Source organism: Rhinoraja longicauda, chromosome 3 (genome assembly GCF_053455715.1).
Source record: "Rhinoraja longicauda isolate Sanriku21f chromosome 3, sRhiLon1.1, whole genome shotgun sequence".
NCBI classification, from domain to species: Eukaryota; Metazoa; Chordata; class Chondrichthyes; order Rajiformes; family Arhynchobatidae; genus Rhinoraja; species Rhinoraja longicauda.
In genome coordinates this window covers 14836143-14908231 of record NC_135955.1, presented here as the reverse complement: position 1 = coordinate 14908231, position 72089 = coordinate 14836143, and the positions used below count along the sequence as shown (strand labels likewise).

The following is a 72089-nucleotide window of genomic DNA, read 5'->3' as shown; positions in this document are numbered from 1 at the left end:
GGGCCCAACGGGCACACTTGGAGAGTAAGAGTGGGGCTGGGGGAGGAGAGAATGGGGGGTGTGGGGACGGGCCCAACGGGCCCTCTTTTCTAGTACCTTATAATATTGTAACAATGAACCTTAAAATTACCTGCTATTTTGCTTTTTGCAGTGACCCAAGTTTAGGGTCTTCCGCAACTACACTGGGCATGAGTGAAGTCTCATTCTGCACACCAACACTGCAAGAACACGTACACTTTAATCATTAGCAGTGATTACCAAAGAGTCATAGCCTCAAATAACATGGAATCAGGTCCTTCAGCACACCGTCCAAACTGATCATCAATGAATACTCTCTTGAACCTCTAGATGTATGATCGAGAGCACATTTCAAAAAGTGGTGAACTCTGACCGGTCCATCATGGGTACTGGACTCTCCATCATTGAAGGGATCCAGAGGAGGTGCTGCCTCAAAAAGACAGCCAGCATCATCAAGGATCCACACCACCCTGACCATACTCTCATTGTATTCCTGCCATCAGAAAGAAGGTATAGGAGTCTCAAAACTGTGACCTCCAGCTTCAGTAGCAGCATCTTCCCAACAAACTATCAGGCTATTGAGCCCTGCGAACTCCAACTAAACTCTCAACTACAAATTACCTTGGTTGCACCAGGGACTCTGGGCTTTGTTTTGTTTTGAACTATATTGGGTTTTTCTTTACTTTACGATTTAGAGATACAACGTAGAAACAGGTCCTTTGGCCCACCAGGTCCGCGCTGACCAGCTAGTATGATCATACATATTAGGGACAATTTACAATTTTCCCAAAGCTAATTAACCTACATATTTGGAGTGTGGGAGGAAACCGGAACACCCAAAGAAAACCCAAGCGGTCACAGGGAGAACGTACAAATTCCGTGCAGACAGCACCCGTGGTCTCTGGCCCTGTACGTCAACAACTCCACCTGCAACGCCAGTGTGCCACCTCCTGACAAAAGGTTTCATGTAATGAATTTCTGGTTCTTTGTTTATCATGTTATCTATTGCGTACTGTAGTGATAGACCTGTTGTGCTGCTGCAAGTAAGAATTTCGGTATATATAGACCAAGTGGACCCGTTGGGCCCAAACCTCTCCAGCATTGGTGCAGCACCCTCTCCTACCCCCCTCCCCCTCCCCTTCCCCCTCTCCATCCCCCTCAACCCCCCTTATCCACCTTCCTCCCCCCTCCCTCCCTCCCCCTCCCTCCCTCCCTCCTCCCTCCCTAGGAGCTAGATTTAAACTTTAAAATGTGAATAACTTAAAAAATATAACACCGATTTTAATAAAACTACTTGCTTTACCATTAAAGCGATGAAGGTGAGTAAGGTGGGCCTAAAATTGTCAAGCTATCGTGTACCGTTTTGGCTGTAGTTCGATCACAAATAAACAAACAAACGAGTTTTAGTATATAGATGACAATTAACCACCCATTCACACCAATTGCACCTTAATCCCATTATATATATACTCCACATATTCTTACCCCTTTCCATTGCTGGAGCCTTTCCACTGCTAGAGGCAATCAGCAGTAGTCAATAAACCTACCAACCATGTCTTTGGGATGTGGGAAGAAACCAGAGCACCCGGAGGAAACCCATGTGGTCACAGGGAGTGGAGAAAGAAAAGTTAGATTTTGCTCTTCGGGCTAAAGGAATGAGTCCGATTTAGCTCTTAGGGCTAAAGGAATCCAGGGATATGGGGAGAAAGCAGGAACGGGGTACTGATTTTAGATGATCAGCCATGATCATATTGAATGGCAGTGCTGGCTCGAAGGGCCGAATGGCCTACTCCTGCACCTATTTTTCTATGTTCTATGTTTCTATGTAACTGCAGATGTGGGTTTATACTGAAGATAGACACAATATGTAGGAGTAACTCAGCAGGTTAGGCAAAATCTTTGGAGAAAAGGAATAGAGGATGTGCAGATTCAACATGTACTGGCCCACTGCCAAGGCATGAATCACTCCAGCAGCTCTCAAGAGTCCATTTTTTTGGCGTATATTACACATAGGGCCACCACCATTTTTGGCACCATTATTCAAAGCCAAAAGTACCGTGCAATCGATGTACTGGAGCCGTTGCCATGAACTGACGTCCCTCTCCTCTCCTTTGTCCCTCACCATCTTTGTACCCTGTGGGTCGCCTCCTGCTGCTGATCCTGAAGGCACTGGAGGCATTACCCCAGTTCACCCTCCCACCGGTCGTTGCTCCTCGCGTCCACCGGCTCCAGCTCTCTCCTGGTTACACCATCCACCGACCCTTCGGGCAGCTTCTCGATCCTGTCGACTGCCGAGCCATTGGGCGAGGACACGTGGACCACGAGGTCCCGTTGACCGACGAGCCTTCGGGCAGGTTCCCGGTCCTGTGGTGACCGCGGCAGCGCCGGGCCTAGCGGGCGGGTCTTCCGCTGTCAGTCCGTGGCAGGCGAGCCTGGTCCAACCACATCGGCAATATGGCTAAAAAAGCACATCAACCTCAACATACTCAGAAAACCAAGGAATTTTGGCATGCCTCCCATAACTTTTCCCAATTTCTAATGATGCACTGTAGGAAGCTTCCTATTGGGATGCGTCACAACTTTGCATGCTAATTACTCTGCCCAATTCCGCAAGAAGCTGCAGAGAGTCATGGTCACAGCTCAGTCCCAACCTTACTTTCCCCCTACGTCAATCCCATCTACCTGAGGCACTTCACACTGCCTCAGGAAGCAGCCAACATTATCATATCACCAGATTCAAAAACAGATTCTCCCACACCACTATGAGATTATTGTACGGACCTCTCATATACTGAGGATGTATCGCTGATCTTCCAATCTACCTTGTTGCACTTTTTTAATCTGCACTTTCTCAGTAGATGTAACATTATGTTCTGCACTCTATTTTCTCTTTGGCACTCCTGAAGTACTCTTGTAAGGTATGATCAGCTTGAATAGCACGCAAAACAAAGTCTTTAATTGTATCTTGGTACACGTAACTTTGGGGTACTAATTGTACATGATCAGCCATGATCATAGTGAATGGCGGTGCTGGCTCGAAGGGCCGAATGGCCTACTCCTGCACCTATTGTCTATTGTCTATTGTGACAATAATAAACCTATACTAATATCAGTAAGTTGATAACTTCTCTAACTTCAGATAGTTCCTCTGTCCCTCTCTTTCCCCTCCCCCTTCCCAATTCTCCCACTAGTCTTCCTGTCTCCTACTACATCCTATCTTTGTCCCGCCCCCTCCCCTGACATCAGTCTGAAGAAAGGTCTCGACCAGAAACGTCACCCATTCCTTCTCTCCAGAGATGCTGCCTGCCCCACTGAGTTACTCTAGCATTTTGTGTCCACCTTCAATAAGTTGATTGCAATGTTACGTGACATTGTGCTCACTTTGTTTCTGCAGTCAAAGCTCGTTCATACTCCAGTCAATCTTTTTGCCAAAAAAAGACACAGAGTGCTGGAGTAACTCAGCGGGTCATGCAGCATCTCTGGAGAACATGAATAGATGATGTTTCGGGTCGGGACCCTTCACAGTGAGTGTAGAGAGGAGCTGCAGAGGCCGGTTATACCGAAGATACACACTTTATAAGAGTAACTCAGCAGGTCAGGCAGCATCTGCGGAGTAAAGGAATAGAGAATGTGCAATTTCCACACACACTGGTCCACTGTCAAAGCATGAATCACACGAGCAGCTCTCAATAGTCAATAGTGCTTCATTTGCCACATACAGCACGCTACTGCGCAGTGAGATTGTTTTTGCATTTATTAGATTTAGATTTAGATTTAGAGATACAGTGTGGAAACAGGCCCTTCGGCCCACCCGGTCCGCGCCGCCCAGCGATCCCCGCACACTAACACTATCCTACACATACTAGGGACAATTTTTACATTTGCCCAGCCAATTAACTTACATACCTGTACGTCTTTGGAGTGTGGGAGGAAACCGAAGATCTCGGAGAAAACCCACGCAGGTCACGGGGAGAACGTACAAACTCTGTACAGACGGCGCCCGTAGTCAGGATCGAACCTGAGTCTCCGGCGCTGCATTCGCTGTAAGGCAGCAACTCCACCGCTGCGCCACCGTGCCGCCCACACATACGAGCGCCCCCATCTTTGGTGCTATTATTCAAAGTCAAAGGTCCGTCGGCCCGTGCGTTCGATGTACTAGAGCAGTTCCCGTGAACCGACATCCCTCTCCTCTCCTCGCCCGGCCATCTTGGTGTTCTGGGAGCCGCCTCCTGCAGCCAACCCTGAAGGCGCTGGAGTCAGGATCCCGGCCCACCCTCCTACCGGCCCACTCCTAGCGCCCGACCTCTCCAGCTCCCTCCCGGTTACGCTGTCCGACGAGCCTTCGGGCGGGTTCTTGATCCTGTCGACTGCCGAGCCATTGGGCGAGGTCGCCGCCGGCGATGAGGTCCATGGTCCCACCGACTGACGTGTCTTCGTGTCGGTTCCTGGTCCTGCGGCAACTGCGGCCACGATGGGCCCACCGGGCGCGTCGTCCGTCGTCGGCCCGTGGTGGGCGAGTCGACCTGCTTGACAGGAGTGTCCCGGCCCGCTGCTCCAGGTTACTCCATTTGGAAACTATCAACACAATTCAATCAAAAGCAACTCAACTTTTGGAGCCAGCGTATTTGACTTTTGTTGAGGCTACCAATCACTTATCTGAGCGAGCAACTCGACCCAAAGTCAGGATTGAACCTGGGTTGCTGGGGCTGTGGGGCAGCTGCTCTACTCACTGTGCCACCCTGAGGCGGGTGTTTGTTTGTCTGAGGCTTGCTGCAGTTGTGATTCCACAACTGCACTCTTTAGACTTTTAGAGACACAGCGTGGAAACAGGCCCTTCGGCCCAGCGAGTCTGTACCGACCAGCGATCCCCCCAGACACTAGCACTATCCTGCACCCGAGGGACAAACCACAATTTACAGAAGCCAATTAAGCTACAAACTTGCAGGTCTTTGGAGTGTGTTGGGAGACCAGAGCATCCGGAGAAAACCCACGCGGTCACGGGGAGAATGTACAATCACCATACAGACAGCACCCTGAATCAGGATCAAACCCCGGACTCCGGCGCTGTGAGTCAGCAACTCTACCGCTGCACCATTCCCACTCACAAGCAACATATCAGTCCAGAACCTGCTCAGAACAGTGATTGGTAGAGTCATAGAGTCATCTTGTGGAAACAGGCCCTTTGGCCCAACTTACCCTCCTGCTTGCGTTTCGTCCATATCCCATCCAAACCTTCCCCAATCCATGTACCTGTCTAAATGTTTCATAAGCATTGCGATAGTATCTGCCTCAACTACTTCCTCCGACAGCTCGTTCCATACACCCACCACCCTCTGTGTGAAAAAGTTACCACTCAGGTTCCTATTAATTCTTTCCCCTCTCCCCCCTCACCTTAAACCTATGTCCTCTGGTTCACGGTTCTCTGGGCAAGAGACTCTGCATTTACCCTATTTATTCCTCTCATGAATTTGTACACCTCTATACTCTGAGGAAGGGTCTCGACCCGAAACGTCACCCATTCCTTCTCTCCAGAGATACTGCTTGTCCCAATGAGTTACTCCAGCATTTTGTGTCAATCTTTTAAACTCAATACTCTGACTGATGATAGCTGCAACAAAAATCAACTGCACTGGCTCCAAAAGTAAAGTTGCTTTCCATTTATTCTAATTTATTACTTCCAAATGTAGTAACATGGAACAGTTAATGTGATTCTTGCCTTGGCAACAGACCAGCATCATTTCAAGTATAAACACGCAGTCCACATAATTCCTTGCCTGATAAAGCTGAGAGTCAGAATGCCCCAGATAAGCTCTTATCTCCCCAAGTGTTTTGAATCCACAACAGCACTTTGCGCTGAAAGTAAGAGATTATGTTTACATTTTGTCATTTAAATTTCAGGATGTAGGTATTACCAATAGGGTCAACATTTATTCCCTGTCTCTCACTGCCTTCAATCTGACAGAAGCATGTTCATATCATATCATATCATATATATACAGCCGGAAACAGGCCTTTTCGGCCCTCCAAGTCCGTGCCGCCCAGTGATCCCCGTACATTAACACTATCCTACACCCACTAGGGACAATTTTTATATTTACCAATTAACCTACATACCTGTACGTCTTTGGAGTGTGGGAGGAAACCGAAGATCTCGGAGAAAACCCACGCAGGTCACGGGGAGAACGTACAAACTCCTTACAGTACAGCACCCGTAGTCAGGATCGAACCTGAGTCTCCGGCGCTGCATTCGCTGTAAAGCAGCAACTCTACCGCTGCGCTACCGTAAGTGGGTCACGGGTTATGGGGAGGAAGAAGTCAGGAGAATGGGGTTCAGAAGGAAAGATAGAACAGCCATGACTGAATGGCGGAGTAGACCTGGTGAGCCGAATAGCTTAATTCTGCTCCAAGAAATTATGAACATGAAGAGAATACATAATACTCAGTAGACACCACAATAAACAGCAAAAATAAGTTAATTTTATCAATACTAAATAAAGGTTTCAGTACAAAGTCAAAAACAAAGCCGTGAGTCCCCAATGCAATCAAGGCAGTTTGTAGTTCAGGGTTTCGTTGTGGATTGGGGTTTAGCTGGAGTTCCTAATTAAGTTCCCAACCAGCCCATCTATCAGTCAATGACATTGCAATGAAGTTGTTATCACGTACAGGCTAAATAAAGGTTACCTTCCACAAAGCAAAATATTTTCTCTTTCTAAAGGGGGTGTGTGTTTTGATGACAGACAATTGATTGAAAAACTGTGTTACGATGGGATTTTAACACGATTTGCTGGCATCAAAATATCATAGAGTAGTAGATGAACACAAAGTGCTGGAGTAACTCAACGGGTCAGGCAGCATCTCTGGAGGACCTGGATAGGCAACACTTCTTTTTGGGACCCCTCTTCAGAGTTCAGGCCTTTCCTGGAGATTGAAGAAGGGTCCCGACCCGAAGCATTGCCTATCCTTGTCCTCCAGAGATGCTGCTGGGCCACTGAGTTTTTACAGCACTTTGCGTTCTATGCAAGATTCCAGCATTTGGAGTTCCTTGCATCTCCGTAGAGTTGCACACCACAAAAAAAGGTCTTTCAGTCGATCGCATCCATGCTGGCTTTTTTTTGTTCATGTACTCCAATAATAATTTCCCCCATGAGGACTGCATCCTTTTACACCTTTTGTTCAATTGCTTCAAATGTGGATTGCTTCCTGTGGGGCATCGGAGGTTGAGGGGAGATCTGACAGAAGTTGATAGAAGTATGAGAGGCATAGACAGAGTAGACAGTCAGAACATTTTCTCCCATGGTGGAAAAAGACTACAGGGCGTAACTTTAAGGTGAGAGGGGCAAAATTTAAAGAAGATGTGTGAGGCTGGTATTTTATTCAGAGTGGTGGGTACCTGGAACATGCAGCCAGGGCTGATGGTGGAGGCAGATGTGATAGTGGTGCTTAAGAGGCTTTTAGATAGGCACATGGATATGCAGAGATTGGAGGGATAAGGATCATGTGCAGGCAGAGGAGATTAGTTTAACCTGGCATCATGTCCAGTATGGACATGGGGCCGAAGGGCCACAAAGTGCTGGAGTAAGTCAGCGCGAACGTCAGGCAGCATCTCTGGAGAACATGGATAGGTGATGTTTCAGGTTGGGACCATTCTTCACACTTTTCGGTAACTTTCCAGACTGAAGAAGGGTTCCACCCGAAATGTCACCTATCCATGTTCTCCAGAGATGTTGCCCGACCTGCTGAATTACTCCAGCACTTTGGATCCTTTTGTGCAAATCAGCATCTGCACTTTCTTGTTTCTACATTGTGGGCCAAAGGGACTGTACTGTGCTGCACTGCTCAATATTCTATGTCTGTCCAAAGGCTGTTTAAATGTAGTAATTGTATGTGATTCCATCACCCCTTCTGGAAGCACGTTGCAGATATCAACCACAATCTGTGCAATATAAGCTTACGTTTCAGACTGCCTTCTGACAAGTAATAACTGTGTCATTTCATGCCATAACACATTGGGGGAACTGTTCATCAAAAATCAATTCATTGGAGGCCAAGCATGCAACTAATCTGCCCAGGGGCTTATCTTGTTGTCAAATGTTTGGCTCCCAGTTTGAGGTGCCTCGGGCAGACACATAAACCTGAATATATAATGCGGGCGGCTCAAGCCTTTGATAAGGTGCTGCACGTGAGGCTGCTAAAGAAGATGAGAGCCCATAGTATTAGAGGGAAGATACTAGCATGGATAGAAAGTTGGCTGAATGGCAGAAGGCAAAGGGTGGGAATAAAGGGGGTGTTTTCAGGTTGTCTGCCAGTGACTAGTGGTGTTTCACAGGGGTCGGTTCTGGGGTAGCTAATCTTCATATTGTGCATCAATGATTTTTATTAGCGAGTTGAAGCCAAGTTTGCAGATGATGTAAGGATAGAGGGGCAGGTCGTGTAGAGAAAGCAGGGATTCTGCAGAAAGACCTGGTCAGGTTGGAGAGTGGGCAAGGAAGTGGCAGATGGAATACAGCGTAACAAAGTGCGCAGTCAAAGGATGAGGGGGAACCTCATTGAAACTTACCGAATAGTGAAAGGCCTGTATAAAGTGAATATGGAGAGGATGTTTCCACTGGTGGAAGAGTCTAGGACCAGAGGGCACTGCCTCAGAATAAAAGGACATACCTTTAGAAAGATGAGGAGGAATTTCATTAACTCGAGGGTGGTGAATCTGGAATGCATTGCCACAGATGGCTGAGGAGGTCATATCATTGGTATTTTTAAGGCAGAGATTGACAGTTTCTTAATTGGTAAGGGTGTTAAAGTTTATGAGGAGAAAGCAGGAGAATGCAGTTGAGAGGGAAAGATAGATCAGCCATGATTGAACTGTGTATCATAACCACAGACATGATAACGCCTGTGGGAAAACCTGCAGATGCTAAGTGCAATGCTCATGTATAGTTATAGCAGATAAATGGAAGCAACACGATGAAGATAGGTAGAAGTGTGAACATGTTCTTTGATTTTATCAATAGCATGTCAGAGGAAGGGACGGGCCATTTATACATTAAAGGTGCGGTTTATTGCATGGCTGATTAGAGCCAGAGTCACACAGCTTGGAAATGGGCCCTTCGGTCCAACTTGCCCACATCGACCAACATGCCCCATCTACACTAGTCCCACCTGCCTGCATTTGGCCCATGTCCCTTTAAACCTGTTCTATCCATGTACATGTCCAATTGTTTCTTAAACGTTGCGATAGTCCCTGCCTCAACTACCTCCTCTGGCAGTTCGTTCCATACACCCACCACCCTTTGTGTGAAAAAGCTATCCGTCAGATTCCGATTACATTTTCCCCCCCTCACCATAAACCTATGTTCTCTGGTTCTCGACTCCCCTCCTCTGGGCAAGATTGTCCGATGACCTACAGTATACAGGTATTCAGTACAGGAATGAAATGTCAATATTTCAAGCTTGCTTTACCCGATTGTGACTGTAACCAGTTTGTTTCTGTGCCTGTAGATAAACCAAGCTGGAGTTCTGCCTGTCTCTGCCTTCCACTTATCCTCTCCACAGATTCAGGGCTGGTCTTCAGAGCCCCCTGGAGTCACCAGCCCCTCCATCTACTTGTTTCATGCCTAAATAAACATACAGGCAAAAGCATATATAGATTGGGGCAAAAACAAAAGAGTCTCATTACTTTCAATTAGATACATTTATTTCTGCTCTAAATTAAAGAGGATTTAGATTTAGAACTGAAATAAATTTATATTATTTATTAAAGAGGATTTAGATATATAGAACAGAACTACATTAATATATATTTTTTAAATTCAGGACAAAAAAGACATTTATATTATTGAAAGTACTGAAACTCTTTAACGTCGAAGTTTTTAAGTTTAAAGGAGCGCGGTGCATTTTTTTACACAGAGGATGGTGGGGGCTTGGAACGCGTTGCTGGGGATGGTGGTGGAGACAGTTACGATAGTGGTGTTTAAGAGGCTTTTGGATAGGCACATGGATATGCAGGGAATGGATCATGTGAAGGCAGATAAGATTAGTTTACCTTGGCATCATGTCTGGCATGGACACTGTGGGCCAAAGGGCCTGATAATGTGCTGTACTGTTTTATGTTCTATGCTGTTGACGAATACAATTTTAAGAATTTAAAAAAATATTGATTGAACATCCATTTTGAGTATTTCATTCAAAGTGAATGAGAAGATGAGATAATGAACTTGTGTCTATACCTTCAACCTATGTCCTCTGGTTTTTGTTTCTCCTACTCTGGGTAAAAGACACCGTGAGTTCTCCTTATCTATTCCCCCCGTGATTTTATACACCTCTAAAAGATCATCCCTCAGTCTCCTACACTCCATGGAACAAAGTCTTAGCCTGCCCAATCTCTCCCTATCGCTCAGCCCTCAAGTCCTGGCAACATCCTCATAAATCGCTGCATTCCTTACAATCGCTTCTGATTGTATTGACTAGGAAATCAAGCTTGAAGGACCAAATGGCTTATTCCATCATTAGTTTGGAGATACAGCGTGGAAACAGGCCCTTCGGCCCACTGATTCCAAGCTGACCAGCGATCACCTGTACATTGGTTCTATCCTACACACTAGGGACAATTTACAGAAGCCAATTAGCCTCCAGACCTGCACGTCTTTGGAATGTGGGAAGAAATCGGAGCACCCGGAGGAAACCCACATGGACACAGGGAGAATGAACAAACTCCGTACAGACAGCACCCGTAGTCAGCAATTCCAATTCTAATTTTCTAGAATAGCAAGGGAACGCAGGAACTAGGGTTCCTGTAGAGTTTGGGTCCCTGCGAATATAAAAGGAGTGTGGGAAGCAGGGCCACAAGGGGAGCATGGAAACGGTTTCACCAGTGAGTGTGAGGAGAGCACGGGAGCTGGGGGCCCTGGTGCGTGTAACATGGTGTGGCAAATATCACCAGGTGAAAGAGATGCTGAACCATCGGCAGTCACAAATCATCAGATACCAGATCCACAGCCTAATTGTAATTTCCATAAAAAATAAATGCCCACTGTGGATTAATGGATTTGGGGTGGCACAGTGGCACAGTGGCACAGTGGTATAGTTGCTGCCTCACTGCACCAGAGACTCGGGTTCAATCCTGACTACGCTGCTGTCCGTACGGAATTTGAACGTTCTCCCTGTGACCGTGTGGGTTTTCTGCGACTGCTTCAGTTTCCACCCACAATCCGAAAATGTACAGGCTTGTAGGTGAATTGGCTTCGGTAAAGTTGTACATTTCCCCTTGTGTGTAGGATAGTGTTAGTGTACAGGTGATCACTGGTCGGCTTGGACTCAGTGGGCTGAAGGGACTGTTTCCACCCTGTATCTCTAAAGTCTAAAGTTCTGTAAAATTGTCCCTGGTATGTAAGATAGAGTGTATGGGTGTATGGTTGATCATTGGTTGGCACAGACTCAGTGGACCGAAGGGTCCACTTCCACAGTGTATCTCTAAATTAAACTAAACTAATGCCCAAAATTGGTAATGTGATAACTGTGGTAATGTGACAATGCCCATGAATGATTAATGTTCTAATGAATAAATGCCCATAAAGGATAATGGATTAATATCCTTCAAAAAATCCTAGCTCTGATGGATCATAGATCAATGCTTAACTTGAATTAAGGACCGTGATGAACCACAAAACAGTGCATGTTCACATTAATGGTATAATATTTAGAAATTATCGGTGCATTTTATGGATTTGTGACGAATGGATTAATGGCCTCAAAGCAATAATTCCCATAATGGATTGTTGTTTATAATAGATTTAATTTGGTGCCCATTAAATATGAATGCCCATGATAGATTAAAGGAAAATTAATTTATGCAAGTTAATAAAGAATGTGCATAATATAGAGATATGGATACTCATTATGGGTTAAGTACTGTAACAAATTAAGGACCATGAATATGTAAGAGACGAATGGTCATGGAGATGGGATTGGTGATGGGAAATTTAATATTATGCCCATAAAAGATTAATGGCTCCAGAAGATTACTGCACCAAATGGAAAATAGAATGAAATCCAAAGAGGTTCGCTATCCATAATGGATTAATGTCTGCAATCTAATAATACTCCTATGGATGATAATTCATGCCTTTTAAAAAAATAAATATCAGCCTGAAGAAGGGTCTGGACCCGAAACGTCACCAATTCCTTCTCTCCTGAGATGCTGCCTGATCCGCTGAATTACTCCAGCATTTTGTGATACCTTAGTGGTAACATATTAGTGCCAATAATGTAATACGGACAATAATAAGTAATAGATTCATGGCTGTAATGGATTTTTTCCAATTGTGAATTAGGAATCATTCTGGATGATGATCCAATCATCAACATGGATACATGTACATAAGGAATTAATGAATTTTATGAAAATAAATGAATTTCTATGTTGGATAAAGTGTTTATGGCCATTATAAATTAATGTCCATAATGAAATAAATCCCCTTAGTGTACATTAAATCAATGCCCATAAAGGAGAGATACCTGGAGTGCCAAGTAGATGAATACCCATAAAAATATTATTCAGACCAAATTAACGCTTGTTATGGATGAATGTGTAAATGTCCTTAATGGATAATAGAATGATGCCCACGGACGTTGAATGACTAATGAATAATGGATTAATCTCAATTATTTTTAATGGATTAATGTCCATTTGGGATAAAAATCCAAAAAACATAAGGGCCACTGCCCATAATGGTTCCTCCGCCACTGTCAGGGTGAGGCCAAACTCAAATTGGAGGAACAGCACCACATATTTCGTTTGGGCAGCCTACAACCCAATGGTATGAATATTGATTTCACTAACTTCAAGTCACCCTTGCTCTCTCTGTTCTCCCCCCCCCCCCCCCCCCAACCTAGTTGTCCAACTAGTTTCACTGTTGTCCTGCTTAGTTTCACTGTTTGTATCCACTTGTTATCACCTTCTCCACAGCCAACAATGGACCATTGTGGGCTCCAACTTTCCTTCATCATCGTTGCTGGCTTTGATGTGCCCTTGTGGATGTGTTTAATTCATTTGTTCTTGGTACCTTTTCATACCTCTTGTTTCCTCTCCCCTGACTCTCAATCTGAAGAAGGGTCTTAACCTGAAATGTCACCTATTCCTTTTCTCCAAAGATGCTGCCAGACTCGCTGAGTTACTCCAGCACTTTGCGACTATATTTGGTGTAAAGCTCTATAAGAGATTTGTGCTTATAATGTATTAAAGCCTGTGATGTATATCAGATTAAACACCATGATGAGTAACTTTTAAGACTGATTGTGAGTAATGGATTAATGGCCCACTTTAGGTGGCCGAGCACATGGTATGAACGCGGCGTGCAGCGGCATGGAGCGGTGGAGCCGTGGTGGAGGACATTGACAGGTTGACTGGTCAGGACATGCCCTGCAACTCCAACACAGTGCCACCGCCAGGACAATGGGTCTTTATGGCCAAGTTAAGACTCGAACATGTAAAACACAAAGATCGGACTTGTAGGGTTCAAGATGGCGACCAAATCATGGTGGCTCTTATGTATGGACTCAGTGTGCTCTACTATCTCACACACACTTAGTGTTCATAAGCTCAGAAGTTCATTCCAAAGAGGAAGAAAGATTCTAAGGGGAGCAAGAGGCAACCGTGGCTGACATGGGAAGTTAGAGATGGAATAAAACTAAAAGAAAAGATGTATAAGATAGGAAAGAGTAGCGGGAAGCCAGAGGAGTGAGCAACTTTCAAAGGACAATGGAAGACAGCTAAAAGGGCAATATGGGCTGAAAAGATGAGGTACGAAGCCGAAGCTGGCCAAGAATATAAAGAAGGACAGTAAAAGCTTCTTGGGTATGTTAAGAGAAAAAGATTAGTAAAGACAAAATATAGGTCCCTTGAAGGCAGAAACGGGTGAAATTATTATGGGTAACAAGGAAATGGCGGAAGAGTTGAACAGGTACTTCGGATCTGTCTTCACTAAGGAAGACACAAACAATCTCCCAGATGTACTAGGGGACAGAGGATCAAGGGAGACAGAGGAACTGAAAGAAATTTACATTAAGCGATAAATAGTATTGGGTAGACTGATGGGACTGAAGGCTGATAAATCCCCAGGGCCTAATGGTCTGCATCCCAGAGTACTCAAGGAGGTGGCTCAAAAAGTCGTGGACACATTGGTGATCATTTTCCAATGTTCAATAGATTCAGGATCAGTTCCTGTGGATCGGAGGGTAGCTAATGTTATCCCACTTTTCAAGAAAGGAGCGAGAGAGAAAGCGGGGAATTATAGACCAGTTAGCCTGACATCGATGGTGGGGAAGATGCTGGAATCAATTATTAAAGAGGTAATAACGGCGCATTTGGATAGCGGTAGAAGGATTGGTCCAAGTCAGCCTGGATTGATGAAGGGGAAATCCTGCTTGACTAATCTTCTGAAATTTTTTGAGGATGTGACAAGTAAAATGGATGAAGGAGAGCCAGTGGATGTACACCTGTTTTCTATGTTGCTATGTTTCTATAATTGATAGAAAAAGAATTGGGCCATTCGACCCATCGAGTCTACTCTGCCATTCAATCGTGGCTGATCTATCTCTCCCTCCTAACCCCATTCTCCTGCCTTCTCCCCATAACCTCTGACACCCATACTAATCAGAATCTATCTATCTCTGCCTTAAAAATATCCACTGACTTGGCCTCCACAGCCTTCTGTGGCAATGAATTCCACAGATTCACCACCCTCTGACTAAGGACATTCCTCCTCATCTCCTTCTGAAAGGATTTAATTCTGAGGCTATGACCTCTGGTCCTAGACTCTCCCACTCGAGGAAACATCCTCTCCACACATCCACTCCATCCAGGCCTTAGTATGATTGTGTCTAATGTATAGTAGGATTATCGCAGATCTTTATGCAAAAAAATAATTATTTCACTGTACTTAGGTGCCAATGTGACAATAGTGTACCATTGAACCATAGTAAATAATTTGATGCCCATAAATGATTAGTGGCCACACTGGATGGTAAATAAATGACTCTTATTTATTATTGCCCACGTTAGTCAATAGATCAATGCTCGTCGTCGATTCATGTAATGAATGGATTAATGGCCACAATGGATGATGCATTATTTCCCAAAGCAGACAATGGAGTGAGTCTCAGAAACAACTGTTGTCCATTATAAGGTCTTAAGGTCATAAGTAATAGGAGCAGAATTAGGCCATTCGGCCCATCAAGTCTACTCCACCATTCAATCATGGCTGATCTATCTCTCGCTCCTAACCCCATTCTCTTGCCTTCTCCCCAAAATCCCTGACACCCGTACTAATCAAGAATCTATCTATCTCTGCCTTAAGAATATCCATTGACTTGGCCTCCACAGCCTTCTGTGGCAAAGAATTCCACAGATTCACCACCCTCTGACTAATGAAATTCCTTCTCTTCTTCCTATCGGAACATCCTTTAATTCTGAGGCTATGACGTCTCGTCCTAGACTCTCCCGCGAGTGGAATCATTCTCTCCCCATCCACTCTATCCAAGCCTATCACTATTCGGTACATTTCAATATGGTCCCCCCTCATTCTTCTAAACTCCAGCGAGTACAGGCCCAGTACCGTCATAAGTTAACCCACTCATTCCTGGGATCATTTTTGTAAACCTCCTCTGGACCCTCTCCAGGGCCAGCACATCCTTCCTCAGATACGGTGCCCAAAATTACTCATTATTCCAAATGCGGTCTGACCAGCGCCTTATAGAGCCTCAGCTCTATAATTATGAATTATAGAGGATTTCCGGGACCGCTGGGCACCGCGGGGGATTGGATGTATCCTGGATGGGGATTGTAATATAATTGTATAATAGTTTGAATTGGTATATTTGTTTGTATAGTATTCTGGCGGTGGGTTCTGTTTTGGTTTTATTGTATTGAATATATTATTTTAATAATTGAATAAATATTTTTGATTTAAAAAAGGAAAAAAAAAAAGATTGAAATTCAATGAAAAGAGCAGGTCATCTCTCTGGTCCAGGCCATTATTTATCTCTTAAGCATCATTGCCAAAATAAATGATCTTGGTGTTATCACGTTTCTGTTCGTGCAGGTTTGTTTTGAGCAGAATTCCTGCTGTGTTTCCCTGCAAGTCAATGATAACGACAATAGATTGCGACTTCCTGAGATTATTTGTTTTAAACTGTACTTCGTTTGCAATGAAACAGAGATACAATGTGAAAGAACTGTGCAAAACTCTCAGCGGCTATACAATCAATATTGCTGGTGTTATATGCAGAGGTGTTAACACCTCAATAGACAATAGACAATAGGTGCAGGAGGAGACCATTCTGCCCTTCGAGCCAGCACCGCTATTCAATGTGATCATGGCTGATCATTCTCAATCAGTACCCCGTTCCTGCCCTCTCCCCATACCCCCTGACTCTGCTATCCCTAAGAGCTCTATCTAGCTCTCTCTTGAACGCATTCAGAGAATTGGCCTCCACTGCCTTCTGAGGCAGAGAATTCCACAGATTCACAACTCTCTGACTGAAAACGTTTTTCCTCATCTCAGTTCTAAATGGCCTACCCCTTATTCTTAAACTGTGGCCCCTTGTTCTGGACTCCCCCAACATTGGGAACATGTTTCCTGCCTCTAACATGTCCAACCCTTTAATAATCTTATACGTTTCGATAAGATCTCCTCTCATCCTTCTAAATTCCAGTGTATACAAGCCTAGTCGCTCCATTCTTTCAACATATGATAGTCCCGCCATTCCGGGAATTAACCTAGTAAAAGGAGGGTGAAACAGTGTTAATTTAGTGTAGTTTAGTTTAGTTTAGTTTAGTTTAGTTTAGAGATACAACGTGAAAACAGGCCCTTCGGCCCACCGAGTGTTCGCCGACCAGCAATCCCCGCACATTAACACTATCCTACACGCGGGACAATTTTTACATTCATACCAAACCAATTAACCTACACATCTGTATGTCATTGGGGTTTGGGAGGAAACTGAAGTTCTTGGAGAAAACCCATGCAAATCACGGGGAGAACGTTCAAACTCTGTACAAAAACAAGCAGACATATCCAGGTTCGAACCCGGGTCTCTGGCGCTGTAAGTGCTGTAAGGCAGTAAGTCCACCACTGCGCCACTGTGTTGCCTTGTATTTCACGGTATTGACCTCTCATCACAGCAAGTTCTACAGACAAGCCTGACCTGTTGAGCACTTTCAGTACTATTTTCAGATTTAGTTTTTTTAAAAACATTTTTCAATAAAAAAAGTGGATTAGCGACCAGAAATGATCCCTAATCCCTTTATTGATTAATTCTGAAATTGATAATGCGTTAATAGAGTATCCATGATATTTTAAAGTCCATAATGCATGCAAGATTAATGGATGGTCTTAATGAATAAATAGCCTTAAGACTAGATAAATGTCCATATTTATTTATTCACTTTAATGAAATAATGGGCATTACTGATAATGCTCCCTAATCAATTGCGACTCGTGATGGATCTGTTTTTCTGTTCAATTAATAAATTCCCATAGTTAATTGATGAATGCAATAATGCTCATGAAATTGTGGTCCGCAATCGATTAATACACAAGGTGGATGGATACTTGTCCTCATTGATAATAGATTATTGCCCGTGATGCTTTATTGCCTATGGTCTGAAGAAGCGTCTCGACCTGAAACATCACCCATTCCTTCTCTCCAGAGATGCTGTCTGTCCTGCTTAGTTACTCCAGCATTTTGTGTCTATCTGCGGTGTAAACCAGCATCTGCAGTTCCTTCCGACACAGGGATAATATATCAATGAATATCAGTCAATTTTTTTAGATTTATTCTTTTTTCAGGACATAGGCATCACCAGCAGGTCCAGGTTAATAGACCACGGTTTCTTTGCTGAACACAAAAGTATTTTCAAAGGAGATTTAAGATTCAAGTACATTGTTATGTGCCTGGGGTCACCTATTCACAGATTGGCTGACAGGAGAGAACCTGATGGGTTTTTCCGCCAATCTCTTAAATTCGCCATCATTAATAATACGATTACTGCACCTGCTTTTCATTCTATATTGCAGGCAATGCCCATTCGGGGTGGCATGGTGGCGCTGCAGTCTTCAGTTCCAGCGATCTCGGTCCAATCCAGGTAGGTGATGTTTGCATGGTTTCTATCCAAATGCTCCTGTTTTCTCCTAAATCTCAAGAATGGGGTGGTGGTGGCCTGTCAGAGACGGTGATAGCACGGTTGTGCAGTCTCATGTCTTGAATGATAGACTGATAGCCTGTGCGTGGGAGAGATTAAGGTGAAGAGGCTGTTGCACACGAGCAAGCCCACCTTCTCGGCCGCAGGGGCTGGATTCCAGTCGCACATTAGACGTTGCGTCCGGAGACTTGGCTGCGGTAGATGGCCATGTCTTCTTGCATGCATTGTGAGCAGTTCTGGGCTCCATATCTGAGGGATGTGCTGGCATTGGAGAGGGTCCAGAGGAGGTATATGAGAATGATCCCTGGAATGAGTGGGTTAACGTACGATGAGGGTTTGACGGAACTGGGCCTGTACTCGCTGGAGTATAGACGGATGAGATGGGACCTTTCATTGAGGGTAGACCTTTGTCCATGGATGGAAATGTGAAATACCAGGGGTCATCGCTGTAAGGTGCGATGGGGATGTTTTTAAGGAGATGTGTGGGTCAAGCTTTTTACATAGCGAGTGGAGGATGCCTGGAACATATTGCCAGGTGTAGTTTTTGCAGTGCAATGGTTCAATGGTTCAACGGTTCCTTTATTTTCACATGTACCAAGGTATAGTGAAAATCTTAGTTTGCACACAGATCAATAAAAGTATTGCCATGCATAAATACAATAACTACATAATACATGGAAACTGCCCACTGTGTCTATATTCAAGAGTCGCCAGGCTTTGGCCAGGTTTTTAGATATTATAGTTGTGTTTCAGAGGCTTTTAGATAGGAACATGGATGTTTAGGGAATGGAGCAATATGGATCCTGTGCAGGCAGAGAGATGTTTCATTTAGCATCTTGTTTGGCATTGACACTGTGGGCCAAAGGGCCTGACGACCCTGGATCATAATGTTATATGTAGGTGTAAAGTTTATTCCAATGTTATGTCTGGTGGCATTTCCCAAACTTACTTCTCCAGTTTAATGCTTTTTATTCCACATTTACTTGAACTTCTGTAGTGGAATTTGAACTAAGATTCAAGGGTCAGTGCCCTGAGTTTCTGGATACAGGCCCAGGTATAGTCACTAACACATTATCTGACCATGGCCATTGACAATTGCTCTCGATTTATTCATTCAAAGCTTGAATTGAAGATAATAAATGGATTGAAGTCCAAATGGTTTAAAATCCGTAGCTATATAATGCTCATGACAAATTAACTCTTGTATCCCATGACGAGTTCAACCTTTGTGAAATAACTTCTGCAGGATTACAGGGGCGGATTATAAATGGGACCAAGGTCACTTAGTGGCCACATCTACAACACCCGACAGAACGACTGGATAGTTTTAGACCATAGATGTATGTCCTGTGCACCCAGAACTTCCCTTCAGCATGTCAATGCTCTCCCTCTGGGCTCAAGGGTCAGCCTAGCGGCAGAGGGGGCAGTCATAAGGTGACTGATAAGTAATAGGAGTAGAATTAGACCATTCAGCCCATCGAATCTACTCTGCTATTCAGTCATGGCTGATCTATCTCTCCCTCCTAACCCCAAGGGTGATGTACCTTGCCTCATCTACAGGACCTTTCAGGCATTTATATTTAGTTGTGTACCCTTTGTACTTGTGGACTTCCTTTAGACTTTAGAGATACAGCGCAGAAACAGGCCCTTCGGCCCACCGAGTCCGCGCCGACCAGCGATCATCCCGCACACTAACACTATCCTACACACTCTGGGCAACTTCCACATTTTCCACCCCAATTTCTTATGTTCTTCTGGTGAAGGTGCTTCGACAATACTGTTGAGTCAGGAGTTCCAGAATTGAGACGCAGTCCCAAGGAAGAAACAATGACATAACAAATGGGTGGTACGGTGGCTCAGCTGGTCGAGCTGCTTCCTCACAGCTCTATCAACCCAGGTTCAATCCACACCTCGGGTGCTATCTGTGTGGAGTTTTCACATTCTCCCCGTGTCGCTGAGCACCTCCGCTCAGTCCGCCTAAACCTACCTGATCTCCCGGTTGCTAAACACTTGAACTCCCCCTCCCATTCCCACACTGACCTTTCTGTCCTGGACCTCCTCCATCGTCAGTGTGAGCCCCAGCGCAAATTACAAGAACAGCACCTCATATTTTGCTTGGGCAACTTACACCACAGGGGTATGAATATTGACTTCTCTACCTTCAAGTAACCCTTGCTTTCCCTCTCTCTCCATCCCTCCCCCTTCCCAGTTCTCCAACCAGCCCGATTGTCCCCCTGATTACATTGTTTTTCTGTTTGCTTTGATGTCACCGTCTCCCAGCTAACAATGGTCTATTCTACATTTTCCCTGAACCATCTCTTTTGAGCTCTTACACTTCCTTATCTCTGTAACTCCCTCTCCCCTGAAGCTCAGTCTGAAGAAGGGTCTCGACCCGAAACATCCCCCATTCCTTCTATCCAGAGTTGCTGCCTGTCCCACTGAGTTCCTTCCGCATTTTGTGTCTATCTCTCTGTGACCATGTGGGCTTCCTCCATGGGCTTCAGTTCGGACTCACATTCTAACATTGTGCGGGTTGGTAGGTTAATTAGCCTTTGTAAAATTCTCCCCAGTGTATTGGTGGCTGGGAGAATTGATGGAAGTGTGGGGAGAATAGGTTACAGGGAAAGTTAGTGTGGGAATGGGATTATTTTGTGAACCAGCATAGACTGAATGGACTGAAAGGCCTTGTACTATGTTGCAAGCAAACATAGTAATCTATTTTCACGTAAAGTATGTCTTCTTACTGTCTTGTTTACTGTAAGTGGTTATTCATTCAGTTAATAAATGAACAGCCCTTGTCGATCTCCCTCACATCTTCTCATCTTTATGACTTTGCTCCCTGTATATCATTAAGTGCATTTGCTGTACCTGTACTTTTGCCCCCTTTCCCGTCATCGCCTCCTCTCATTGCGTGGTGAGCTTTCGTTTTCAGCGTGTTGTGCTTCGGTAAGGTCACATTCCCCAGCAATGAGCTGGCATCCCAAGGTACACGCCTGAAGGGATGTTCAGTATCAGGAGGCGGCAGCCATATCCAGAGGTTGAAATGATTGATCACGGTGGCACGGTGGCGCAGCGGTAGAGTTGCTGCCTTACAGCGAATGCAGCGCCGGAGACTCAGGTTCGATCCTGACTACGGGCGCCGTCTGTACGGAGTTTGTACGTTCTCCCCGTGACCTGCGTGGGTTTTCTCCGAGATCTTCGGTTTCCTCCCACACTCCAAAGACGTTAATTGGCTGGGCAAATGTAAAAATTGTCCCTAGAGGGTGTAGGATAGTGTACCGAAGGGCCTGTTTCTGCGCTGTATCTCTAAAATCTAAAAGAAATCTAAAAAAAATCCAAACTCACGTAAATATTGGCCCACGCACTAGGGTCAAGCCTGTTCCTCTTTGAGTTGGGCTACGGGATCTTTTTACATGTTTAAATGTTAATGTTTAAAATTCAACACCTTTCCGACATCTAGCATTCCCTCGGGACTGAAGCCTATCCCGGATAATGTTCTGGAATCATTAGCAGGGGACTTGAATTCAAAACCTTTCAATGGAACAGGTTTGACACCAAATGCTTACAAGTTCAGATGGAGCACGGCGGAGGTCAATCCATTTGGATAAACAATTCTTTCAAGACTTTTAGACTTTAGAATTTAGAGGTACAGCGCGGAAACAGGCCTTTCGACCCACCCTGATTGTGTCGACCAGTGATCACCCCACACACTAACAGTATCCTACACACACTAGGGCCACTTTACAATTTTACTGAAGGAAATTAACTCACAAACATATATGTCTTTAGAGGGTGGGAGGTAACCAGAGCACCCGAAGAAAACCCACGTGGTCACTGGGAGAACGTACAAACTCCGTACAGCCAGCACACGTAATCAGGCTGGAACCGAGGTCTCTGATGCTGTAAGGCAGCAACTCTACCGCTGCACAACTGTGCCGCCCAACCTTTGTGGAAATAAAAGGCAAAAAAACATAGAAAGTAGAACGGGACAGCACAAGAATAGGCCCTTCAGCTTGTTCTGTCAATGCTGAACATGATGTCAAGTTAAACTAATCTTCTCTGCCCGCATGTGATCCATATCCCTTCATTCATTGCATATCTATGTGCCAGTCTAAAAGCCTCTTTAATGCCACTATTGTATCTGCCACCACTGCCACCCATGGCAGTGAGTTCCAGACAACCACCACTCTTTGTGTAATATAACTTTTAACAACAAAACGTTGCCCTCTAGTCATTGAATTTGATTGGAAACGTGTGGAATATCTGATCACTGATTTTTCCAGGGTGATGTTTCAACTTTGTAGGAGGGTCCCGACCCAAAACGTCACCTATGTTCTCCAGAGATGCTGCCTGACCCAATGAGTTACTCCAGCATTTTGATATTTCAACGGCATGCATTTCATCAGTTATAAGAGAGGCGACATTAAGGTACTGTGTCTTTAGATCCTTGAGTAATTTTGGTGAATGATGATGTTAAATGTTGGCCTGCTTGGACGAGGTAATAACCAAACAGGGGTAGACATTTTGTCACTAGTCAGGCTTGGCTTGGGTTGGCGCAAAACCAATGATTGGGTTGGGTTGGGTTGACCCAATGAAAGGCTTGGATAGAGTGGATGTGGAGAGGGTGTTTCGACTAGTGCCCTGAGTTTCTGGATACAGGCCCAGGTATAGTCACTAACACATTATCTGACCATGGCCATTGACAATTGCTCTCAATTTATTCATTCAAAGCTTGAATTGAAGATAATAAATGGATTGAAGTCCAAATGGTTTAAAATCCGTAGCTATATAATGCTCATAACAAATTAACTCTTGTATCCCATGACGAGTTCAACCTTTGTGAAAATAACTTCTGAAGGATTGCAGGGGCGGATTATAAATGGGACCAAGGTCACTTAGTGGCCACATCTACAACACCCGACAGAACGACTGGACAGTTTTAGACCATAGATGGATGTCCTGTGCACCCAGAACTTCCCTTCAGCATGTCAATGCTCTACCTCTGGGCTCAAGGGTCAGCCTAGCGGCAGAGGGGGCAGTCATAAGGTGACTGATAAGTAATAGGAGTAGAATTAGGCCATTAGGTACAGGTGTCGGAGATTGTGGGGAGAAGGCAGGAGAATGGGGTTAGGAGGGACAGATAGATCAGCCATGATTGGATGGCGGAATAGACTTGATTGGCTGAATGGCCTAATTCTACTCCAATCACTTATGACCTTATGACCTTAGACCAAATCATAAGGAGCAATTTACAGAGGCTAATTTAAATTTATAAGTTATGAGTGCAGAATTAGGCCATTCAGCCCATCAAGTCTACCCTGCCATTCAATAATGATTGATCTATCTCTCCTCTCAACCCTATTCTCCTGCCTTCGCCCCATAACCCTTGACACCCGTACGAATCAAGAATCCGTCAATCTCCGTTTTTAAAATAACCATTGACTTGGCCTCCAAAGCCGTCTGTGGCAATGAATTCCACATGTTCACCACCTTCTGGCTAAAGAAATTCCTCTTCATCTCCTTTCCAAAGGTACGTCCCTTTATTATGTCTATGGCCTCTAGTCCTAGACTCTCCCACTAGTGGAAACCCCCTCTTTAGTTATCAATTATGAAATATAGACAAAGACACAAATGCTGGAGTAACTCAGTGAGTTAGGCAGCATCTCTGGAGAACAAGGATAGGCGACTATAAGACATAGAGGCAGAATAAGGCCATTCGACCCATTGAGTCTGCTTTGCCGTTTGATTATAGATGATCTATTTTTCCATCACAACCCGTCTCAGACTGAAGAACGGTCCCAACCCATTAACATCACATGAAAATTCCAGAAATACCACCTGACCTGCTGAGTTACTCCTGCACTTTGTGTCTTTTTCTTCCAAGCCAGCATCTGCAGTTCCTTGTGTCGTCCTCACTTAAGAGTTGATAGTTAGGTACAATTATGCCACCATTCAGGGCAGCACAGCGGCACGGTGGTATTGTTATATATATAGACCCATGGTTCAATCTGGACTATCAGTGCTGTCTCTGCGTAGTTTGCACGTTCTCCCTATGACCGCATGGGTTTTCTCCGGCTGTTCCAGTTTCCACACTTCAAACGCGTGCAGGTTTGTAGGTTAATTGGCTTCGGTATGTTGTAAAAATAATTGCTCCTGGTGTGTAAGATGGTGCTGGTGTGCAGGGTGATCGCTGGTCGGCGTGGACTCAGTGGGCTGAAGGGCCTGTTTCCACGCTGTATCTCTAAACTATTCTCACACTAAACTAACATTAAGTGGTGGAGACAAGATGACATGGAGATCCTTCCACATTTGGAAAACCATCCCGCATAAACAATGAGCGATAGGCTCTATTAGATATAGGTATCTAAACTAAACTAAACTAAACCATCTCATTGAGGGAAATTGATACTTTAGCTGAAGTGTATTGTGTCTGGTAAAATATTGCAAATTTACATTGAATTCACTGTCAATGCCCTTTCACTTAAGACTGTTGTGGTTTAACTGCATGATAAAAATACCCTCATATGGTCACAGGTTCTCTTGCCATCTCCCTTATCTCTGTACACTGAACCATGTGCCAGCAGAAAAAAACAAGTTTCTTCTTATTTGCTCTCTGGAAACTGCTTCCGATTTTTGAACACCACTGTCCAAACACTTAGCCTGCCGTGCTTCCCATGTTCGGCTACGACTGAAGACCTGGTCGCACCCTGTCGATCTTTCCTGCTCCCTCCGAATGACCAGAATACAATGCTGCAGCTGGGGTCAAATAAACTGACGATTTCTGCACCTTTGCTTTTAGGCTTTAGACATACAACACGGAAACGTGCCTTTCAGCTCACCGAGTCCACACGCACCAGCAATCACCCCACACGCTAACCCTATCCTACACACACTATGGACGATTCACAATTTTTCCCGAAGCCAATTAACTTTGGAACGTGGTAGGAAACCGGTGCACCCGGAGAAAGTCCTACGCGGTCATGGGGAGAACGTACAAACTCCGTACAGACAGCACCCGTAGTCAGGATCGAACCCGGGTCTCTGGCGCTGTGATGCTGCAACTCTACCACTGCGCCACTGTGCCGTCAATTGTAGCACATCTAATGTATCCTTTGTAAGACAGAGAAAAAACATCTATCTAGAAAATCAAAACTTCTTTGCAGTCTGTAAATTATTAAAGGGAAGTGCTCAAGAGCACAATCATCCCCATTGTGAGCTGGAATCTGGAGCTGGGAAAAACAATTCCATTAACAGAGTCAACATGTGAATCATTCTTAAATTCACTGCGCTATCTCATATTTCATGTTAAATGAAACAAGGCCTTCACTGAATAAATAGACTGGAGACCGGATACAAGTTCAATCAATTGAGATCAGCAGAAGTACCTCCAAGGGATATTTGTCCTTAAAATATTATTTAGAGGTGTTCGGAGCAAAAAATAAAAGGCTGGAGGAATTCAACGGAACGGGCAGCATCTCTGGAGAAAAAGAGAATGGGCAGAGGGCATTTTGGATTGGACGTTTCCTCCAGACTGATGGAGCAGGGGGGGAGAATGCTGGAAGTCAAGTCAAGTTAATTTTATTTGTATAGCACATTTAAAAACAACCCACCTTGACCAAAGTGCTGTACATCAGTTCAGGTACTAAGAACGAACATACAATCGCACACAAACATAACAGCACATACATAAACAGTTCACAGCACCCCCTCAGAGGGCCTCAAACGCTAGGGAGTAGAAATAGGTTTTGAGCCTGGACATAAAGGAGTCGATGGAGGGGGCAGTTCTGATGGGGAGAGGGATGCTGTTCCACAGTCTAGGAGCTGCAACCGCAGAAGCGCGGTCACCCCTGAGCTTAAGCCTAGACCGCGGGATAGTCAGTAGCCCCAAGTTGGTCGACCTGAGGGACCTAGAAATAGAGTGGTGGGTTAGGAGATTTTTGATATGGGGGGGGGGGGGTGGGCAAGCCCATTTGGGGTTTTGTATGTGAATAGGAGCTTGAAGTTGATTCTGTACTGTACTGAGAGCCAGTGGAGAGAGGCCAGAATCGGGGTGATGTGGTCCCTTTTTCGGGTACCCATCCGTGGAAAGAAGAGAGGGGAAAAGCCAGGTGGTGCATATAGGTGAGATTGGCAGATGGGTGGAGTAAGTGGCAAAGGCTAGAGGTGAAAAGGAGACAAAATGGGTTTCAGATAAGCAGAGGAGGAGTGAAATGTAAAGCCAGAGGGAGGGATATGGGTGGAAGGGGAAAGAGGGGAAAATAAAAAGGAAATACGGGACTCGGGAATGGAAGATGAGTGCACGGGGGAGGGGACAGGAGCAGTGTGACTAGGATGGTGGGAGAAAAGTGTGTACATACCAGGGTGGGGGAGGGTGTGGAGAGCAGGGGAAAGAAAAGTGGGCGGGAGGGGGGGTATTACTTGCAAATGGAGAATTTAATTGGTTTAATGGGGGATTATTCTGCAGCGATAGGTTATGATAGACTGGATGGGCATCCTTCTCTCACAGGGTAAACAATTGGTGCATCAGAACCGTGTGACTTCTTGAAATCCACTCATCGTTCTCCAAGCAAGTTGTATAAACGTCAGTTTAACACATAATCTCCTGCGTTACCAAGGGGGGGGAAGTTTCATGAATGAACTCGGTCTTGTGATTTTCCATGACGTCACCCACCCTTGACAAAAATGAACAAAATCCACTGTTTCTTTCACATTTCTGTTTATTTCATTATTTGTTCCCTGATATAAATTCTGTAAGAGCAATTTTTTACTCTGTATCTTAATATTTTTGGTGGTGTTTTGTCGATTCCGTAAGGCTGATTTTCCACTGCTGTCCATTCCCAGAGATGGAGTTTTGCTGAGCATTTGTGTCTGACCGTCAATTGTCCACCAGACTGGGAGGCTTGCCATGCTTCCTCTGAGGGCAGTAGAGAATCAATCATAACGTGGAATCACCAACAGATCTCCACCCCTATATATTATATAGTAAACCAGATATAGATTTTTTACAAAGATAGAGTAACTCAAATGCTGGAGTAACTCAACAGGTCAGGCAGCATCTCTGGAGAAAATGGATAGATGACGTTTCGGGTCGGGACCTTCTTCAGTGATTATAGGGGGGGGGGGGGGATAGGGTAGGGGGAACTGGAAGCATGAAAAGATCAGGATACATTTATTATATTAGATTATTATATTAGATTATTAATAACAGTCTGTCTGTGTCTTGGTCACCATTACTGACAGCTGCTTATTGCAGATTTATTTAATTGTGTGAATTTAAACTTCCAACCTCCTGTAGAGAGATTGAAAATCCACAACTCACGTCTCTGGTACAAGACTGGTAACCTAACTGTTATGTGACTGCACTCAACCTGAATATAGATGGCAGGGGTTATCGTAAAGGTGAGCCATCTCTCATGAATGTGATGAGATGGAGATACATACAGGTCCTTCACTCCACTCACTGGGGGCAGATACTGAATGGGGCATAAAACTCACTTCTGCTTAAATCCCACCGCTTTCTCATTTTGCAAGAAAGGAAGAAATAATTCAGGTTCATAAGACATAGGAGCAGAATTTGTACAGCACAGCGCCAGAGACCCGGGTTTGATCCTGACTGCGGGTGCTGTCTGTACAGAGTTTGTACGTTCCTCCCTGTGACCGTGCGGGCATTCTCTGGGTGCTCCGGTTTCCGCCCATATTCCAAAGACGTGCAGGTTTGTAGGTTAATTGGTTTTGGTAAAAACGTCCCTAGTGAGTAGGGCAGTGTTAGTGTACAGGGTGATCGCTGTTCGGCGCGGTGTAAGCCAGCATCTGCAGTTCCTTCCCGCACAAAATGTTTAGATATATAAAATCCCTTCATTAACCTGGGACTGCACCCATTCCAAATGATCTGCATGCTTCGAACTTTGGCCAATCCCAATTTTTCTCACCTCATGGTTTGGTGGCCGTGCCTTTCATCTCCAAGGCCCTGACATATGGTATTCCTTCCTGCAAGCTCCATCACTCATGTGCTTTAAGGCACTGTCTTAGCTCTGGGTCCCCTGCCATGGGGGATAAGTGTTGATTGCAGTAACACAGGGAAAGCCGACCTGCAGATGCTGGTTTACAATGGACACAAAGTGCTGGAGTAACCCAACGGGTCAGGCAGGATCTCTGGTGAACATGGATAGGTAACATTTCGGGTTGGGACCCTTCTTCAGACTGATTGTAGGACCTGGGTTTTAATTCTGACCTTCAGTGCTATTTGTGGGAAATGTGAATGTTCTCCCTGAGACCGTTTGGCTTTCCTCTGGGGAACCTGCTTCCTCCCATATGCCAAACATGCGCGGGTTGGCAGAGTAATTGGCTACTGTGAATTGCCCGTACTTGGCCTCCAGTCGTCAATGTCCTTTAGTGCCTCGTCCTCCTCCTCCATCTAAGGTATTTGGATGGTGCAAATCATTTTGAGCATGTCTGGAATGGCTCTTGCCTTAAGCCACAGGTTAAAGGGGTTCAGGAGTAGGGCACCATCATGTTCCATCAGTCGCTTTAGCGCCTTCTTTCTGACACCCTCCCATCCTGGAGTCCCGTCCTCATGTGTGTATGTGAGTGGTCAAATCTGGGAGGAGCCGATGGAGAAAAAAAGATAAAGTGCTGGAGGAACTTAGCTGTTCAGCGGCACGGTGGCGCAGCGGTAGAGTTGCTGCCTTACAGCGAATGCAGCGCCGGAGATTCAGGTTCGATCCTGACTACGGGCGCCGTCTGTACGGAGTTTGTACGTTCTCCCCGTGACCTGCGTGGGTTTTCTCAGAGATCTTCGGTTTCCTCCCACACTCCAAAGACGTACAGGTTTGTAGGTTGATTGGCTGGGCAAATGTAAAAATTGTCCCCAGTATGTGTAGGATAGTGTTAATGTGCGGGGATCGCTGGGCGGCGCGGACCCGGTGGGCCGTAGGGCCTGTTTCTGCGCTGTATCTCTAAATCTAAATCTAAAATCTGCTGAGGGAAATGGACAAGTGACATTTCGGGTCAGGACCCTGATGGGAGAGTGGGGAGAACAGATTACAAGGAACACCTGTTGGGAATGGGATTGCCTTGTGAGTCAATGGGCTGGACTGGTCCATCAATGCCTAAATTAATTCCCGGTTTCACGGATAAATGAAATAGTTTTACATTGCCCTGTCCTCTCTCATGGAAAGCATGTGTTGCCATGAAGACAGACATTTAGAATCTTAGGCCCTCAAATAATCCGAACTAGGCATCTGAAGTCCCCCATTGCAGGGGATAGCTGTCAAAGAAAGTCTTCCCTGTTCAGTAGGGAACTGCTGATGCTGGTTTACACTGAGGATAGACACAAAATGCTGGGGTAACTCAGTGGGTCAGGCAGCATCTCTGGAGAAAAGGAATAGGTGACGCTTCGGGACAGGACCCTTCTTCAGACTGTGTCAGGGGAGAGGGAAATTAGAGGTATGAAAAGGTACAAAACAAATCAGAGCCGGCACCAATGACTCAGTAGAAGTGGAGCCCACAATGGTCCATTGTTGGCTGTGGACAAGGTGATAATGAAGGGCTATGAACAGGGAAACTAGCAAGACAACTAGGGTGGGGGAGGGACGGTGAGAGAGAGAATACAATGGTAATTACCCATTTGACTTAGTTGATAAGCACATCTGCTCCCAGCACCTACATTGCAGATGGCTAATCTTCATAGCCTCAGTTGTAGAGACTAATCAGGACTAATCATTGGTGCTGCAGTGATGAACTATGCTGTTCTTTGTTCTCACAAAGATCAATGTCATGGGAACTTCAGTAAACTCCAGCTCTCCCTCCTCTAAAATACCTTTTAGTTTGGTTTAGTTTAGAGTCATGGAGGTATAGAGTCCTACAGAGTGGAATCATGCCCTAAGGCTCAACTTGCCCAAGCCTACTGACATGTCCCATCCACACTGGTCCCACCTGCCTGTGTTTGGCCCGTAACCCTCTAAACCTACCCTATCCATGTACCTGTCTAAATTTTTCTTAAACGTTGCGATGGTACCTGCATCAACTACCTCCTCCAGCAGCTTGCTCCATACACCCACCACTCTTTGTTCAGTTTAGTTTTGAGGTGCAGCATGGAAACAGGCCCATCAGCCCACTGAGTCCATGCAGACCATCAGCCACCCATTCATACTAGTTCTATGTTATCCAACTTTCCCACTCCCAATGCACTAGGGGCAATTTACAGCGGCCAATTCACCTACAAACCCGCACGTCTTTTGGATGTGGGAGGAAACTGGAGCACCTGGAGAAAACCTACACGGTCACAGAGAGAACAAGCAAACAACACCCGTGGTCAGGATCCAACTGGGGTCTATGGCGCTGTGAGGCAGCAGCACTACCAGCTGCTCCACTCAAGCAACCGACCAACGCTTTTCACCAGCGCCACTTTTTCCAATATCTCCATTCCTCGTTACGTTAACAGCACTTTGTGAACAAAGACAAGCTCTGATTTTGATGCAGGCGAGAATGGACGATAGCTGAGTAATGTAGCTTGAGGTTCGAGCGTCTCTGGAGGTCTCTTCCAACGTATAAAGCGGATGGAAGTAGAAAGAGCGTCCAAATTTAAAGCTGCACTTCATTAGATTAGATCACAATCAGTCGAAGGAATACGGAGTGATTCAGCATTCCGGGATATTACACACGCAATTAAGTTATAAATAATTTAAAGCAAAGATATGACAGGGAACTGGCACCCAGGGGCGAAGTGTGCACTGCCAGTGACACAGTCTTTCCTGTCATGGTCTCCTCCGCTATGATCACAGGCGGGGACAGTGCACTCGTGGCAAAGCATGGCACTTCTTGGCAAACGGTCACTTCAGCTGTGGCTGAATCAGCGTGGACTCGTAGTTCTCAAAGTGGATCCCCTTGGTCTTGGTTATCCTCATCACCGCCCCGTTCATCTCTTCCTCTTGAAGTATCTGCAGCAGTCCCTGCACAATCAACGAAGGCCTGCAGATTGCACATAAAATCTGCTCATAATGCAAATACTTTCATTTCATTAGTTCATACGTTCGAGGGGCAGAATTAGGCCACTCGGCCGATCAAGCCTACTCCACCATTCCATCATGGCTGATCCATCTTTCCCTCTCGACCCCATTCTCCTGCCTTCTCCCCCATAACCCCTGACACCCGTACTAATCAAGAATCTGTCTATCTCTGCTTTAAAAATACCCATTGACTTGGCCTCCACAGCCGGTCGTGGCAATGAATTCCACAGATTCACCACCTTCTGACTAAAGAAATCTTTCTAAAGGTACGCCCTTTTATTCTGAGGCTATGGCCTAGATTCTCTCACTTGTGGAAACATCCTCTCCACGTCCACCCTATCCAGGCCTTTCATTATTCGGTAAGTCTCAATGAGGTTCCCCCTGATCCTTTTAAACTCCACCGAGTACAGGCCCAGTGCCGTCAAACGCTCATCATATGTTAACCCAATCATTCCTGAGATCATTCTCATAAACCCTCTCCAACAACAGCACATCCTCCTCAGATATTGGGCCCAGAACTGCTCAAAATACTCCAAATGTGGTCTGACCAGTGCCTTATAAAGCCTCGGCATTACATCCCTTTGCAATTACATAGGCCGTCATTGGGTATTTCTAAAGCAGAGATTGATTTTTGATCTTGACTTTAGGCTTTAGAGATACAGCACGGAAACAGACCCTGTAGCCCACTGTCAGTGATCCACAGTTCGCTAGCACTATCCTACACACTGGGGATCATTTTACCAAAGCCAATTCACCTACAAACCTGCACGTCTTTGGAGTGTGGGGAGAAACCTCAGCACCCGCAGAAAACCCACGCGGTCACAGGGAGAACGTACAAACTCTGTACAGTAGGCACCCGTAGTCAGGATGGACCCCCGGCCTCTGGCATTGTAAGGCAGCAACTTCAGCACTGTGCTCGTAAGGGTATCAAAGGTTCAGTGGAATAGACAGGAGAATGGAGTTGAGAGGGAAAGTTAGATCAGCCATGATTAAATGGTGGAGTAGACTCGATGGTTTCAATGGCCTAATTCTGCTCCTATGTCTTATGGTCCATTATAGACATTTAGCTCCGACGTAGCTACTTGGCCTCCAAGGATGAGAGGGGATCTTATCGAAACATAAGATTATTAAGGGGTTGGACACGTTAGAGGCAGGAAACATGTTCCCAATGTTGGGGGAGTCCAGAACCAGGTGCCACAGTTTAAGAATAAGGGGTAGGCCATTTAGAACGGAGATGAGGAAAAACCTTTTCAGTCAGAGAGTTGTGAATCTGTGGAATTCTCTACCACAGAAGGCAGTGGAGGCCAATTCTCTGAATGCATTCAAGAGAGAGCTAGATAGAGCTCTTAAGGATAGCGGAGTCAGGGGGTATGGGGAGAAGGCAGGAACGGGGTACTGATTGAGAATGATCAGCCATGATCACATTGAATAGTGGTGCTGGCTCGAAGGGCCAAATGGCCTCCTCCTGCACCTATTGTCTATTGTCAAAGTCTTCCCTGTCATTCAATATCACAGCTGATATATCTGCTATCTCTATTGCCTTGAAATTGGATCCTACCTTTATCTTAAATGTGTCTTTGCTTATCTTTAATCAGGGGTTATTTGAAAAATAATGTGAAAGTAGGATTCCTTCTTCTTTTTCTTTTCTTTAACTGGATGGCACACAAACAAAAGCTTTTCTTTCATACCTTGGTATACGTGACAATAGTAAATGAAACTGAACTAAAGCTTTATCTCAAGCCATTTCTGTTTCTGATGCAAAGGGGATTGGCCTGAAACATTAACTCTGTTTCTCTCTCCAGGGTTCCTGTTTGACCTGTCGTGATTTCCCAAAGCTTCTACTTCATCTCCTCTCAGGGACGGCTGTTTTTCCTGCATTACCTTCTCACAAAATGAGACGGGTAAGGTGGCACAGCGGTAGAGTTGCTGCCTTGCAGCGTTTACAGCGCCAGAGACCCGGGTTCCACCCTGACTACCGGCGCCGTCTGCACGGAATTTGTACGTTCTCCCTGTGACCGCGTGGGTTTTCTCCGAGATCTTCGGTTTCCTCCCACACTCCAAAGACGTACAGGTTTGTAGGTTAATTGGCTGGGTATAAATGTAAAATCATCCCTGTTGTGTGCAGGATAGTGTTAATGTGCGGGGATCGCTGGTCGGTGCGGACTTGGTGGGCCATTCAAAGGGCCTGTTTCCACGCTGTATCTCTAAACTAAACTCAACCAAAAATACATACTTACTCTAATATTCCGTAGTGGTCGATCAGCTTTTGGACGGTTTCCTTGAATATGTAATAGTTTCCCATTATTTCCTTGCTGTTGACGGAGTTCAGAAGGGGCGTGTTCACGAAGGCCGGACAAATGGTGTTTACACGGACTCCGTAGCCGGCCAGTTTTGATGCTGCCTAAAAGCAAAGTCAACCGAGGTTTACCATCCGCCACGCAGAGGGGACAAGCTGAGCACATACTCGCTCTCAAGCTGCCGCTTGGGTAGCTTACAACCCCGCGTATGAATACCGATTTCTCCAACTTCAATTAACCCCTGCATCCCCTCTCTGCTCATCCCTCCCCTCCCCCAGCCTAGTCGGCGTACTACTTTCACTGTCATCCTGTTGAGTTCCTCTGTCTGGATACCTGTTATCATCTACCCCACAGCAAACAATGGCCGATCGTGTGCCCCACATTTCCTTCATTATCGCTGCTGTTGACATATCTTCCATTCATTTCTCCTAAGTACTGTCTCTATCTCTTGTTTCCCTCTCCCCTGACTCCCAGTCGGAAGACGACCCGAAACGTCACCTGTTGCTTTTCTCCAGAGATGCTGCCTGTCCCGCTGAGTTACTCCAGCATTTTTGTGTCTATCTTCGGTTTAAACCAGCATCTGCAGTTCCTCCCTACACAAACTATTTGTGGTGAGTAATGAATAATGTCTAGGAACCGCTCGAAGCTCTATCAGAATTGGGCGGCACGGTGGCGCAGCGGTAGAGTTGCTGCCTTACAGCGAATGCAGCGCCGGAGTCCTGGGTTCGATCCTGACTGCGGGAGCTGTCTGCACGGAGTTTGTACGTCCTCCTCGTGACCTGCGTGAGTTTACTCCGAGATCTTCGGTTTCCTCCCACTCTCCAAAGACGTACAGGTATGTAGTTTATTTGGCTTGGTAAATGTAAAAATTGTCCCTAGTGGGTGTAGGATAGTGTTAATGTGCGGGGATCGCTGGTCGGCGCGGACATGGTGGGCCGAAAGGGCCTGTTTCTAGGCTGTATCTCTAAACTAAACTAATTCTGCCGACAGTTGTGTACATCTTCAGAATTTGTGATGCACCATTCAACTGGGAAATGCAGTCCACATAATAACTATGCAAATAATATTTTAATCTGAGTGTATGAAAATGTATCCTGGTAAACCTCTCCAAAGTCAATAGACAATAGACAATAGGTGCAGGAGTAGGCCATTCGGCCCTTCGAGCCAGCACCGCCATTCAATGTGATCATGGCTGATCATTCTCAATCAGTACCCCGTTCCTGCCTTCTCCCCATACCCCCTGACTCTGCTATCCTTAAGAGCTCTAACTAGCTCTCTCTTGAATGCATTCAGAGAATTGGCCTCCACTGCCTTCTGAGGCAGAGAATTCCACAGATTCACAACTCTCTGGCTGAAAAAGTTTTTCCTCATCTCCGTTCTAAATGGCCTACCCCTTATTCGTAAACTGTGGCCCCTTGTTCTGGACTCCCCCAACATTGGGAACATGTTTCCTGCCTCTAACGTGTCTAACCCCTTAATAATCTTGTATGTTTCGATAAGATCTCCTCTCATCCTTCTAAGAAGTCAACCCATCCAAGAAGTCAATCCATTCTTCCTGTAAAGAGACAATATTCCAAATGCAGCCTAACCAAATTCTATAAAGGTCATAAGGTATAAGGAATAGGAGTAGAATTAGGCCATTCGGCCCATCAAGTCTACTCCACCATTCAATCATGGCTGATCTCTCCCTCCTAACCTCATTCTCCTGCCTTCTCCCTGTAACCTCTGACACCCTTACTAATCAACAATCAATAAAGCTGCAAATCATTTTGTTTGGGGAATGTGTCCTTTTCAAGGTTGAAACCAAAAGTCTCTGTTGCAGAGAGTGTGTTGGAATAATTCTCTATAATTAAATCTAACTTGATTTCTCTTTCACCCAGTCCCACAAGGTCTTGGACCTGAAACATTAACTCTGCTTCTCTTTCCATAGATGCTGCCCGACATGCTGAGTGTTTCCACCATGTTCTTTATTTCTTTAAGTCGATTTAAATTCAATTAGAACTTCTGTGTGACTGAAATATGGTTAGTAAGGGACATGAGCAAAATCGGTGGCCCCAATTTATCCTGTTTTTTGCTTGCTTCCATTCCCCCCCCCCCCCCCTACCCCATTTCCCCACAATCAGTCTGAAAGGTCTCGACCTAAAACCACCTATTCTTTTTCTCCAGAGATGCTGTCTGACCGCCTGAGTCACTCTAGCTTTTTGTGTCTACCGTCAACAAAAGAAAATACTGGTTCTCCTGGTTCTGGAATGCAACAATGTACACAGACTGAGAACAATCGAGGAAAGCTCGAAAATGCTGGAGTAACTCAAAGGGTCAGGCAGCATCTCTGAGGGGAATGGATAGGTGACGTTTTTGAGTTGGGACCCTTTTCAGACTGATTGTGGGAAGGTGGGGTAGGGGGAGGGGGCGAGGTAAGGTGGGGGGAGGCGGACTGGAGGCAATCAAAAATCAGGATAAATTGGGGCTGCAACAGATGACCTCAGGTAAGGTGGTTCCCTTATAGGCAAATTGTTGGCTAGATATGACGTGATCCCAAGAGGGATACATCGCTGTGAACTGTGGAACTGGTTAACCGACACTTAGTAGTGGAAGGGACGGAAAGAGGGAGAGGGAAGGGGAGTGTTTGTAGAAGTTAACTAAAATTGGAGAATGCAACGATCATACCGCGAGGTGGTAAGCTTCCCAAGAAAAATATGGGTTGCTGTTCCTCAAATGACAATGGAGGAGGCCCAGGACAGAATGGTCGGTATGGGAATGGGAAGGGGAAGGGGAGTTCAAATGGTTAGCATCCGGGAGATCCAGTAGGCTTTGGGGGACTGAGCATAAGTGTTCAGCGAAACAATCGCCGAGTCTACGCCTTGTCTCGCCAATGTACAGGAGCCCACATCAGGATCAGTGGATGCAGGAGATCCGGTTTAGAGACGGTGCGTGTGAATACGGTCCAATCCTCCCTTTCTCCAATAAACGTCGGATAACCAGTTCCACGGTTCACGACTACAGTATATATCCCTCTTGGGATCACACTGTCCCTAGACACCAGCCAGCCTACCAGGGAACCTCCTTGTCTGAGCTCATATGTTGCCAGCTGTGATTTGTCCTGTTTTTCTCTTGCATCCAGTTTCTCCAGAGATGCTGCCTGACCTGCTGAGTTACTCCAGCATTTTGTGTCTATCTTTGGTATAAGCCAGAATCCGCAGTTCCTTTTTATTACATTTATACCGGGAAATATTGAGCTAGGTTGAACACGTCAACACCCTGTACATTTGCAATTTTGAGAGGCATGGTAACTTCAAGTAGACACAAGGAACTGCGGCTACTGGCTTACAAAATGGACACAGTGCTGGAGTAACTGCGTGGGTTAGGCAGCATCTCTGGAGAACATAGATAACTGACATTTTGGGTCAGGGCGAAGGACATCTCTATGCATGTTCCCTTCCCTGACTCTCAGTCTGAAGAAGGGTCTCGACCTGAAACGTCACCTATTCCTTTTCTCCAGAGATGCTGCCTGTTCCGCTGAGTTACTCCAGCTTTTTGCGTCATTCTACAGTGTAAACCAGAATCTGCAGTTCCTTCTTACACCTATGCATGTTCTCCATAGATGTTGCCTGACCTGCTGAGTTATTCCAGGACTTTGTGACTTTTTTTACAGTGTTTCCATTATGTGACCCGGTTACAAAGCCTAATCCAGGAGAGCGGGTGAAAATATTTCTCTGTGAAGTTCAGTTTAGAGATGCAGTGTAGAAACAGGTCCTTCAGCCCACCGAGTCCATGCCGACCATCCGTTCACACTAGTTCTACATGATCCCACTTTCGCATCCGCTCCCTGCACACTAAGGGCTGTTTACGGAGGCCAATCAACCTACAAACGTGCACGTCTTTGGGTTGTGGGAGGAAACCGGAGCACCCGGATGAAACCCACGCGGTCACAGGCAGAACTTGGGAACTCCACACAGACAGCCCCCCCAGGTCAGGATCGAACCCGGGTCTCTGGTGCTGTGAGGCAGCAGCTCTACCCGCTGTGTCACCGTGCCTCCCTTTTAATTTTAGTTTTGTTAATACTCTATGAGTGACATAACTAATCTGACATGTAGATTTAACACATATCAGCTGTTTTCAGGGGCATTGGCAGCAGCTCTATCACTGCACCACCCCTTGGTGCCTTGGGTAGGAAGGGTTTCTGCCTCAATGCTCAGTGCAAGGGTTCAATGAACATGCAGAACGGGACCCTGAATCATGAAGCAATGGGGACTGGTAGACACAGGGTCTACCCACTGGGCCAGCAGAAAGAATAAATCCTGCATCAATATACTGGGCTAAGCCTAACACTGCCACCCCCACCTCCTCTCCACACGCCACAGCAAACTCTCTACACAGATTACATGCCCTAAACACATTGTTAAAGGGTTGGCTCAATCTGCTACATTAAACATTAACGAGAGAATGCACCAGGGACGACCTGTGGTTGGAAACAATTACTCAGATGTACTCACTGCTAAGGCCCTGGTGAAGCCAACTACCCCGTGTTTCGTTGCAGTGTACACAGGTCCATGTGGTGCTGGGTATACACCTATAAGGATCAAACAAAACAGAGCAACACGGATTTATTAGCGTCTGTTCCACAGTGAAGACTCCCGTGTTGTTTAACGGGAGCAGAATCCAAAGCAGGCATCTCTGGAGAAAAGGAATAGGTGACGTTTCGGGTCGGTACCAGGGTTCCAAGGTTCCTGGTTCCGACCTGAAACGTCACCTATTCCTTCTCCCCAGAGATGCTGCCAGACCTGCTGAGTTACTTGAGCCATTTTGTGTCTATCTTCGGCATAAACCAGCATCTGCAGTTCCTTCCTGCACATAATCGAATACAATTTGGCGTCAAGCCGGAAAAAGGGTGTTGAGGTGGAACTGCCATGGATTTAAGGAGCTTCGCTAAAGGGGGATGCAGAGGCAGAGAGATTGAAAGAGAGTCGAGGCTGCTGAATGCACACCAAAGAAAATCCAGGATGGGCAGGAGGCCAGGACTGGAGGAGACAAGAGGCCCTGGAAGGGATTATGTGGAAGGAGAGGGGTGAGGGAGAAGAGATCTTTTTAACGACCAAAATATGGACTCAAAATGCTTGCACAACTCTTAACGCATGCACTTAAATACCCATCATCACCTACAAATTATTCTCACATCTGCTTCCACTTATAAACTGGAGCAGTTTCATGTCCAAACTATTAAATATTATGAGAGAATTATTGAGGATTTGGAACATAAAATAAGTAAAGAAAGGTTGCGAGTGGGGGAAACCAATGTATCCAGAAAGATGCAATGTACTTCTGAATAGCTGGAGAGGAGAGTAAAGAGATAACTTGACTGTGTGCATTGTATTAGGAGACTGGTCCTTTGCAAATTAAACAAAAGCTACTTTAGCTGATACTAATTTGCAATACATCAGACACGTGATTCTGATGCCAACAGACTGTACAACTCAATCTTTCAATAGACAATAAGTGCAGGAGGAGGCCATTCGGGCCTTCGAGCCAGCACCGCCATTCAATGTGATCATGGCTGATCATTCTCAATCAGTACCCCGTTCCTGCCTTCTCCCCATACCCTTTCAGCACATGTTACATCAGTGTTTTCCTCAGGTTGGAGTTACTTTCACACGGAGGTTCAAATACCAAAGGACATACAAGGTCAGGTGGGAAATAATTATACTGTATACAACCAAGCCATAACCAAGGCAAACACGTGTGGTCTTGAGTGAGTTCTGCACTCTGAGTGGTCCCATCCAGCATGGTGGCACAGCGGTAGAGTTGCTGCCTCACAGCGCCAGAGACCCAGTTTCGATCCTGATTATGGGTGCTAAGCAGTGATGGAAATGGTCAAAACACAATTACATTTACTGAGGAATGTGGATCGATGTATTGATGACACATTGTATAACTACTACCTGTTAACTACTGGCTGTTAACAAGTGCTAACAGTGGCAGTTAACAAATCGTTTTCGTCTGAGTTGAATAAAGTGATAAACGACTGGAATCTTTCTGTAGTACTCATCAAACCCGAGCTGGAAATTGAAAACTAGGGGAACGCCATCCCCCTGCGTACCCCCCCCATTTCCATCACTGGTGCTAACTGTACGGAGTTTGTACGTTCCCCCCTGTGCCCGCGTGGGTTTATTTTTCGGGCGTTCCTGTTCCCTCCCACATTCTAAAGGCGTACAGGTTTGTAGGTTAGATTTTTTTTTTAGATTTTTAGATTTAGAGATACAGTGCGGAAACAGGCCCTTCGGCCCACCGGGTCCGCGCCACCCAGCGATCCCCACACATTAACACTATCCTACACACACTAGGGACAATTTTTTTTACATTTGCCCAGCCAATTAACCTACATACCTGTACGTCTTTGGAGTGTGGGAGAAAACCGAAGATCTCGGAGAAAACCCACGCAGGTCACGGGGAGAACGTACAAACTCCATACAGACGGCGCCCGTAGTCAGGATCGAACCTGAGTCTCCGGCGCTGCATCCGCTGTAAAGCAGCAACTCTACCGCTGCGCCACCGTGCCGCCATAATTGGCTTCTATAAATTGTTCCTCATCTGTAGGATAGAGCTAGTGTATTAGTGGTCGCCAGTCGCCATGGACTGAACCCTTTTTCATACAGGGTTCTGACCCGTAATGCCATCTATTCCTTTTCTCCAGAAAAACTGTCTGACCCGCTGAGTTACTCCAGCACTTTGTGTCTATCTTCAGCACAGAAACAGGGCCTTCAGATCAACTCGTCCAGGCCGATCGTGCCCCATCTAAGCATGTCCCATTGGCCTGCGTTTGGCCCATGTCCCTCATAATTACTTCAGTGACAGGAACGGCATTCGGCCCATCGAGCCTACTCCACTACTCAATTCTGGCTGATCTATCTTTCCCTCTCAACCTCATTCTCGTGCCTTCCCCCCCATAACCATTGAAACCTCTAAACATTTCCTATCCAAGTACTTGTCCATAGTGGGCTGAAGAACCTGTTTCCTTGCTGCTTGACTCTGTTTCACTGATCAGTATAATTTAAAGATGCAGTGGGTCATCATCATGAGGGTGGCTAACACTGATTTTGCCTGTAGTGCTTGGTCACAAAGCATCTCACCTTCAGCTGCCTTGTCCCCATTAGTTGCACTGCCATTCACCAATTGGGCAAGTGTCCAAAGTCAATGCTACCCCAACCAGACTCAGCTTGACTGCAAGATCTGCACCCACGTCCTCAAGATCTTCAATGCTTTAATGAACTAATAGATCAAAACATTCAGAACAATTTCCAAGCGTTCGTAGAAGGGCCCTGACCCAAAACATTACCCATCCTTTATCTCCAGAGACACTGCCTGAGCTGCCGAGTTACTCCAGCACTTTGTGCCTATCGTTGGTGAAAGCCAGCATCTGCAGTTCTTTTCTACGTATTCCAAATATAGTGTTGCTCCTTTGATTGCAAAAGCGTCATGGAGCTTCCCAAAGACTTGCCAACCTGAGCTAAGGAATTTTCCGAGAGGAAATCACTGCCGGCCAAATGGAGTTGGTGATGTGCGGCTCTTTCACGCCAACCCAGCGCTTCTGCCGCTAGCGTGGCCCTTGGGCATGATGATCTGCAAGATCAAAAGCCAAGGGGAAGTGAGATTAGGAAACAGGCCTCGGGATTGCGTGGGATTGTGCAAAAGGAGCACAAATGCAGAGGAAGGGGAAATGATCCAAAAGCTGCTCTGGGAAAAGAAGAACTACATTCTAAGAATCACAGAGTGTCTCAAGCCTGGAAGAAAGCCACTTGGTCTGTTGTGCCCATACTGCCCCAGCTGTCCCATCTCTTGCTGCCTTTCCACATCCCTGCAATCCCTTCCCTTTCACCCACTTCCAAAAGCTCCTGGCTGAGGGCACGCATGAATCTCTACCAGCCTGGGGAGACTCCAACAACTTATCGTGAAATACTCTCCTCTCGACCGGCAATCTCTCTCCTGGGAAGAAACTACGCAGTGAAATGATTGGAAATATCATATCATATCATATATATACAGCCGGAAACAGGCCTTTTCGGCCCACCAAGTCCGTGCCGCCCAGCGATCCCCGTACATTAACACTATCCTACACCCACTAGGGACAATTTTTACATTTACCCAGCCAATTAACCTACATACCTGTACGTCTTTGGAGTGTGGGAGGAAACCGAAGATCTCGGAGAAAACCCACGCAGGTCACGGGGAGAACGTACAAACTCCTCACAGTGCAGCACCCGTAGTCAGGATCGAACCTGAGTCTCCGGCGCTGCATTCGCTGTAAAGCAGCAACTCTACCGCTGCGCTACCGTGCGGACGTTGCCAGAGCTGTTGAGGGAAATGGCCAACTTAAGCAGAAAGCACACAAGCCAGAAGCAGAAGTGGCTCCATGGGCCCCTCAAGGTTGTTCTGTCATTCACTATCATAGCTAATCATATATACTTTGTCAAGTTTCCTACCTGGACCTTTTATCTTGTTATTTATTAGCATCCAAACGTCTATCAATCTCAACCTTGAAGATACTCAATGATCCAGGCCTCCAAGTAAGAGAATGACAAAGATGCATAAGGTGTATAAAATCATGAGAGGAATAAATCGGCACAGAATTTCTTTGCCCACAGTAGGGGAATCTAGGACCAGAGGACATAGGTTCAAGGTGAAGGGGAAAGATTTAATAGGAATCTGAGGTATATCTTTTCACACAAAGCGTGGTGGGTGTATGGAACAAGCTGCCAGAGGTGGTAGTTGAGGCTGGGACTATCCCAATTTTTCAGAAACAGTTAGACAGGTTTAGGCAGGATAGGACAAGTTTGGAGGGATATGGACCAAACACAGGCAGGAGGGACTAGTGTAGTTGGGACATGTTGGCCGGTGTGGGCATGTTGGGCCGAATGGCCTGTTTCCACACTATGACTCTATGCACTCTATGCACAATTCTCTAAGAAAACAGATTGACTCATCTCCATCACGCCATTACAGCACGGCTGTGGAGTCTTTGGAGAGGATGCAGAAGTGGTTTACCAGAACGCTGCCTGGACAAGAGGGTATTCGTTATAAGGAGAGTTCGGGCAGACTTGGATTGTTTTCTCTGGAAAACCGGTTCGGAGGACACCTGATAAAAGTGTATAAAATTATGAGTGGCGTAAACCAACTGACCGGGAACACGAACTCAACAACCCTGATCACTCCCTCTTCTCCCCCTCTCCCATAGTCAAGAGGTACAGAAGTTTTAAAATGCATACCACTAAATTCGGGGACAGTTTCTTCCCAGCTGTTATCAGGCAACTGAATCATCCAATCACCAACTAGAGAGCAGTCCTGAGCTACTATTTGCCTAATTGGAGACCCTCGGACTATCTTAAATGTACTTCACTGGATTTTATCTTGCCCTAAACGTCATTCCCTTTATCCTGGGTCTGTACACAGTGGATGGCTTGATTGTAATCATGTGTAGTCTTTACGCTGACTGATTAGCACACAAAAGGTTTTTCATTGTACCTTTGCACATGGGACAATAAACTAACCTAAGCTAAACTAAACAAAGCTAACAAATATCTCCTCCGGCAGCTCATTTCATACACCCACTACCGTTGTGTAAAAAAGTTGGCCCTGAGATTCTTATTCTTTCCCCCTTCACCTTAAACCTATGCCCTCTGGTTCTCGATTCCCCTACTCGGGGGGGAAAGACGCTGTGCATTTACTCTATCTACGCCTCTCATGATCTTGTACATCTCTCAGGTCTCTGGACTGACCTGACCTATCTCCCCACAGTCAGGTTTCCTTGCAGTTCCATGATAAAGGAGTAATCACCATTACCTAACATATACTTGCCAACCAGAGAAAATAAAACTGAGGTGAGAAGAAACTTTTTCACCCAGAGTTGTGAATTTGTGGAATTCTCTGCCACAGAAGACAGTGGAGGCCAATTCACTGGATGAATTTAAAAGAGAGTTAGATAGAGCTCTAGGGGTTAGTGGAATCAAGGGATACGGGGAGAAGGCAGGCACGGGATACTGATTGTGGATGATCAGCCATGATCACAATGAATGGCGGTGCTCACTCAAAGGACCAAATGGCCTCCTCCTGCACCTATTTTCTATGTTTCTCTGTTTATATGTAGTATAAATAAACTTTCAGGTAACACATTTATCTACAGCAGTCTTTTTGAGACTTGTCAAGAGAAGTATTATCACTTTCACTGACACAAAAATAAATAAACCCTAGTAAAAAATAGGTGTTGCCTGCATCACTTGTTAGAATCCATAAAACGTTTAATGTTATTTGCACTGCCCTCACTTTCATTTGCTCAGGTTTGCTTGACTGCATGGCCCTGTGGACCTGTTGGAAAATCTCTTAAGTGAGTAGACTTGCCAGAATCAAACTTCTGGGAGTGAAAAGAGATTCACCATGGTTGGATCTGGAAGTTGACAGCAGAAAGACCTTCCCATTCATCACAATCTTACCAATGTTCCGTGCTCTGAATTAAAACATACAGTCTTTTACCCAGGCTCGGGGAATCATGAACCAGAGGGCATAGGTTTAAGGTGAGAGGGGAAAGATTTAATAGGAATCTGAGGGGCAACTTTTTCATGCAAAGGGTGGTGGGTACATGGAACAAGCTGTCAGAGGAGGTCGTTGGTGCACGTACTATAACAGCATTTAAAAGACATTTGGACAGGTATACGGACAGGAAAGGTTTAGAGGCATATGGACCAAGGACGGGACTAGTGTAGATGGGGCAGCTGGGTCGGCATGGGCAAGATGGGCTGAAGGACCTGTTTCGGTGCTGTACGGCTGGCTCTATGACTCTATCTAAAAGGATGGCACAGTGACGTAGCTGGTAGAGCTGGTCGAGCTGCTGCCACTCAGCGCCAGAGACCCGCCTTCATTGCTAACCTCAAGTGCTGTCTGTGCGGATGTTTGCACATTTGCCCTGTGACTGCATGGGTTTTCTTCTGGGTTCTCCAGTTTCCTCCCTCATCCCAAAAGCATGCGGGGTTTGTAGGTGAATCGGCTTCTTGTAGTGTGTGGAGAGTGGATGAGAAAGTTGGATAGCATAGAACTAGTGTGAACGGGTGATCGATGGTCAGCGTGGACTCAGTCACAGGCAAAAGGCCTGTTTCCATGCTGTATCTCTAAACTGTGACCGCGTGGGTTTCTTCCAGGTGGCCCAGCTTCCTCCCACCTCCCAAAGACATGCAGGTTCGTAGATTAATTGCCCTCTGTAAATTGCCCCTCGCGTGAAGGGAGTGGGTGCGAAAGAGCGAGGACATGGAACTAGTGCATGTGGGCTGAAGGGCTTGTTTCCATGCTGTATCTTTCAATTGATCAAAACCTGCTGGGGTGATATCACTTCAGAGAACACTCAAGCGCCAAATGCCAGATGTAGAATTCAAAGTGAAATGCATTATGAGCGGCCTTAAGAGGTGTTGTTATAGTTCAGGCTTTTCCAGTCGTTCTTGAACTGAGTGCACTCTGCTGAGGAGGTTCCCCCAAGGCTCCGTGGAGCCAACTCTCTATGCATGAGATCCGGTGTACAAATCAGAGAAGAATCCATAAATACCATAAATACCACAAATTCCGAATGCAATTTGATATTGCAATATGTCAAAGTGATATATCCTTGAAAAGATGCCGAAACAATGTTTGTTACCACGTGAACCTAACTCTTTGCTGAGATTACGTGTATTTGAAAAGTGCAGCTCGACAACGGAACAGGAGTGAACTGAAAGCATTGATACGCAAGGCTGTTGGATGAACTCTGAAATCAATCAGCAGCACAGAAACATAGAAAATAGGTGCAGGAGTAGGCCATTCGGCCCTTGGAGCCTGCACCGCCATTCAATATGATCATGGCTGATCATCCAGCTCAGTAACCCGTACCTGCCTTCTCTCCATATCCCCTGATCCCTTGAGCCACAAGGGCTACATCTAACTCCCTCTTAAATATAGCCAATGAACTGGCCTCAACTACCTTCTGTGGCAGAGAATTCCACAGACTCACCACTCTGTGTGAAGAAATGTTTTCTCATCTTGGTCCTAAAAAGACTTCCCCCTTATCCTTAAGCTGTGACCCCTAGTTCTGGACTTCCCCAACATCGGGAACAATCTTCCCGCATCTAGCCTCTCCCCTTAAGAATTTTATATGTTTCAATAAGATCCCTCCTCAGTCTTCTAAATTCCAGCGAGTATAAGCCTAGTCTATCCAGTCTTTCTTCATATGAAAGTCCTGCCATCCCAGGGATCAATCTGGTATCCAGGTTGTGAAGCGAAGCCCTGACCACAGCTATGTAAGAGGAATTTGCTTGTTAGACTCCACTCTCTCCCCCCCAACAACAGTTGGGTGGCAGTGGCGCAGCTGGGAGAGCCGCTGCCTCATGGCTCCAGAGACCTGGGTTCGATCCTGACTTCGGGTGTTGTCTGTATGGAGTTTGCACGTTCTCTCTGTGACTGCGTGGGTTTCCTCCGGGTGTTCCGGTTTCCTCCTATACCCCAACCAAAGGCATACAGGTTTGTAGGTTAATTGTAGGTTAGTTGGCCTCGGTAAATTGTCCCTACTTTTGTAGGGAATGGGGTAACAGGTGGTCAATGGTTGGTGTGGACCCGGTGGGCCAAAGGGGCTGCTTCCATGCTAAACTAAAAACCACCCTCATCTGGCAATTTACCCGTTGAAGGTTCCATCACCACAGAGATCAGCCTGATATTTTGCAGTATGTTTACATCAATAAATCCACTGGAAGTGAGTGCTGTCTTGGTGTGTGTTAGCGGGTATTAGCGGAGTGTGAGGTGGTGGTCAGGAAGATATGGTTACTGTATTCAATCAAATCGGTCCATGGTCCAGTTCAACAATCAGCAAGGCAGAGGGCGGAAAAAAATTGTTTCGGCAGAAAGACAATTTTTCCTAAAACCAAAACTCAATAAATTTAGAAGAAGACAAAGTCAGGCCCATCCGTGGAGAACATTGATAGGTGATGTTTCAGGTTGGGACCCTTCATCGGACTAACCAGCATCTGCAGTTCCTTTCATCACAATAAGTTTAGAACCTCTACCACAGCACAGAAATAGGCCCGTTGGCCCAACTTGCCCAGGCCCACCTAGATGCCCCATCTACACTCGTCCCACCTGCCTGCTTTGGGCCCATATCCCTCTAAACCTTTCCTATCCTATCCAACTTTACCAACATTAATACTGTCTACCTGACCCGCTGATTTACGACAGCATTTTGTGTCCATCTATGGAAAATCCATTGCTGGTATTGGCGTGATCATTAATAACCCTCCTTCACGCCTGACCCTTCAAATATTTGCCTTCTAAAGATCATGACTGAATCTGCTCCCTCTGTGTATAAGAGTCCATTTTCTGTTCAAGTTATTTTTGTCAGTCTATTCGACGCCAACCCGCCCTCCATTGGTGCCTTCTTCCTTATTCGCTCGACGTCCTTGGGTAATAGTGCGCAACTCAGCCGATGCCTCTCCTATCTCAGAGCAGGAAGTGAGTAGAATGAGTTCAAACCCAACTCCACAGACAGAGGAATGATAATTTAGGCCAAACTCCAGTGGAGTTCAATGATATTTTATTGTCACTTGTACCTAGGTATGGTGAAATGCTTTGTTTTGTATACAACCCGGTAAAGTCATATATCAGACCTCGCTTAAAGAGTACACAAGTGTCGCCATGTTTCCGGCGCCGACAAAGACACAAAGGTTAATCGAACAGTCCTATCTCCTGCCTGCTGCCGCACGTGGCAGCAGGCGCCCCATCCCCCCCCACCCCTCTCCCCCCGCCGGGCCCAACTTCGTTCTCAACGGCGCCCCGCCAGGTAGCTCCCGGCAGTGCGGGTCCCCCTGCGTTCTCGACGCTCCACCTCCATTTGTTTGTCAGGCGTCAGATCCTCGAGGACATCCAGCAGACGCATCAGAAGCAAATCACATGGAGCCCAGCAAGGGAGTCTGAATCTAAGCTGGGATTGTCAGTGTGAATCTGGGAAATCAGAGCTTGGTTTGAGGACTGCTCTGCCCGAGACCCCGAGAAGCTGCAGAGAGTTGATAGTGAAGTGTTCAGAAAGCTGATGTTTCAACTTTCCTGGAAATATCATACTTATGCCCTGTGACAATCACCGACAGACGTTCCCATAAATTGAAGATACACAACAAAATGCTGGAGTAACTCCACGGGTCAGGCAGCATCTCTGGAGAGAAGGAATAGGTGACGTTTCGGGGTCAGGACCCTTCTTCAGACAGGGTTTTGACCCATGACCCCATCTACTGAACGAATGAATGAAAGGTATGAGTAGACCATTTGTTCTTTGCACCTTTTCATACCTTTAGTTTCCCACCCCCGACTCTCACTCTGAAGAAGGGTCTCGACCCGAAACATCACCTATTCCTTTTCTCCAGAGATGCTGCCTGTCCCGCTGAGTTACTCCAGCCTTTTGTGTCTATCTTCGATGTCAACCAGCATCTGCAGTTCCTTCCCACACACTCCTTCTCATAAATTGCTATACCCTGCAAGGCATAAACTTCCCAATGCATTAAGGGTTGCATTTATATTAAAACATGACCTCCCTATTGCATTTTTATTTCTGTCGGTAGAGACAGCAACTTTCCCTACAATATTAGCTATGAGTTCAGTACTTGTGCATTTGACAATAAGTTTGGCTTGATTTAGTTTAGTTTATCGTGGTCATGTGTACTGAGGTACAGTGAAAATCTCTTTGTTGCGACCTATCCAGTCAGCGAAAAGACAATACACGATTACAATCGAGCCGTCCACAGTGTACAGATGCAGGATAAAGGGGAATAACATATAGTGCAAGATCAAGACCGATTAACGACAGTCCGCGGGTCTCCAATGAGGTAGCTGGTAGCTCAGGACCACCCTCTCGTTGTTGATAGGGTGGTACTTGGCTGCACAGCCGTGGGTGTGTAAGGGGTAGTGAAGGCAGCTTCCCCAATCTGCAAAAAGAAATTTAACCAGCCGTCTTGCTGATGAGACGCAATATCTACAAGTTACTGACGAGGCAGCTCCAAGTACAGGAACGGCACATCGCCAGACACCAGGGCACTGTGAACTTCTGTCACTGTGATTTTTCAGCACAGCTTCCTTCCATTTGTTATTTTGAGGGTGGAAAATGCTTGGCTTGCAAAGCTCGGTATCTGCGGCCAGTCATTTGCTGATTGAGGATATCATTCTGTGCCAATGCACCAAAAAACATTCGTTTATTTTGATTTAGTTTATTGTCACGCTTACCGAAGTAGAGTGAACAACTTTTGTTGCGTGCTAACAAGTCAGCGGAAAGTCTGTACATGGTTACCATCGAGCCATCCACATGATAAAGGGAATGACGTTTCGTGCAAGATAAAGTCCAGTGGAAGAAGTGACACTGATGTATCAAGGCACTGGAGGGAAAGCTGGGGAAGTTTGGCAAGGTATTACTGGGGCTGGTGAATTTTGCTTTAATGAAGAGATTGTTGACGCTGGGACTTATTTTCTTTGGAAAGAGAGAGTGGAGATTTAATGGAGTTGAATAATATTGTAAGAGACTGAATAGGGGTATACAAGGAATAACTGCCTCCCTTGGCAGAGGCAAATCATTGATAAAGGATGAAAAGAAAAAATATGTTGCACAGTAAGATCATGCACATCACATTTATCCAGTGATGGGTAGATGCTGAAAGGTCAAGAAATCAGTCACTACAGACCAAGCATGGGAAGTCAAAGTTGCAGAAGTAAATTCATTTATGGCCACATGATCTCTTTCCTAGAACGTGGACAGCTACAGACGATATAAACACAAAATGCTGAGTAACTCAGTGGGTCAGGCAGCATTCTTGTTATTGAGGGCGTGCAGCGTAGGTTTACTAGGTTAATTCCCGGAATGGCGGGACTGTCATATGTTGAAAGACTGGAGCAACTAGGCTTGTATACACTGGAATTTAGAAGGATGAGAGGAGATCTTATCGAAACGTATAAGATTATTAAGGGGTTGGACACGTTAGAGGCAGGAAACATGTTCCCAATGTTGGGGGAGTCCAGAACAAGGGGCCACAGTTTAAGAATAAGGGGTAGGCCATTTAGAACTGAGATGAGGAAAAACTTTTTCAGTCAGAGAGTTGTGAATCTGTGGAATTCTCTGCCTCAGAAGGCAGTGGAGGCCAATTCTCTGAATGCATTCAAGAGAGAGCTGGATAGAGCTCTTAAGGATAGCGGAGTCAGGGGGTATGGGGAGAAGGCAGGAACGGGGTAGTGATTGAGAATGATCAGCCATGATCACATTGAATGGCGGTGCTGGCTCGAAGGGCCGAATGGCCTCCTCCTGCACCTATTGTCTATCTCCGGAGAATAGTAGGTTGCGTTTCGGGTCCAGACCCTTCTTCAGACCGAGAGTCCGGGGAGAGGGAAACTAGAGGTATGAAAAGATTCAGAACAAATCAGAGCCGGCACTGATGACCAAGGAAATGTGGAGCCCACAATGGTCCATTGTTGGCTGTGGAAGAGGTGGTATCGAAGGGATAGACATGCACAGCAGTGGAACAGGCCCTTTGGGCCACAATGTGCTGTATACGTTGCCACTTTAAACTGCACATCTGATCGATATCCCTTCACCTCCTGCCTGTCCATGTTCTGTCTAAATGCGTCTTGACTGCCACTGTTGTATCTGCTTGCACTACCTCTCCTGGCAGTATATTTCAGGCAATCCCTTCTCTGTGCAAACAAACTTGCCTCACAAATATAATTTAAGCTTTGCCCCTCTCACCTTAATCTAGGGCGGCACAGTGGCACACCGGTGGAGCTGCTGGCTCACAGCGCCACAGACCTGGGTTCGATCCTGACTACGGGAGCTGTCTGTACGGAGTTTGTACATTCTCCCCATGATCACGTGGGTTTTCTCCGAAATCTTCGGTTTCCTCCCACACTCCAAAGGCGTACAGGTTTGTCAGTTAATTGGCTTGGTGTATGTGTAAATCGTCCCTGGTGTGTATGGGACAGTGTTAATGTGTGGGGATCGGTCCTGGGCACCCAGAACTGCACGCAATACTCCTAACCCAGATCGATGAAGCCAAATATGCCAAATGTCTTCTTTACCACCTTATCAACGTGTAGTTCAGTGTTGTAGGTTTCACTAGGATGGTCACCTAAAATCCAATGATAATGTTTCATTTAAATATCCAGAGATCTTTACCAAATATTGATTTAATGCAATCTAAACCAAGGGGAAAAAAAGTCTTTGGCTTGAACAACAGTGAATTTTAATGGTGCAAAGAAGAAAGAAAATCTTTAAAATATTTCCTCTTTAGAGACAGTCGCTTGGGGTCTGAAGAAGGGTCTCGACCCGAAACATCACATGTCCATCCCCTCCTGAAATGCTGCCTCACTCACTGAGTTCCTCCAGCACTTTGTGTTTTGCTCAAGATTCCAGCATCTGCAGTTCCTTGTGTCTGTTGAGATCAAGGACGACCTACTTCCACTGCACTTCTCTGGATTCTGAGGTGACTGCTGTAGGAACTGTAGACACTGGCACACAGTGGAGCAAGAGGTGCTCCACAGGCTGGAAGGTTTATAAAATGGGCTTCTTCCTCCGCTGTTCATGGAGGGCTTTCAGAGGTGTCGCGGACGTGGCGCCCGCCCGGAAGACGCGAAGGCTCATCGGACGGCGAAACCGGGAGGGAGCTGGAGACGTCCGATGCGAGGAGCAAGGGCAAGGTAGGAGGGTGAACCGGGGAATGCCTCCAGCGCCTTCAAGATCGGCTGCAGGAGGCGTCCCTAGGACACAAAGATGGCCGAGCGAGGAGAGGGGAGGGACGTCGGTTTGTGGGAACTGCTCCAGTACATCGAGCGCACGGGCCGACCGAACTTTGAACTTTGAATAACGGCGCCAAAAATGGCGGCGCCCACACGTGTAATATATGCAAAACGAAATTTCACTGGGCAGTTGCATATTTGCTTATGGCAAATAAAGCATAGGACAGTAGAACAAAGAACAGGAGAACACGGAACATAGGACAGGAGAACATGGAACATAGAACAGGAGAACATAGAACAGGCCAGTAGAACATAGAACATAGAACAGAAGAACAGAACATAAGACAGTAGAACATGGTGCAGATGGGGTTACTTTCAGAGAAAACCCATCAGAAACCAAAAATATCGTAGGTCAAAATGCACTGAATACACGTGATCGTGAGCCCGGGAGGTGAGCTGCGGCTCGCTACGGGTTGCTGCCGTTTGCACCATCGCAAAGTCGAAATATCGAGAGTGGAAGCATCGTAAGGCACCTGTGTTGAGTCTTCCTGGTGTATGAGCTTGAGATACTCAATACCATTCCGAATGGTCCTTCTCTGCTTTAAATGCCAATGGACCATTAACACCTTATGTTCCATCTGGGCACATTCTCGCCTTCTGAACTCCATATTGAATTCTATAACACAGGTGACTTGATGTCTTGGTCTGCCTCAGATGTCCATGAGATACGAGCTCATGTTGTTTTGTTCATCCTTTCTTTTCTTGGGACTGAAGATGAACCAAGTCTGACCTCTGGGGCATGTCTTCCAGCTCAGTATTTCAAAACTCCTACATCCTTTTTTTCTATGATTTCTCTCTCTCTAACTGCTCCCATTCACTCATTGAGGCAGATAACCTCACTTACACCTTATCCCTGTGGTCTGCCCAGTTTTACCATATCAGAAAATATATCAGAGACAACACGGTGGAGGTGTATGATATTATATAGTTGTAGAGCCAGGGAATCATACAGAGTGGAAACTAGGCCCTTCGGTCCAACTTGCCCACGCCAACCAAACCAATATGCCCCATCTATGCTAGTCCCGCCTCCCGCATTTGGCCCATATCCTTCTAAACCTATCCTATCCATGTACCTGTCTAAATGGTTCTTAGACTTTGTATGAAATCATGTGGGGAATCGATAGGGTGAATGCACAGAGTCTTTTTCCCTGGTTTGGGGAATCAACAACTAGAGGGCGTATGTTCAAGGTGAGAGGGGAAAGATTTAATAGGAATCTGCGGAGCAACTTTTGCACTCAGAGGTTGGTGGGTGAACGGAATGAGCTGCCAGAGTAGGCTTTTGAGGCAAGTAAAATAACAAGATTTTAAAAGACATTTAGGCAGGTAGAATAGAAAATGTTTAGAGGAATATTGGCCAAACGTGGAACATGAGATTAGGTTAGATGGAGCATTTTGGTCGGCATGGAGGATTGGGTTGACGGGCCTGTTTCCATGCTGTGTGACTTTATCTTCCTCCCCACCGTCCCTGCACCTTTCCGAGTTTCTTTTGCCTCTTTTTCAATCGTGATGATGGGTCTTTGTCCTGAAAAATTGACCCTGTTTCCCTTTCCACAATGGTGGCCTGACCTGTTGGCTATTCTAGTGTTTTCTGTTTTTCATTTCAAATTTTCAATGTTTCCAGCATCAATTCCCTGAAGACCGTGGGAACATTGTATTTCCTCAAGAAAGCCTTTCATACATCGTTAAATCTTAACCTCTGTTGTTAACCTCCGTTCACGGGTGATCTTTTTCCACAACTCAGCTCAGAAAATACTGTCTATTTTGGGAGTCTGGTGTCAGGCATGCAAGCAAATGATGTGGCCTGTCCTGTATAGTAACCAGTGTTTCAGAATCGAGGATGTTTCTTTTGCGAAAGACTCTGACATTAGTCACAATAGTCACAAGACTGCCTTAATTCTTTGGAGCGTAGGAGGCTATGTGGTAACCTTACTGAGGTGGTTGGTGGAAACCTTACAAGATCACGAGGGGTGTGGATAATGTGAACATTCACAATCTTTCATCAAGGGTAGAAGATTCAAAAATACTAGAGGACATAGGCTTGCGGTGAAAGGGGAGCGATTTAAGATGGAGAAGAGCGGGCAAATTCTTTTCACTCAGAGGGTGGGTTGTATCTGGAACGAGCTACAAGAGGAAGTTATGGAGGCAGATCCAAATATGGATACGAATAGTGAAAAGACTGGAACGAGTGGATATGGAGAGGATGTTTCCACTAGTGGGAGAGTCTAGGACCAGAGGCCTCTAGAATAAAAGAACGTACCTTTTGTGAGTAGATGAGGAGGAATTTATTTAATCAGATGGTGGTGAATCCTGGGATTCATTGCCACAGACGGCTGTGGAGGCCAAGTCAACAGATATTTTTAAGGTGGAGATTGACAGATTTGTGATTACTAAGGGTGTCAGGGGTTATGGGGAGAAGGCAGGAGAATGAGATTGAGAGGGAAAGATAGATCAGCCATGATTGAATGGTGGAGTAGACTTGATGGGCCGAAAGCCCTAATTCTGCTCCGATCACTTATGAATTCATGAATTACGGCTTTTGAAAGACATTTGGACAGCTTTATAGATATAAATGCATTAGATGGATATGGGCCAAATGCAGGCAAATAGGATTGACCCTGAATGCCAACTTGCTGGGCATGGACAAGATGGGCCAAAGGGCCTGTCTCGGTGCAATGAGTATAGCTCGTTCACTTGTCCTTCCAGCGAATTAAAGGAATTTGCAGAGACAGTGTTGGTATTTTTTTTTATGCCTTGTGGTGCCTGTTGAAGTCCAGGATTAAAAGTGGATACAAGGGTGGGATCACTGCTGCCCAGTTGACCATGAGATTGGCGCCATGTTTGATATCTGCGTCTTCAGGCACCTTCTCCTCCCAGTCAACCAACGTCCGTGCTGGTGCTTTTAAGGTGCAAGTAAACTGCACCTTCAGGCAGGTACATGTTCCAAACAGTCAGATTTCAGTCACATCTTAAATAAGCCTTGACTACTTCACCAAAGGAGATCAGGATCAAATTCCTTGGAGATTTCAGTACCAGAGTTGGGCATGAATCCAATCTCTAGAATGCTACTCCTGAAAGAGGGGAAGTAAAGGTACCCACAATGCCATACTATTGTAGATGTAGCCCAATCCATCACATACAGACCAGATTCCTCGCCATTGACTCTGTCTACACCACACTGCCTCGGGAAAGCAGCCAGCATAATCAATCTTTCCCACTCTGGTCTTCCCTTCTTCTCCCCTCTCCTGTTGGAAAAGACAGTACAGCACCTCCAAACCCTGTATCTTTCTCACGAAGAGCATCAGTTCTCCCACCAGTATTACTGTCTCCAACTACATTCTATCTTTGTCCCACACACTCCCCTGACATCGGTCTGAAGAAGGGTGTCGACCCGAAACGTCACCCATTCCTTCTCTCCAGAGATGCTGCCTGTCCTGCTGAGTTACTCCAGCATTTTGTGTCTACATCCAGTTATCACAAACATCCTCTTGAGGGCAGCACAGTGGGGCTGCTGGTAAACTGCTGCTTCATAATATCAGAGATGCGAGTTCAATCCAGACCTTGGTTACTGTCTGTGTGGACTTTTGCAGGTTCTCCCTGTGGCCCCATGGGTTTTCAATGGCTTTTAAAATGTCCTCCCATATCCCAAAGATATGTGGGTTAGTAGTTTAACTGGCCACGGTAAATTGCTCCTAGAGTGCAAGTTGAGGGGTCGAATCTGAGCTAAGTTGATAGAGAGTCATAGACTCATACGGTCATTGAGTCATACAGTGTGGAAACAAGCCCTTTGGCCCAACTTGCCCACACTGACCAACATGCCCCATCTACGCTAGTCCCACTTGCCTGCATTTGGCCCATATCCCTCTAAACCTATTCTATCCATGTATCTGTCCAAATCTTCCTGTCCAATGTCTGGCCCACTGAGTTACTTGTGTCTTTCCTTGCTAAACCTGCATATGCAGTTCCTTGTTTCTCCAGTCCATGTAACCAATTCAGCCTGTGCAATACAAATAGTGTTCACTAGTTCATCAGTTGCATTATTTCCAGTTAGTGTCATGGGGACATGTGTCATACCAAAATTACTGCATACCATATGTGGGCTCACCAAGGACTTAAATAGTTCCAGTAAGACTTCTTTATTTGTGTACTCAATTCTTCTTGCAATGAAGGGAAATATAGAATTGGCCTTTCTAATCGCCTGCTGTATTCTGTATGGCAATTTTCGCTCAATCAATTTGCTACAGCAGGCTTTGGTTAAACTAAAATCATCAGAAATCTTACCTGCTAAAGAGGCCACGTTCACAATAATTCCTCCTTTCCCACCATTCAGTTTGTTCATATGCTCCAAAGCCAAGTATGTTCCTCGTATCACAGCGATCTGGCATTTGAAAAATAGAGACATCTTTCAATAAGCAGTTTTTGTTTTCAAAAGTTCTGTTACTCCTCAATAAACTGGGTCATCTAAAAAAGATATGGGGAGTGTATGTACGTTTATTGGGCAGTGGGCAAGTCCTAAATGGGACTTGTACGGACGTTAGACGACCCCGCCCCACGATGTCTCCACTGTCTTGTGTGCATGCCATATGTACAGTCGGCAAGTCGTTGGTTCCAGCAGCTTTAGGGCTTGTCTACCTAGCATGTGAAGCCTGGGTTCGGCGGATCGCGCGGAGGAAACCACCAGAAGGTTCAACGGGCAGAAAGACGATCCCAGCAAAGCGCCGTGGAGCGCAAACAGGGCAGAGTGAGATACGTGGGACACTTCTGACCATCCACTGCATCTTGACCTGTCCCCAGCCATCACGACTATGTCTTGCTGCTGGAACCCGATAGGCCGGGACGAGAGAGTGAGGCCGACGATCTGCGCAACTCCCCCCTCACTTAAATCCAAGTCAAGCGCAAGTCATGACTTCAACCCCATACCGTGCAACCTCACGTCCTGTGGCGATGGGAGAGTGGCGAAGCAGCAGGTGTGGATACACTGGAAGCTGTAGTCACCAACCTGCACACAGGCGGCCCAGGGCATAGGGTCGCCCTCTACTGGACCGAAGCAGCAGTGGAGTTCGGCAGCCCCCCCCCCGGGTGTCTGAGCAGCCCTCTTTAGGATTCGCTCTGCTCACCTCCATGGAGGAAGGGGCTAGAAAATGTGCCTCAAACATAGCCTGCTTCACTTCACTTGGCCAGCATACCGCGGCTGGTGGGGATTCCAATCAGTGGTCAAAATAATAAGATAAACAAGTTGAAGGTGCTCGACCTCGGCACGTGGAACGTGAGAACCCTGCTGGATAACATCAAGGCAGATAGACCAGAAAGGAGAACAGCACTGGCCGCCAAAGAACTAGCTCGCTACAACGTGGACATAGCAGCTGGACCGTCCAATCTGGTGTAGCAAGCTCACCACAGGAGCCCGTGCAGCAGAGAACAGACGCACTGCAGAGGCTCAGAGGAAACGCACCGCGCGCAAGGCCCGGGCTACCTCCACTCCCACTGCATCCACTTGTGTCCTACGTGTGGGCGTGCCTTCTGGGCCCGGATTGGCCTCACCAGTCACTTCCGGACCCACAGTCACCAATCCTCCAACTGAAAGTGAAGTCATGGTCATCTTCGAACCCGAAGGACGAACAACAACACATTGACCAGCACAGAACACAGAGTGTTCAGCACGAAGTGGGCGGCACGATGGCGCAGCGGTGGAGTTGTAGCCTTACAGTGGCAGAGACCCGGGTTCAATGCTGACTACGGGTACTGTCTGACCATATTCTCCCCATGACCGCGTGGGTGTTCTTTGAGATCTTCAGTTTCCTCCCACAAATCCAAAGATGTACAGGTCTGTAGGTTAATTGGCTTGGTATAAATGTAAAAATTGTTCTTAGTGCGTGTAGGATAGTGTTAGTGTGTGGGGATTACTGATCGGTGCGGACTTGGTGGGCCGAAGGGCCTGCTTCCGCGCTGTATCTCAAAACTAAACTAAACTATAAACGAAACATAAAATGATGGAGTAACTCAGTGGGACGGGCAGCATCTCTGGAGAGAAGGAATGGGTGACATTTCGGGTCGAGACCCTTCTTCAGCCAAGAAGTGTCTCGACCCAAAACATCACCCATTCCTTCTCTCCAGAGATGCTGCCTGTCCCACTGAGTTACTCCAGCATTTTGTGTCTACCTTCGATTTAAACCAGCATCTGCAGTTCTTTCTTACACATATAAAATAAACATGGTCTATTTGCCAAAAGCAGATTGGAAACTTGTAATAACGATGCGTATGGAATACTGATGAATTGGTTCTTAGTTAATAGTTAAAACCAAGAGGCATATCTTTCCATGGCTCTGTAACAAAGACAGACTTTTCTAATTAGGAGAAAAGCAAACAGATTTAGTGCTTATTTGCCTCCCTTCCAGTTCGTCTGTCGATTATGAACTCTCCGATATGATGTTGAACTCTCAATAGAACTCAGAGTCTACATTCAAAGAAGGTAGTGCAGTAAAACAAGGAACATTGGGATGTCTGTGCCGAACATAATGCCAAATTAAACTAATCCTTTCTGCCTACATACAGTATGATCCATATCCCTCCATTCCCAATTATTCATACGCCTATCTAAATACTTAAGCGTCACTATCATATCTGCTTTCACCATTACCCTTGGCAGTGCGTTCAGGCATCTCCCATTATCTGTCTGAAAATAAACTTGCCTGTCATATCTTGTCTTGTCTCATAGAGTCGTACAGCGTGGAAACAGGCCCTTCGGCTCAACTTGCCCACACTGACCAACATGTCCCATCTGCAGTAGACCCATCTGCCTGCATTTGGCCCATATCCCTCCAAACCTGTCCTATTCTTGTATCTCTCTAAATGTTTCTTAAACATTGCGATACAACCTGCCTCATCTACCTCCTCCGGCACCTCGTTCCATGCACCCATCACCCTGCGTGTGAAGCTCTCACTTTAAAGCTACGCTCTCTAGTGTTTGACATTTCTGCCCTGGGAAAAAGGTTTTGATGGTCTATCCTATCTATGGCTCATAATTTTATATGCTTCTATCAGGTCTTCCCTTAGCCTCCGAGACTACAGAAAAAAAACAATCCAGGTTTATTCAATCTCTCCAAAGCCTCCACATCCTTCGTGTAATGGGGTGACCAGAACTTCATGAAATACTCCAAATTCAGGCTAACCAAGATTTTCTGAACCTGCTAATGACTTCCTGATTTATCCCTTGACTGATAAAGGCAAGCGTAACGTACAACTACTTTACCGCTCTCTCTACTCTGTCCAATTGTGTTGCCAACTCCTACCTTTAGACCTCTGGTCGGTCACCTTCACAAAGGGCAGCATGGTAGTGCAATGGTAGAGTTGCTGCCTTACAGCGCCAGAGACCCTGGTTCGATCTTGACTACGGGTGCTGTCTGTACGGAGATCGTACATTCTCCCTGTGACCGCGTGGGTTTCCTCTGGGTGCTCCAGTTTCTTCCCACATCCCGGGTTTGTAGATTAATGGGTTTCTGTAAATTGGCCCTGGTGTGTAGGATAGTGCCAATTTAAGGTTGGTGTTGACTCAGAGGACCGAAAGGCCCATTTCCATGCTGTATCTTCAAAACTAGAACTACAAACTAGAACTACTGGGCGGCACGGTAGCGCAGCGGTAGAGTTGCTGCTTTACAGCGAATGCAGTGCCGGAGACTCAGGTTCAATCCTGACTACGGGTGCTGCACTGTAAGGAGTTTGTACGTTCTCCCCGTGACCTGCGTGGGTTTTCTCCGAGATCTTCGGTTTCCTCCCACACTCCAAAGACGTACAGGTATGTAGGTTAATTGGCTGGGTAAAATGTAAAAATTGTCCCTAGTGGGTGTAGGATAGTGTTAATGTACGGGGATCGCTGGGCGGCACAGACTTGGTGGGCCAAAAAGGCCTGTTTCCGGCTGTATATATATGATATGATATGATATGACAACTAAATTGCTCGCTTAAGAAGAAAGAGACAATCAAGCAGTATAACAAAAATTGTAATTAGACTGTAAAACCACAGCCCAATTAGCTATCAATTGGGAATTCCAACGGCAATGTCCTGTGTGAGATGAAAGACACATCCGCCTTCCCGTAAAAAAACATCAGCGATTTTCATCTAATAATTAACTTTTTTTCCTACCAGACCATACCATAACAATCATTTGATCCATTGGGTTTATGACAGGTCCCAGTCCCATAGGTTCCACTCCCTGTCTCCAGTGGCCCTGTTAGTTATTCTCTCTCATATCCTCTACTTCGTTTCATGTTACCACTTATCTACACTAAGGATTACTTTATGTTTGCCAGTTAACCAACAAGCAGCACAAGATAGACAAAGTGCTGAAGTAACTCAGCGGGTCAGGCAGCATCCCTGGAGATAAAGAATAGGTAACGTTTTGGCTCGTGACCGCAAACTACAACTAAATCGCTCACTCTGAAGAAGGGTCTGAAGAAGGGTCACGATCCGAAACGTCACCTATTCCTTTTCTTCAGAGATGCTGCCTGACCCACTGAATGACTCCAGTAATTTGTGTCTATCTGCGCTTTAATCCAGCATCTGCAGTTCCTTCCTACACAGAAACAACAAGCGCATCTCTCTGGGGTGAGAAAAACAGGAGGATGCAGACAAAAACCTTAGGAGAGTGTGCAAACTCCGTGCAGACATCACCTGAGATCAGGTTCAAACCCGGCTGGGGCTACAAGGCAGCAGCACTAACTGCTGCGCCATCGTACCATATAAACATCTTGATAAAGCCCGCTTGAGTTATTTGCACATGTCGCGCATTACCGTGTTCTTACCAAATTAACGTCGACTGTTTTTTCCCAGTTGTTTTCATTGTTTATTCCGGCGTTGTTACACAGTATATCCAAACCTCCATAGTGTTCAATTGCTTTCTTAAAAGCACCTAAAGAATTAACACAGCATACAATCACAGAGCAGCAGAGTGTTGCAGAGTCATAGAGTGACACAGCATGGAAACAAGGCCTTTGGCCTAGCTCATCCATGCCGACCAAGGGTCCATCTGAGCTAGTCCTGTTTGCCCGCATTTGGCCCATATCCCTGTAAACCATTCCGATCCATGTACCTGTCCATGTGTCTTATAAAGTATCTGCCTCAACTACCTCCTTTGGTAGCTTGTTCCATGGACCCACCACTCTGCCGAAGAACACACTTGTTTAGCTCATTAATGCTGTGCTGGGTTGCTTGAAGACGTGGCCAGTCAGTCTCTCGCCCACTTTCCTGCTCGTTACCCCTCTGATACCTCCTCTCCTCCAGTCCTTCAACCAGTTAACTTGGATCTGTCAGGAGACACAAATGCTGGAGTAACTCAGCACGGCAGGCCGCATCTTTGGAGAGAAGGAATGGGTGACGTTTCAGGTCGTGACCCTTCATCCTTCTGAAGAAGGATCTCGACCCGAAACGTCACCCATTCCTTCCCTCCAGAGATGCTGCCTGTCCCACTGAGTTACTCCAGCATTTAGTGTCTTTCGTCAGTGTATAACCAGCATCTGAAGTTCCTTCCTACACATAACTTAGACCTGTAATCTACTAGTTATTGACCTCTCTGTCAAGCTGACAGGACTTTAGACTTTAGAGATACAGCGCAGAAACAGGCCTTTGGCCTTAGTCTGAGGGGCGACATTTTCATTCAGAGGGTAATGGATATGTGGAATGCGCTACCTGATGAGGTACTTGAGGCTGGTACTATGACAGTATTTAAAAGATACTAGACAATAGACAATAGGTGCAGGAGGAGGCCATTCGGCCCATCGAGCCAGCACCGCCATTCAATGTGATCATGGCTGATCATTCTCAATCAGTACCCCGTTCCTGCCTTCTCCCCATAGCCCCTGACTCCGCTATCCTTAAGAGCTCTATCTAGCTCTCTCTTGAATGCATTCAGAGAATTGGCCTCCACTGCCTTCTGAGGCAGAGAATTCCACAGATTCACAACTCTCTGACTGAAAACATTTTTCCTCATCTCAGTTCTAAATGGCCTACCCCTTATTCTTAAACTGTGGCCTCTTGTTCTGGACTCCCCCAACATTGGGAACATGTTTCCTGCCTCTAACATGTCCAAACCCTTAATAATCTTATACGTTTCGATAAGATACGTACTCCAAAGACGTACAGGTATGTAGGTTAATTGGCTGGGTAAATGTAAAAATTGTCCCTAGTGGGTGTAGGATAGTGTTAATGTACGGGGATCACTGGGCGGCACGGACTTGGAGGGCCGAAAAAGGCCTGTTTCCGGCTGATATGATATATGATATGATAAGATCTCCTCTCATCCTTCTAAATTTCAGTGTATACAAGCCTTGTTGCTCCAGTCTTTCAACATATGACAGTCCTGCCATTCCGGGAATTAACCTAGTGACCCAGGACAGGTACATGGACAGGAAAGGCTCAGAGGTATATGGGTCAAACGCAGGGAAATGGGACTAGCTTAGATGGGGCATCTTGATTGGCATGGAAGAGTTTAACTGAAGGGCTTTTTCTTGTGCTATATGACTGTATGACTAAATATAACATTAAACACATTGAGCAAAAACCCCACATAGAGGAATGTGGACAGGTAGACGGATAGGAAAGGTTTAGAGGGATATATGCCAAACGCGGGCAGGTGGGACTGGTGTAGATGGGCATCTTGGTTGGCATGGGCAAGCTGGGCCGACGTGCCTGTTACTGTGCTGTATGACTTTAGACTTTAGAGATACAGTGCAGAAACAAGCCCTTCGACCCACCGAGTCTGTGACGACCAGCAATCCCCATACATTAGCACTATCCGGCACACTAGGGACAATTTACAAATTTTCCAAAGCCAATTAACCTACAAACCTGTACGTCGATGGAGCATGGGAAGAGACCGGAGTACCCAAAGAAAACCCACGCGGTCACAGGGCAAATGTACAAACTCTGTACAGACAGCACCCATCGTAGTCAGGAACGAACCCAGGTCTCTGGCGCTGTAAGGCAGCAATTCTACCGCCGCGCCACTGTGCCGGCCATATAGACTCTAACACAGATCAATAAAATAAAAGTCACTCTGAGTCTAAATGTAGCAAGATGATTAAGATCTCAATAGTCCTATGGTACAAGTTAAAGCATTCATCAAATAATACATTATTGTATTTTGGACACAAATATTAATACAAGAGGCGGGTGATATGAATGTGTGTGGGTGTTGTCTGTGTGGGTTGACATTTACTGAACTAACCTACACATCACTGTTGCAACTATCAATCTGCAAAACATTGCAATCAGTTACATTGTGCTATTGATCAAATTAAGATTCAACAGTCTGTGGCTATAATGTTGATTATATTTATCGCCAAAGAGGCTCAAACCTTATCTTACGCCACTTACATTTCAACTGTTCCTCCGAGCCCACATCGCAGGCAATGAATAAACTGTTGGCACGATCAAACTCTCTATCCAGTTCCTCCTTGCATGTCTCACCGATACTACGGTTCAGGTCCAGGAGGACAACCTGGGAGTACACACAGGAGGAAGAAGGCAGAGAATGAATGGAGAGGGGGTGGAGGTAACAACGGTAAAACCGGAGAGGTAACAGGGTGGAGGAGAGGGATAGGGAGCGGGTGGAGGGAAGCGATGGAGAGAGAGGGGTGGAGGGATGGGATGGTGAGGGAATGGGCTGGAGGGAACATGGACGGAGGAGAGGACAGAGAAAAGGAGTGTAAGAAGGGTTGGAGAAAGAATGTACGGAGGAGGGAGGGAGTGAGGGAAAGGATGGAGAGAGTGTAGAGGGGAGGGGAGGAAGGAAGGGATGGCAAGGGAATGGAGAGAGGGAAGTAGAGAACGGATGAAGAGAGAATGAAGCGGAGGGATGGAGAGAACGATAGAGAGAATGGACGCTTGGCGAGAAGGGATGGAGTGAGATTAGTGGGGCGGGATGGAGGGAAAGGAATGGAGAGAGAACTGAAAGTGAAATGGAGAGAAGGGAACAAGAGATCGTTGGGAGGGATGGAGAGAAGGTAGGGAAAGAGAACAGGGGGGGGGGGTTGAAAGGAAAGAATGGAGAGAGAACAGAAATTGGGATAGAGGGAAGGGATGGAGGGAATGTAGCGAGGGGGGGGATGAGGTTGCGAGGGAATGGAGGGGGGGGGGTGGTGGAGGGAAGGGACGGAGAACCGGGGAAAGGCAGCGCCGGCGAATCTCTCTCGGAATGAGGGGTGGGGGGTGGGTGGGTGAGGGGTGATGGGTGGGTGGGGGTGATGGGTGGGTGGGGGTGGAGGGGTGGGGGGTGATGGGTGGGTGGGGGTGGTGGAGGGTGGGGTGGGTAGGGGGTGGAGGGGTGTGTGGTGGAGGGGTGGAGGGTGTGGGTGGGTGGGTGGGGAGTGTGGGTGGGTGGTGGAGGGTGGGTGGTGAAGGGGTGGGTGGTGGAGGGGTGAGGTAAGGGGTGGAGGGTGATGGGTGGGTGGGGGTGGTGGAGGGTGGGTGGAGGGGTGGGTAGGGGGTGGAGGGCGGGTGGGGGGTGTGGGTGGGTGGTGGTGAAGGGGTGAGGGGTGGGGAGTGGAGGGTTGGGTGGGGTGTGGAGGGGTGGGTGGGGTGTTGAGAGGTGGGTGGGGGGGTGGGGGGGTGAGTGTACCTTGCAACCCTGCTGGAGGAGCGCCTCGCTGAACGCCCTGCCGATGCCCTGCGCCGCTCCGGTCACCAGGGCCACTTTGCCACACAGAGCCATCTCTGCCTGGGGTGGGGTGGGGCGGGGGGCCGGGCAAGGAGGGGGACCTCTATCAACTCTGCCAGCAGCGCCGGCTCCCGGAGCCAAAGTGGGCTGTCACCCTGCGTGCGGACTACTTCAGCAAAGTTCTCCTCCCTCCCCTCCCTCCTCCCTCCTCCCTTCCCTCCCCTCCCTGCACTCACCGCCCTCAATCTGCTGGCAATACTTGCATCACGTGCTGGATGTTTGTGAGCTTTCTGTGACGGCGGGACAAACGCACTGGGAGGATGCATCACCCCCCCCCCCTCCCAAAGCCTCAGTCCTCTCTCACCACCCCCACCCTACCCCCCACACTCCCCTCCCCTCCCCTCCCCTGCACCACAGAGCCTCTTCCCTTGCTCCCTCTCAGCCACGCACTGTCAAGGCAAAAGCACAAAGTACTTTAAGAAAATAACTGCAGATGTTGGTACAAATCGAAGGTGTTTATTCCACAAAATGCTGGAGTAACTCAGCGGGTCAGGCAGCATCTCAGGAGAGAAGGAATGGGTTGACGTTTCGGGGTCGAGACCCCCCTCTTGGTGACTTCTATCACTTTACCAATGATTGATTGGATACTTGATGGACAGAAATTAGCCAGAGAAGAATTCTCCCTCTTGTGTGAAAAGATAAAAATGTGACTATTTTCAACATCGTCGAGAAAATGTGAGATTTTAGTATTTGGAAGACCATAGATGGATTTGTGGGTCTCGACCCGAAACGTCAACCATTCCTTCTCTCCTGAGATGCTGCCTGACCCGCTGAGTTACTCCAGCATTTTGTGCACAAAGTACTTTGCTCTGGGGGAAGAGGACACGAAAGTGCTGGGGTATCTCAGCAGGTCAAGCAACACGTGTCGGGAACTTGAAGGAACTGGCAGATGCTGCTTCGCACCGAAGGTGGGCACCAAAATGCTGAACTCAGCATCTCTGGAGAAAAATGGAACAGGTGACGTTTTGGGTGGAGACCCTTCTTCAGACTCAACATGCCCACCAACATCTCTGGAGCAACCCGTCATAGGTGAAGAAGATTGAAGTGGACACTGCCCGGTCTATCAAGGGCACTGACCTCCCCACCATCGAAGGGATCTACAAGAGTCACTGCCTGTAAAAGGCAGCCGGCATCATCAGATACCCACACCACCCTGGCCACGCTCTCATTTCACCCATGCCATCGGGAAGAAGGTGTAAACTGTAATGTCCAGGTTCAGGAGCAACTTCTTCCCTATTAAACACCACCGCCTCAAATAAACTCTGAACTACACAGACTTGGGGGGGCATTATATTTTTCTTTGCACTATTATTGTTTGTATATGCACTGTATATATATCCCCGAACTCCACCTCCGCCACATTGACGACTGCATTGGTGCTACCTCCTGCACCCATGCAGAACTCACTGACTTCGTCAACTTCACCACCAATTTCCATCCTGCACTCCTCCACACATTTCCTCGTGATGTTAGGAGCAAGCAGACGTACTCGTTCAGGTCCGTTGCCGAGTCCTTGAACAGCACAATAGACAATAGACAATAGACAATAGGTGCAGGAGGAGACCATTCGGCCCTTCGAGCCAGCACCGCCATTCAATGTGATCATGGCTGATCATTCTCAATCAGTACCCCGTTCCTGCCTTCTCCCCATACCCCCTGACTCCGCTATCCTTAAGAGTTCTATCTAGCTCTCTCTTGAACGCATTCAGAGAATTGGCCTCCACTGCCTTCTGAGGCAGAGAATTCTACAGATTCACAACTCTCTGACTGAAAAAGTTTTTCCTCATCTCAGTTCTAAATGGCCTATCCCTTATTCTTAAACTGTGGCCCCTTGTTCTGGACTCCCCCAACATTGGGAACATGTTTCCTGCCCTAACGTGTCCAACCCCTTAATAATCTTATACGTTTCAATAAGATCTCCTCTCATCCTTCTAAATTCCAGTGTATACAAGCCTAGTCGCTCCAGTCTTTCAACATATGATAGTCCCGCCTTTCCGATGAATTAACCTAGTAAACCTATGCTGTACGCCCTCAATAGCAAGAATATCCTTCCTCAAATTTGGAGACCAAAACTGCACACAGTACTCCAGGTGCGGTCTCACTAGGGCCCTATACAACTGCAGAAGGACCTCTTTGCTCGTATACTCACCTCCTCTTGTTATGAAGGCCAACATTCCATTGGCTTTTTCACTGCCTGCTGTACCTGCATGCTTCCTTTCAGTGACTGAGTCACCCAGTCTTCCAGTGCCAAACGGTCATGGAGTCGTTCCTCTGCCTTCCCTGACCAGCCCTCACCGCTGGAGCTGTGTTCTTCAGTCGACTCCGACGTGCTGGAAGAAGGGAACACAGCTAAATCTGCCGCTCTTCCAAAGTGAGGACGAGGGATGGAGCGATGTGCTGGAGTGGTAATGGTCCAGGGTGTTTGAACCTCTGCTGCTGCAGGACACATGCTGGCGGCGGTTATGAAATTCCCTCCTCTGACTAGCCTTGGTGAAGTCTCCAGCTACGGTTGGGAGGGCACCAATAGGTGTGTTTGTATTGTCTGAGTCTGTGCATCTGTGATGCTCCAGCGAGCAAGATTGTCATTGTCGCTGCATCTTACTCCACTCGTGCATATGGCAATAAACTCGACTCAATCTTGATCACCATCTGCCACTGCACTAACAAAGACTTTGCACCCAACTCCTTCCTCTTTGGCCTGCTTTTAGAGCTTTGAATAGCATGGAATGCTGCAATCCCAGTCCAGTCACCCTCCAGCCATGACTCTGTAACAGCGATGCTGTCAGGCCCAGATTTTGCGTCGATCTTCGATTTTCTCCAGAGATGCTGCCTGTCCCGCTGAGTTACCCCAGCATTTTGTGTCTGTCAGGCCCAGATGCTAGTATCCGTATTGCCTCTCACCAATCTTGTTATAAATGCCGAGTAGATTCAGAGAAAGACCAATGAGTTTTGAAATTTTCGACTTCTACCAAATCCTCTGCTTTTATTTTCTGCCATTTCCTGCCACACCCTGATTTTCTTTGTCTTCTCCCTCACTATCTTGCACCACCTCTCATTTCTTTTTGGTTTATTGAATTTCCTGCCACTAGAATCCTCCCTGTTCATAACCATGGGCATGTAATTCTCCAGGCCAATAGGCCCAGTATGGATCAAATGCAGTCCATCCTAATGCAACAACCGCAACTTGATAACCCCTCCACCCCCACTCCGAACTTCAATGGCCCCTGTCTCACTGTGCGAGGAACAGATTGATCATCCTCTCTGCTGTTCCCACCCTTGTCCACACAGGCAGCTTAGACAGGGGTAGGAGGGGTGGTATTTTCTCAAGACCTACCCTCTGCCCCCTCAGCCGCTCTCTCTCGTTAAACTCAATGCATCTTTAATTATCAACTCTTCACTAACTCAAGGCAAGAAGGTGCATGATCAGCCACTTCTAACATTGTCTTCTTTGCAACAACATCATTATCTTGGATTGTTTTCTCCAGAGTTGGATATTTTCTCTAGAACGCAGGTGATTGCGGGGAGTTCTGATAGTCCTGGGCGGCGCGGTGGCGCAGCGGCAGAGTTGCTGCCCTACAGCGCTTACAGCGCCAAAGACCCGGGTTCCATCCCGACTCTGGGTGCTGTCTGTACGGAGTTTGTACGTTCTCCCTGTGACCGCGTGGGTTTTCTCCGAGATCTTCGGTTTGCTCCCACACTTCAAAGACGTAAAGGTTTGTAGGTTAATTGGCTTGGTACAGGTATACATTGTCTATGGGGTGTAGGATAGTGTTAATGTGTGGGGATCGCTGGTCGGCGCGGACCCGGTGCATATTACGCCATTCAATCTTCCTCCATCAGACACTTAACGTTTGTTCCACCCACTCCTCTCCCCTTCTCCTCTGGTACCTAAGCCCATCTGTTTCCCTCTTTCTGGTGAGCTCAAGCAGGCATGTGAATTTTCATAGTTTCCGCAGATTTCCGCATTTTTCACTTTGCCAAATTCGCGTTTACCAACGGAGAAATTGGATCGGAAAAAAAAAGAAAAGAGACGATGTATAGACTTGTAATGAACACTAGGATTCCAATGTTTTGACCCCAGCTGTACAAGCACAAGCGCTCGGCTCGTTTCCTCTTTTGTTTTACCTCACTCACATGCCTGCTGAAGGCCTGTTTCCCTACTGTATCTCAAAGCTATAAAAAGTATACACAACTATGGGAGGCATAGTAGTGTATGCCTGAAGAAGTGTCTGAAGAAGGGTCTCGACCCGAAACGTCACCCATTCCTTCTCTCCCGAGATGCTGCCTGACCTGCTGAGTTACTCCAGCATTTTGTGAATAAATGGGAGGCATAGTAGACAGGCACAACCATTTTCCAATGATGTAAAAAAAATCAAGCAGTAGAGGGCAGTTGTTCGTGGATAGCCGTGCACGGCACAAGCTCCCGGAGGGCCGCGGGCCACTGCAATACTCTGGCAGGCAGCGGGCCTGGATCACCCGCCGCACAACCAGGAACCTTCCAAGGCTGGGATCCTCGTCCGAGGCTCGTCTCCTGCTCTCCTCCGGAGACCGGGAACAGGAGACGAGGGTGGACTGAGTCGGCGATGGCGGCAGGCACTGGACAAAGGTCCTGGTAAGAAGAACCAGGGGTCTCTCCTTCTGCGCCCTCAAGATCGGCTCCAGCAGGTGACCCCCCCACCCCCGGGAGTGGAGGTTTAGGTGGACGGACGAGAAGAGGGATGACGGTTCACTGGATCAATCTGGATCATGGCGATAGGCCTTTATGGTCGGCTGCCGCTGGGACTTTGAAAGTGGTGGCAACAACTCTTGCACATGAACTAAGTGGGCTATTTCAATGCATTATGCACTTAACCAGGGATTGTACTCATGCACAGCAATAATCCTGACTAATGCATATGCCAAAAAGGATTTTCTTTGCACCTTGGTACACCTGATAATAAAGAACCATCTATATACTAAAACTCTCGTTTGTTATCTTGTTTGTGACTGAACTTCAGCCAAAATGGTACACGATAGCGCAACAATTTTAGGCCCACCTTACTCACCATTGTCACCTTAGTGATAATGCAAGTAGTTTTATTGAAACCAGTGTTATATTTTTAAAGTTATTCACATTTTAAAGTTTAAAAGGAGGGGAGGGGGAGGGGAGCAGGGAGGAGGGAGGGAGGGGGGAAGGGGGGAGTGGGGGAGAAGGGAGAGGGGAGGGGGAGGTTGAGAAGAGAGGGGAGAGGACAGGGTGCTGCACCAATGCAGGAGAGGTTTGGGCCCAACGGGTCCACTTGGTCTAGTAAACTATAAAGCTATGAGGTGAGAGGGGCAAAGTTTAAAGAAGATGGTGAGTGTTCACAGAGGGTGGTGGGTATATGGAACGAGCTGCCGGAGGAGGTAGTTGAGGCAGGGACTATCACAACATTTAAGAAACAACTAGACAGGTACATGGATAGGAGAGGTTTAGAGGGATCTGGGCCAAACACAGGCAGGTGGGACTTGTGTAGATGGACATGTTGGTCGGTGTGGGCAAGTTGGGCTGAAGGGCCTGTTTCCATGCTGTATGACTGGGGGAAATTTATTACACAGAGGGTGATGAGTGCCTGGAACATACTGCTGGGGAGGGTGATTGAGACAGATACAATAATGGCATTTAAGAGACTTTTGGATTGACATATGGATATGCAGGTTGTATGAGGTTATGTGCAGGTTGATAAGAGTTGGTCGGCATCATGTTTGGCAAAGACATTGTGGACCGAAATGTCCATTGCTGTGCTGTACTGTTCTATGTTCCGCCATGTACCCTACCCTTTCCTGCCTTTGATTAAACTCTGACGGCTTAATCCCCAGTTAAATTAAAACCTTGGTTTCCATGGTATTGTTACTTGAAGCAGTCGTGTTATCGCCAATTCTTACATTCCACTGGAAGCCTTCTTCTATCCCTTGTCTTGTCACAAAACAGATCAGACTTATTTGGTAGAGTAGAAATACAGTTCTGATGGAGGCTCTGCATTGCATTCCATGGCAGTCAACTGTACACACCCTTCCTGTGAAAAAAAGGGCACAAAGTGCTGGAGTAACTCGGCCAATCAGGCAGCGTCTCTGGAGAACATGGATAGGTGATGTTTCGGGTCGGGACCCTTCTTCAAGCTGATCTGAAGGGTCCCGACGCAAAACATCACCTATCCATGTTTTTCAGAGATGCTGCCTGACACTCCAGCACTGAGTTACTCCAGCACTTTGTGTTGTTTTTATAAACTAGCATCAGCAGTTCCGTGTTGAGTTGAGTTTGAGTTTCGTTTATTGTCAAGGTACAGTGAAAAGCTTTTGCTGTGTGCTAACCAGTCAAGCGGAAAGCCAATATATTGATTTCAATCGAGTCATCCGCAGTACATGATAAAGGGAATAAGATGAGTAATGTTTCGTGCCAGATAAAGTCCAGTAAAACCCGATCAAAGACAGTCCAATGAGGTAGATAGTAGCTCAGAGCTGCTCGCTCGTTGTTGGTAGGATGGTTCAGTTGCCTGATTCAGTTTCTACACCTTGTCAATGATTCAATAACTTCACATGGTATCAGCCATAATGTTATTGAATTAAAGAGCAGACTGGAAGGGGTTGCTTCTGCTTCGTATGTACTATTGTAGCGACAGGCAGGAGGCTAGGTATTTTGCTGCTAGTAACTTACACCTTGACCCACAGTGCAGGAACGAGATGCAAAGTTCTCCATTTGCCTATTGATTCATATTTCATATCCATGAAACTCTAGATCATTCAGAAGTGCCTTCATACACGCTTGTTCCTTTAAATCACTAATGCACTTTGGCTGCACCAACTACAAGTGACTATTGTTACTCAACAGGGCCTTGGCAGTAGTACTCCCCAATTCATTCTGAAGTCAAGCACTATCCCAACACTATCCTGACATTTCACCAGTCCATAGAAATGCATTACACTGACATAGAAGCTAAGGATGTAGGACTTATTTGGATGTATTTAAAAGACGTAGAAACAAGGAACTGCTGAGCAGGGCCGTCTTAACGCATGGGCCTGATGGGCACTTGCCCGGGGGCCCACGAGCACAGGGGCCCCATGCTGATCTGTGTATGTTAAGTGATTTGCAATAAATAAATACTACTTTAAAAATGTAGGTTCAATAAGTGCTTTTTTCGCAACATTTTCGGTCACTAAGTGCTTCTCACAGCGAGCTGTAAGTGCTTTTCGCAACAATGTAGCACCCTAAGTCCATCGCTAAGTGCTTTTCGGTAAGTGCTTTTCGCCGGCACGACAGGGGGGGGCTGGTAGGGAAAGGGGGGTGGGGGAGAGTAACGGTAGGGGCCCCAGTACACTGCTTTGCCCGGGGGCCCATAATGCTGTAAAAACGGCCCTGCTGCTGAGGCAGTTTTGCCACGAAAAAAAGTGCTGGAGTAACTCAGTAGGTCAGGCAGCAACTCTGGAAAACATGGGTAGGTGACGTTTCCGGTCTGGACTCTTCAGACTGATTGCAGTAGGGGAAAGAAAGATGGAAGATAGGAGGGGCAGGACAATGCAGGGCAAGTAATAGGTGGATACAGGGGGTGGGGGGGGGGGGATGGGGTTCTGATAGGCAAATGGTTGGACAAAGGCCAGACATTAAATGACAGAAGGTGTGAGAGATGCTGCTGGACCTGCTGAGTTACGCCAGCTATTTGTGCCCACTAGTCTTTGGCGTTTCCACCCTGTGGAAAAGATTGTGAGCTTCTTGTGGTTAATCTACCATTAACTCCCACTTAACTGCATATTACGCCATTCAATCTTCCTCCATCAGACATACAACGTTTGTTCCTCCCACTCCTGTCCTCTTCTCCTCTGGTACCTAAACCCATTTGTTTCTCTCTTTCTCAGTTCTAATGAAGGGTCTCAGATCGGAAATATTAACTGTTTCTCTTTCCATGGTTGATGTCTCACCTGCTGATTTTTACCACCATTTTCTGTTTTTATTTTCTGACCTCCAGTTTAGAGCAGTTTCGAGATACAGCGCAGAAACAGGCCCTTCAGCCGACCATTGATCACCCCCGACCAC

The 72089-nt window shown here is 46.5% G+C and overlaps 1 protein-coding gene across 2 annotated transcripts; it reads right to left on the bottom strand.

Annotated features, from left to right (window-relative positions):
* Positions 1-26934: 26934 nt before the first annotated feature.
* Positions 26935-64096, bottom strand: LOC144612518 (15-hydroxyprostaglandin dehydrogenase [NAD(+)]-like). 2 transcript variants are annotated; one of them, XM_078432110.1, is made up of 7 exons: positions 63944-64096; positions 62701-62824; positions 60132-60238; positions 55614-55710; positions 38012-38088; positions 33459-33622; positions 26935-31183 (listed from the first exon to the last, which is right to left on the bottom strand). In XM_078432110.1, the coding sequence occupies exons 1-7, from the start codon at positions 64034-64036 to the stop codon at positions 31045-31047; spliced, it is 801 nt and encodes a 266-aa protein (XP_078288236.1). In that variant the 5' UTR covers positions 64037-64096; the 3' UTR covers positions 26935-31044. The 2 variants fall into 2 exon arrangements, with proteins under 2 accessions (XP_078288236.1, XP_078288238.1); XM_078432112.1 differs by lacking the exon at positions 38012-38088.
* Positions 64097-72089: the final 7993 nt, after the last annotated feature.

What these genes read in the sequence shown, in the direction of transcription:
- LOC144612518 (XM_078432110.1), bottom strand. Translation starts at nt 64,036, where the DNA reads ATGGCTCTGTGTGGCAAAGTGGCCCTGGTGACCGGAGCGGCGCAGGGC. An exon ending in GAACGTGGCCTCTTTAGCAG is followed by an intron (nt 38,089 to 55,613) that starts GTAAGATTTCTG and finishes TGATCCTTATAG; the next exon opens with GTGTATACCCAGCACCACAT. An exon ending in GCTTCACCAGGGCCTTAGCA is followed by an intron (nt 33,623 to 38,011) that starts GTGAGTACATCT and finishes CTTTGCTTTTAG; the next exon opens with GCAGCATCAAAACTGGCCGG.